This window comes from Capsicum annuum, chromosome 5 (genome assembly GCF_002878395.1).
Source record: "Capsicum annuum cultivar UCD-10X-F1 chromosome 5, UCD10Xv1.1, whole genome shotgun sequence".
NCBI classification, from domain to species: domain Eukaryota; kingdom Viridiplantae; phylum Streptophyta; class Magnoliopsida; order Solanales; family Solanaceae; genus Capsicum; species Capsicum annuum.
In genome coordinates this window covers 213,017,455-213,089,543 of record NC_061115.1, presented here as the reverse complement: position 1 = coordinate 213,089,543, position 72,089 = coordinate 213,017,455, and the positions used below count along the sequence as shown (strand labels likewise).

Below are 72,089 nucleotides of genomic sequence, written 5' to 3'. Positions count from 1 at the left end.
CAATCCTGAAGCCTCGGAAAACTTCAAGAAACAGTCATAAAGGCATTGTAGTAATTTAAGATCACCTCTATTGAAAAGCAATAGATCATTTGTAAAACTTAGTTGTATTATTTGTTGGTTCTTACATCTGGGGTGGTAATGAAAATTTGAATTGTGATGTAGTGTTTTTAGGATCCTTGTAAGGTAATAGCCAAGACAAATAGGAATGGTGATAAAAGGATCACCTTGTCTAACCCCTCTTTTAGCAGTAAATGGCTTAGTAGTTGTACTATTAACCCTGAATGGATAGGAAATAGTGGTAAGACACTGCATTATCCAAGTAACAAACACTTCTGGGAATTTTCGCTCATACAGTATTTGCTCCAAATAACTCCACTCTAAGGAATCATAAGCTTTCTTCATATCCACCTTCACCATACATCTCTTAGAAACCCCCTTCCTAGCATACCCTTTAACTAGTTCATGGCTCAAAATAATGTTATTATTTATGGATCTCTCAAGAACAAATGCTAACTAATTAGCATCAACAATAGAGTTCATAACCTTATGCAGCCTATTTGTAATTATCTTAGAGATTATCTTAGATATAGTAGTGCAACAAAAGATAGGTTGGAATTCTCCAACTTTAGAAGGATGTGCACCTTAGGAATAAGAGTCACTTCAGTGCAATTGCCAGGTTTAAACATTTTACCTATTTCAAAGAATTGAAGGACTAGTTTTGTTATATCCTTCCCTACTACAGACCATGCTTTCTTGAAGAACAAAGCATTGAAACTATCCTAGCCAGGTGTCTTTAAATCCTTGATACCCTTAAGGATTTCCTCTTCCATTACAGCTGTTGCTAGCTGCAATTGTTGTATTCTATTGAGAACAGGTCCATTCTGCATAATTTTTGTATTAACACTAGGCAAAGTTGTAGCAGATTGCCCAAGTAGTCCCTTATAAAACTTCAACACATCATCCTCAAATTCTTTCTTGGTATATACTCTGTCACATGCTGAATTCATAAGACTAGTAATAGTATTTTTAGCTACTCTATTCTTTAGTTGAGCAAAGACGTAGGCAGTGTTAGCATCACCTGACTTGAGTCATTGTACCCTAGATTTTTGTTGCATTGCTCTCTCTTTAATCAAGATCCATTTCTCAAGCTGCATTTAAGGTCCTTCTCTTTTTCTCTATTTGGGGCTACCGTTACTGAATCCCTCATTTCATCCTGCATTTGGTGAAGTTGAGCTCTAAGATCTTTTACCCTTGCAGTAACACCCTTGAAGTTAGCAGTGTTAATTTCCTGCAAGTTAACTTTCACTTTCTTCAAATTTTACCATATATTTTGCATACAATTCCTACTACTAATACTACTTTTCCAAGTTGTTCGAACTTTGTTTATGAACTCTGGATGGTCAGAAATAGCATTACGAAATCGAAAAGTTTTTAGCCTATTGATTATCATGTTGTCAAGCTCCATACATAGAGGGTTATGATCAGATGTTCCAGGCACCCTAACAACAATCTCCCACTTAGGATATTTCAGTAACCATTCAGCATTCACCACAGCCCGATCAATTTTACTGTAAGTGATTCTATTAGACCAAGTATATGCACATCCTATAGTTTTCATCTCTGTCATTAATGCATCTACTAAGAACTCATTAAAATTTCTAACTTCCAAATCTTGTACGGGATTGCCTTGAATTTTTTCCTCACTAGACAAGATTGCATTGTTATCTCTCATACATAGTAAAGGCTCTTAGATACCTGCAGTAATGTCTCTCAGATCTACCCATAAACTCATCCTAGCAGGTATGCTATGTAGTCTATAGAAAACCACAAAGTTAAAGAAAACATTACTATTCCTAACACTAGCATGTATAAGCTGCTCTAACTTTCTTAAGACCACGCAATCCATTTGTTGAGGATCCCATAACAACCATAGCCTTCCTTTATCTGAATGCTCATAAGTTTCTTCATATTTCTACCCTTTAACTATCTTCTAAATTGTAGACCAAGCTAGAAGCTCATTTATTTTATGCTTAATAATTGTTATAGTTCCTACATTAACTCCTTCACAAACAACTTAAGTTCCTTTTGTTTGTAAAGTTTATTGATACCTCTAACATACCAGGTGACAAATTTCATAATGTAGTTATGTGGACATTGACTCCTTTTTCCCATCTCTTTTCCCCTTACATTTGGAATGCCTTCTGCATCTCTAGTTGTTAAAGACTCAAATCCATTAGTAAATTTTATGACCTGATTCATTTCCCGAATCTATACAGGTCCTTTAGCTGTTGATTTGGATTTCACTGAAATCTAGGGCTTTGTTGTTATTACGGAACTTTCACCAACATCCTCCTTAGTTGTATGGCCTGTAGTTTTTTCCTTAGTTATCTGTAGTTAGGCGAACTATTTAGGGACTATTTTAGGAGTTGGGTGGTGTTTTGATCCTTTATTGGTATAGAATTTGTGACCAATTTGTATACATTTAGAGTAGTATTCAGGCACCCATTCATATTGTACTTTTTGTTCAAATACTCGCCTATTTGGATCTTCTACTTTAATCATCTTAGGTAATTCTCGAGCAACATCCATTTCAACCAAAACTCTAACAAATGATATCTGATCAACCTTGGTGGTTCACCCATCTATAGATAACGGCAACCCTAATCCAATGCTAATTCGACTAAGAGAGTCCATACTCCAATAATTAAGCAGGAGATTTGGGTATTTCACCCAAATAGGGACTGTCTGTAGTACCTCCTTGTTAAATTCAAAATCTGTTGGCCACACCTTGACTATAATTGGCTTATCTAAAAGCATATACGGCCCCGAATACAATAATTCATTTCTATCATCCATGTTTGCAAACAGCACCAGAATGTATCCATCATTGTGGTAAAAAAACTTTAGGCTTACTCACTGTGTTAACGTGTAAAGCAATATACCTTTCAATCGCTGCAATTGTTGGAGAGTCTCCTATCACATCAATATTAAGGCTTGCTTTCATTCCTCCATAGCTTTCTCAATTCCATCCTTGTTAAGCTTAATTATCTTCTCCCCAGTCTTCATAACAGGTGCTACAGAGTTTAGTCTCATCCCTTTTGCAGATAATCGATGAGAGTCTAAGATATTGGCCCATGTCTTTGGTTGTTCTTCTAGATACGGCTTTTTCTGAGAAATTTTTTTCTTTGTTGTTTCCTCCTCTGCTTCACCGTGCACTTGCACTTCCACTGTCTTCTCCTTTGGTCCAGTCGATGCCATCGAAGGGCCTATGCTAGTTGATTTCGGTGTACTCTCCTTCATACGCAATGGTGGCATTGTTCCATGGGAGTTTTACCATTCGACTTACTCAAGTCATTTGTGCCTTTATCTCGTAGCGCTCTTCACCGTCGCAATACCTTTAGTACGTAGTCTTTCACGCGCCATTTTCTGATCAGTGTGCGCATGTTAGCTGGTCATGCTAACATACGCCAGAGAGAGATTAGGATTACTTATTTGTCAAATCATTATTGTTATAGGTAGAATGTCATTATAGAGAAGTAAAATATAACATCAAAAGGTTGCTATAGTGAAATGTCGTTATAACGTGGTAACGTTATCAAGAGGTCTGACCGTAGCTTTTTGCTGATAAACTAAGTGGTTGTTTGATACGTGAAATATGGACAATAATTTTGAGATAAACTTGGGATTAATTTTATCTCTGGTTTGCTATGAGGTGTTAGCTAATCTTGAAACTATTTTATATCATAATTTAAACTAAAATGACAAAATTACTATTAAATAAAAAGTAAAATAAAATAGCTTCATCGAATATCCCAACCCACGGGATATCCCTGTTCATCCAACTCTTGTACCTAAGGACTTCTAAAAATCATCAGTTAGGAAAAATTATTTTTGTCTTTTTTGACTTAAAAACGAGTGCCTAATTTCTTTTAAAATTTTACCCAAACAATACAAAAGTTCTTAAAACTATTTTGATTAAACATTATTTAAAATAAGTCAATTCAAACATGCTCAATATTATTCTCATAATACAACATTTGAACGAATTTTGTTGATTTTTTTTCATTATATAATGCAACACATAAATAATCTAAATAATAAACAAGATATAATTTTATATTTAAAATAGATCGAATAATAATACAATAGAAATGGATATGGGAGAAGTTAGTACAAAAAGTACTAAACTTGAAGAGGTAGACTTACCTCAAAATATAGATTTATTAAATAAATGGACAATTCCAAAAGTAGATATAAAAACCATTTATGAATATGGCTTTCTTGATAAATTTAAATATAAGCAGATAATAAAAACCACTGAGCAATCTATTGCTTTAAATGTTGACGAATAGACTATAAAATTACTGAATAAACGAGATATTGATATGTTTAAAAATCAGTATAATTTTATGCATATTGGTTTAGTGCAAATTGCTTTTAAACCTTTAACTTTGAAAGGCTTCGAGAAACATTTCTATCTGCACTACATGATGCTAGAAATTTAAATTTTAGACAGTCTTTGATGGGATCTATTGAATCTACTCTTGCATATGGCCCTGTATATTTTAACACTCAACCAAATTTACAGTTATCTTTGACTGATGTGAATATCCTTGATACTTTGACTTTAAATGTAAAGACCCATGGTTATAATTATGCACCTGGATCAGAACTAATATGTTTATCCTATCGCATTTATTATCGTTTGTTAGCTACAATGAATCCTCAATGTAAATTGATTGATGATGCTTCTGATTATACTATGCTTATTGAAATAAATTTTGCAAAATTCAAGGTCACTACCAGGAGACCTATAATATGGGATGAGATTAATTTTCCAAAAACATGGATTTTAAACTTAGTAATTTCTCCAAAGAGTTAACTCATATAACTCAAAATACTGACGAAAGAATTTATCTTCAATTTAATGATAATTCTACCGTTTATAACCAAAATTCTTTTTCTATGCCTAGAATGTTGCCTGCTATGAATCACATCTCTCCAGTTGAACCAGTAAATGGTCCAGCTAAAAACCGTGTTGCATCATTACATACTCTAAGTTCTGCAGAATTGCATACTCCACTTAGAAGTATTGAAAAGATTAAAATCAATCCTAAAACAAATATAATTCAAGATAATGATAATGTCCCAGATAGAGATAACCCCACTCCTTCTGAAATGGATTTTGATGTTAATTCTTGTTAATCATGATTCTATATCTAATTGATTTTAGTCCTGGTTCACAGGCAAGAAATTATATTAAAAAATAATTTTTTTTGTGAAAAATGGAAAATGTTTAGGACATGATTTTTTGAAACTTATAGTCCTGATAAAATGAAAATTATTTTTGAAGAGTTCTATGAAATGTGTGCATTAAATAATCAAATTATTTGTTTTGTGCCATGGTTTATATCAGTATACCTGCCTTTATATGCAAGAATTATTGAAAGATCTTACCAAAATTCAAATGGTACTATTTCTCAGGCTATTTACCCTCTTTAATCATCTTTTATTCTACCAAATACTACTGGTATAACTTTTTTTGCTTTTCAAAAATTCATTGATAATGAAGTTGCAAAAATCACTATTTCTAAAATAAATAGTTTAATTGGTCAAAATAATTATTTGAGTCTATATGAGAAAGTTCTTGGTGAACATATTTCCTCTCTTGATAAAAAACTCGATACTATGATAACTTTGATTAAGAAGCTAAGCGATAGTCAAAAGTTATCTGATATTGCTTCCACATCGGAAAGCTAAACAGAAGATTTGACAGCTAAGCCTCATATTCAAAAACCTCCTGATATTCAAGGATTTGGAAAACCCTGTGATTTAGAACAGCTTGAAAAATTACTTGAAAAGAAATTTTCTAGTTTAAACATAAAGCCCATAGATCTGTCTAATGCTTTTGCTGATAACCTTGAATCTACTCCAATTACGAACATAGGTACTGAAATCCAAAAAAATAAACTCAGAAGTTTGGTAAGAAAACAACCGAGAAAAAAGTATGATGATGTTCCCCGTATGCAAACTGCGTATTATCCAAGACCAACTCCTCAAGACGTTCTGATAGAGGAAAGAGATTGATCCTTGACAAACACATCTTATAGTGGAGATCATATTTACGAATGGAATTTAGATGGATTATCAGAAAGACAATTATCTATTTTAGTCCATCGTATGTTAATGTATTCTACTATTGCCAAAGTCACTAGTCCTAAAGATAGTGAAGGCAATCCTGTTCGAACAGATGCCACAATATGTAAAATGATTGTTGCAGGTTTTACTGGCCAACTTCGCGGCTGGTGGGATAACTTTCTTTCCAACAACGAAAGAAACAAAATTTTTTAGGCTAAGAATGTTTTCTAGGATTGACAACCTAGGTAGAAAACTACAAGAAAGTAGAGATGATGTTGTCTATACCCTTATGCTCACTATTATTCATCAATTTGGGGGTATATTTACTAACCAACATGAAAATACTCGTACCCTCTTAAATGACCTTATATGTAAATATTTAGGAGAATTCAGATGGCACAAGGATACTTTATTTAGTAGAGTTATGGATCTACCCGAATCCATGCTAGAACATTGGAAGGCTAGATTCATAGATGGACTTCCACCTTTTTTTGCAGAAAGGGTTAAAAGATAAACTAAGGGACAATATGGTGCAATCCGTTGGACATATTTTACTTATGGTTAGCTTGTTGCAGCCTGTACTCAAGAAGGTTTCAATCTTTGTAATGAATTGAAATTGTATAGACAAATTAAGCTATATAGGCTTAAAGAAAAAAACCCAATTAGGTGATTTTTGTGGATAATTTGGTATGGAAAATCCTTCTTCTACTTCTAAGAAAAAGAGCCATAAATATGTTGTTGTTAGAACTAATGACCCGGATAAACCCTATAGGATAAAGATAAAATCCAGACATAGATCCAAAGAAGAGTGTGAAGCCAGAAAAAACCATCGTAAGTCTACTAGATTTACGAAAAATAGGTCTTAGAGAGATTTAGCAAAAATCAAGTGTTATAATTGTGGTCAATTTGGACATATTGCTCCAAATTGTAAACTTTAAAAACTTAAGTCCTTAGGACTTTTTGGAGAGGTCCATGATAAGGTTTATGGTTTATTATATACTTCAGGTTCTGAATCTGATTATGAATATGAATCTGATTCTGACACTGAGGTTGAATTATTTGATTTAACTGATAATGAAAATCAGGCCAACAAAAAACCCTATGCTAATGTTTACACTGATTGTAATAATAATGCTTGCGATTGTGATGATACTTTCTATAAATTACAATCCCAGATTGAAGATTAAGATTTAAATATTCAAACAATCAATGCTGATAGCACTTTAGAATTATTAAAAGAAGTTACTGATGAAAAGCTTCAAAAAAAAATTATTGATCTTACTTCTTCCCAAACTAGTACTTCAAAACCTATTTATAATAAACATGTTAAGGAAAATATTGATTCTATTATTGATATTATGCCTTATTCTCTAATAGAAGTTAATAGACACCTTGCCATTAGTCAAACACCTGGTAAAAATACGTCTTTCAGTGATTTGAAAACAGAAGTCAAAAATAAAAAAAAAATTATTTATTTGAAACAAAATCAAATGATTTCAGATCATAGAATTTGAAAGATTGAAAAGGATATTTCTCAAAATGATGTTGCCTCCAGTTCCAAAGGGAAAGAAAAAATTGTGAAAATTCTGAAAATTCTAACAATGATATTATTTCTAAGCTTGATGAAGTAAATGATTATTTTTTGGGTATGATGCAAATAGTTACGGTCCATAAATGGTATATAAATTGTACTATTTTGATTAATAATAAATTTTCAGTAACTAATATGGCTATGATTGATAGTGGTGTTGATGTTACTTGCATTCAGGAAGGATTAATTCCAACTAGATATTTTCATAAAACCACACATATAGTCAAATCTGCATCTGGTCATTCCCATGATATTAATTATAAACTATCTCATGCACATATTTGTAGAAATAAGATTTGCATTCTGCATTTCTTTTTCTTATTAAAAAATCAGTTATATCCCCCTATTATTTTAGGAACGCCTTTTATAAATGTTATTTATACTTACATGCATATTGATGCGAATAGTTTCAAGGATACTTATAAAAAAACAAGAAATTTTCTACCCTTTTATTACAAATCCAGTAACAAGGGACATAAATGCTTTAATTGAAAAGAAGCATCGACGGGTAACTTTCTTACAGTTTGAAATGATGAGTATGAATATACATAATACAATGAATTCTGTGAAAGTTAAGGAAAAAATGAAAATGATATCTGAACAAATGATTATTGATATTTGTAATGATCACCCAAATGCTTTTTGGAATCGCAAAGAGCATATTGTTACTCTTTCTTATGAAGATGATTTCAGCGAAGATAAAATCGCGACCAAATCTCAACCCTGCCAAATGAGCACAGAGTTAGTTGAATTCTGTAAAAGGGAGATTGATAATCTCTTACAAAAAGGTCTTATAAAACCTTCAAAATTCCCTTAGTCGTGTACTGTATTTTATGTTAATAATGCTGCTGAAAAAGAACGTGGTATGCCAAGACTTGTAATTAATTATAAACCTCTTAAAAAAGTTTTGAAATGGGTTAGGTATCCAATAACTAATAAAAAAGAATTTTTATCTAGATTATATGATGCTAATATATTTTCAAAATTTGATTTAAAATCTGGTTATTGGCAAGTTCAGATTTTTAAAGAGCACATTTATAGAACTGTTTTTAATGTTTCTTTTGGACAATATGAGTGGAATGTAATGCCATTTGATCTGAAAAATGCTCCTTCTAAATTTCAAAAAATCATGAATGATATATTCAATCCATATATGGATTTTATAATTGTTTACATTGATGACATTCTTGTATTTTCAAAAACTTTAGAATTGCATTTTAAACATTTGAATATTTTCAAGCAAATTGTGTTACAAAATGGTTTGGTCATTTCTAAATCTAAAATGTGTTTATTTCAAACTAATGTTCGATTTTTAGGACATAATATTTGCCAAAAAAATTGAACCCATTCAAAGGGCTTTAGACTTTGCTATAAAATTACCCGATGTTATAACGGATAAAACTCAATTGCAAAGGTTCTTAGGCAGTCGTAACTACATTTATTCTTTTTATCAGAATCTATCTCGGGATCTAGCCCATTTATATGATAGGCTAAAAAAGAATTACAGAGGACCTTGGACTAATACTCACACTAATCTGGCAAAAACGATTAAAGCACATGTCGAGTCTTTACCTTGTTTAACCTTAGCTAATCCTACTTAGTTAAAAATAGTCTAGACTGATGCTTCGAATATTGGTTATGGTGGAATACTTAAAAAAGTAAATCCCCATAATAATATTGAATGTCTCATTAGGTTTCATTCGGGAAAATGGTCTGAAAGTCAGAAAAAAATATGCCACTGTGGCTCATGAAATGTTGACTATTGTTAAGTGTATTTTAAAATTCCAAGATGATTTATATAATCAGAAATTTATAGTTAGGATTGATGCTCAATCAATTAAATATATGTTTGATAAAGACTTTAAACATGATGCTTCTAAGTTAATCTTTGTAAGGTTGCAAGTCCAATTAGCCCCTTTTGATTTTGAAATACAGTACAAGAAAGGGAGTGAAAATTCTTTACCTGATTTCTTGTCTAGAGAATATTTAATTGATTAAATGAATTTTTATACATACTTTCCTTCTGAAAAAACAATAATTACTGTTATCAAATGCATTCCTCTAAATGAAGATATTCATTTTATTATATTAGAAAAATCATTCATGACATGATAGAAGAAGACTTATTTCTTCCTAATTTTGAAGATATACGCGATGAAATTAATTGGTGTGATATTTATTTATATGACTAATATTTTTATGCAGTATGGCTACGGATCCACCCTGGCAAACAGCCAGAGGTCGAGGCAGAGGAAGATACTCCTCCTCTGGGGGAAGATACTCCCCTTCATAATCTTATGCCTCGTCTTCATCTAATTTTCCAGTATTACAAAGGGAAAATATGAACTTGATAAATGCAAGGATTCCACAGATTGCAGAATCTTTTTTAAAATATGAAAAAACTCAGCATATAAGCACTTTGATCCATCTAGACGATATTCCGGAGGATCACCCTTTATATGAGCAATTGCAATCTTTTATAAATGCAAAGCAAGCAGATTTATTTGCTTCAATTTGTAAAGAAAATTCTGTTGATAGGCAACAATATGAAAAGCTAGAAAATCGAGAGCTAATAGTTCTCGTAGAAAACTCTGAAATATACAAACAAAATGATCCCTGAGAACTCCTCCATAAATACTTATTACCTAACCTTTATTTTGCAGGGGAGTCATATAAAACAAGAGCTTTTTATGAAATGATATTGCAGTTGTAATGCCCTAAATCTGGTACCTAGAACGCAACACGGTGCCCATGACCCCGAAGGACAACAAGCTAACCTATGACTGATATCTGTAAACTGAGCACTAAATAATAGTAATAATATCGTAAATGCAGAAACATGAACTGAAAGTCCATAAGGTTCAATACTAGTACATAACTAAAAAAATATGGTATAACAATACCAAAACAACTGAGATAATTGTCTGAACATACTGTAGTCTGAAAGCCTCTAAACTGTCTGAAAAAGGAGTTGATGGGACATGTCCCCAACTAACTCCAACTACTGAAATAAACTGAAAACTAAAATAGTAATGTGATCATCATGTCCTCGAAAGATGAGGACTCACTGCTAACTCTGATCGCTAAACTGGGATGCTACTGGTATAAGACATCATAGGTCAAATGCGTCAGTACTTTGAATGTACTGGTATGCAAGTAAGGTAGGCTGAATGCAAGGGGTTCATATGCATGAACAATACTAACTGACTGACTAACATGAATGTGAGAATACATGCATGCATACATAACTGTATCTAACATTGTGATAGGACTGAATATTGAGTTCAGACTACTGAGTTTACTAATAACATGATTTACTGACATCTGAGTTGATGAATACTGAGATACTGAATAATTGAAGAACTGATACTATGTTACTGATACATAAATAACTATGTCTGACAGTTCTGATTATAAAGAACTGGTCTGGTTGACTACATCTGACAGTCCTGAAGTTGAATACTGATAAAATGAGTTCTGATAACTAATATAACTAATAACATGAGTGACTGTATCTGACAGTCCTGAATTTGATAGAACTAGCTGAGTTTCGTACTGTATTTGAGTAACTGTATCTGACAGTCCTGAAATATGTAAAACTATCTGAGTTCTATTACTGAGCCTGAGACTGAAAATTGAGACTATGAGAGGTAATCATCTAACTGAAATACCCCATACTAAGCTAACTAGGGTCCAACTTGTGACCATAGTTGGAAGGATGTCAGTACCGTGCCATTGATAAAGACAACTATTGTGAAGTCAGGCCTAATCTAGCGGGTGAACCCTGGGATATCTGACAGTCCTGAATCTGATGGAACTAGCTGAGTTCCGTACTATATCTGAGTGACTGTATCTGACAATCTTGAAATCTGTAGAACTATCTGAGTTCTATTACTGAGACTGAAACTGAGACATAAAATTGAAACTGTGGGAGGTAATCATCTAACTGACATACCCCATACTAAGCTAACTAGGGTCCAACCTGTGACCATAGTTGGAAGGATGTCAGTACCGTTCCACTGATAAAGGCAACTGTTGTGGAGTCAGTCCTAATCTAGCGGGTGACCCCTGGGATCAGTCCTACACATTTAAATATGCTAACGAGGGATCCCTGAGTATGTCAGTCCTATCTAATAGGTAACATCTCGTACCTACGCTGGCTACGTAGTTCTGAAACTTAGGGATTGCTTCTAGAGATCTTAGTCCTATCTAGCGGGTGAGTCCCCATCCCTAGGCTCGCTCGGTGCTGAATCCTACTCCCATCTAAAAGACACTAAACTAATTAACCGAACTGAGTTGATTAACTGAACTGAACTGATACTAGTGGTATTGTCTAGTGGAGCTAAACTGAATTTGCTGAGTTTCGTTGACTGACGGAATGTACTAAGTTCTGAGGACTGACTGAGAATACTGAAGTTACTGAGATTACTGAGCTACTAAAATTATTGAGATTTCTAAGATTTCTGAGTCACATGACTGACTGAGTTGTATGGATCATAGCTTGACTAAGGAGATCATGAAAACATGACATAGATCTAGGCACACAGCTAAATGTTTGGGTACAAGTACCCCTAGGACTCGATGAGAAGAAACTGACATAGCATGGATTACTTGAACACATGACCAACAACACAATTCATAATTCATATATTGAAGCACTTCATCAAACATGTGATATGCATAAGCTTGTACATACATGGGGATTTCATGATATCATACTAGTTGGGCATTGTTCCTTCATCTAGGTATTTAATCAAACACATGGTAGGCCTAGCACATGTAGACAACATTATACAACATTTAATCATCATGATTCATCTCTAATTTCATCATACTAGGGTTTATTCATAGGTTCACATGAATATACATCTATACAAATCAATTCCACATAAAATTGATCATCCAACATGGATTTGAATTCAATTGATCATTCTCAACATAAACAAAACAAACCCAACATGAAATTCATAAAGAAATCCATAAACTTAAACTTAGAAAAAAGATTCTTGGGCTTCATGGACGAAAGGATTCCATGAATGAATACTACACATACCTTAGCTTGTGATTCTACAAATATTGATGGACAGATTCTTGAAATTTGACTGTGAATTCCCTCGGAATTGAACCTTCTATGAAAACCCTAGGACTTGTTCTTGAGAGTTTTTTAGAGTAATTAAGTATAAGTTGCTGAATTATGGCCAAATCTCGTGTTATAAGGCTTACATAGGGTGGAAAATTGACCCTTTTAACCCTAGGACATGTCTTTAATTTCTGATAAAATTTCCCAAATTTCATCCTTGGCGCGACGCGCCACTATCGCGCCAAGTCACTAGAAAGTGATAAATGGGAAATTGCATGATGGCACGACGCGAAGCTATCGCGTTGCCACCTTGTCTGCAACCTGGAAGTTTGGCATGATGCGCCACTATCACAGAGAAACACTGGAAATTGACAATTGCCATTTGAGCTATCTCTACGCCGCGCTGAAGGCTCAGGTGATACGTCGTCTCACTAAAAAGGCTCTAACTCTTCACTCGGGTGTCGGATTTGGGCGAATTTGGTATCGATGGAAATCTTATTTGATTCCCCACATTATAAAAAGTGAAAATCTTAAAAATAACATATTTACAAAAGTGGATTTATCTTTCAAAGAAAGATTTTAACATTCTTGGGAAACTTTTAAAGCTAGGAAAAGTAAGAGGTATTACAGCAGTCCACTGGGAGTGTGGAATTGGAACATCACCAAATGGATGATTCAACCCCAGATGTACACGGATATTCAAAGATTGTTATTAAAAATTTAATTTCAATAGATTACTGGGGTACAACTTCTATGACAGAAAAGGCTATGATGATGAAAGGATCAAAAATCTTCTTTACATATTGGGATTATATTAAGTCTTTTACCCAAACCTTATGTAATAACAATATCAAGTATAAGCATACTTGGTTCTTGAAGATTTGTTCTAAAGTATTTGAAGAACCAATTCCTAACTGGTTTATACAATGGTGGTCATATCATGGCCCTATAATTCAAATTCTAGCAGAAGAATATTTACAACTCTATAAAAAATGGATCAAGGTATCACCATTTTTAATGGAATTATATCATTCAGATATGTTTGTAACCTTGAAAAAATTGATCAGATGTATTTCTTTATAGGATTCTCCATCCCGTGGATACATAAATGGAGTGTTGAATTTGGATACACAAAAGAACAAATACCTGGACTCTATAGGGTATTTTATAACAATTTCTAGGAAAAACTGATAAGAAAAGACCCGTTCATTAAATTACCACATGGTCAAGATCTGATAGAATCCATTAAAAAAAAGATCCATGAATACTCTACTACTCCCCAAAAGAAAGTTATTGAAGATAAAAATCTCAGTTACATTTCTAAACGAATTTTTGTTCATAAAGAAGATAAAATAAAAATGATTGATCAATATTTGGAAGAAGTTTGCAAAAATTTAATGAAAACAGTTGAACAACACTCAGATGCTTCCATGAAAAGCATTACAAGTGAAGAAACGGCCGAAGATATTCCAGATTCCCAGCCACTTACCTTAGAAAATATTCTAAATAAAGAAGAAATTGAAAAAACGGAAGAATTGCTTCGCCAGCTCAAAAAAGGAAAAGACAAGATATGACCCAAAGACTATCTCTACTATGTTTGTTGGATCTTTTTATAACAGTAAAAACACTATGCATAGGGACCCGGATGTGGGACCCATAAGTATTGTGTGCAGATGCTTTCTTTTTCTATATATAGGTACCTCATCTGTTAGGGAGGTACAAGTTAGAAATTTTCATTTCTTTTTCTCTCTCTAAGCCTGGTGCTCCTCCTTCTCTCTTCTTTCTCTTGTATCTTATCTGAAGGTTTAAATTAAAGAAGGTAAATAGCCGCAGTTACTCACTATTTCGGCTTTGCATCCGGCCAAATTTAAGGTACTTATTTTCTCTTTTCTGACGTACTTTTAATACTTCTTCTTCCCTTTCAGCCGTGACTATGTCCGGCTAAAAAGACTTCTCATACCTATGTTGAAGATCGAACTTCGTTTACAAGGTAACTATGAAGATCCAAACTCTAGCAAAATATGAAGGAATTTTTCTATAGTTTCTTGACTTGGTTCTGAAATGGTGGTACGTTGAGTTTAATATGGCTTATGTTGGCTTTGTCTTAGTGACTACGTATAGTAAGCTGTGTTTCTTTAGCCCATGAGAGATGAAGAAAAACAGGGCGACCTTTTACACAGTTAGAACTTCTAGACAAATGGGTTCAACATAAGTATATTAAATATCTGACAGGCCTCTTGTTTGGGTAAAAAGATTAATTCTTCCATACAGTCATTATGTTATTCAAAAATTCTTTTATATTTTGGTTGGTGCTTTGTTTCGGTATTCTGACTATGGCTTAATCCGATATTTAAAAGCTAGTCTGGCAGGAGCCTTGGTTTACCCCTCCTGACAAGATCCTGCTTTTATGGTACTAAGGAATTGAGTTTTTGAATTTTACAATTTAGAGCAATATGACCAAATTGACCAAAATTATAACACTTGATTTTTGCAAAATCTCTCTTAGACCTATTTTTCGTAAATCTAGTAGATTTACGATGGGTTTTTCTGGCTTCACGCTCTTCTTTGGATCTATGTCTGGATTTTCTCTTTATTCTATACGGCTTATCTAGGTCATTAGTTCTAACAACAACATATTTATGGCTCTTTTTCTTAGAAGTAGAAACAGGATTTTCCATACCAAATTGTCCACAAAATCACCTAATTGGGTTTTTTCTTTAAGCCTATCCAGCTTAATTTGTCTAGATAATTTCAATTCATTGCATAGATTAAGACTTTCTTGGGTACAAGCTACAATAAGCTGACCATAAGTAAAATCTGTCCAAGGGATTGCTCTGTATTGTCCCTAATAAGTACAACCAACAAAACAAGTTGTTAAAGCAAAGTGTACTTATTAAGGGAAGAGTGAAATCATTTTGGTCATAACTCAAATATTTATTAATTTATTTATTAAATGTATACAAACATATTAATTGTGAAGCAAAATAATTTTCTTCATTTTCTTAATACATCCAATGTAGACTACTTTTTCTTCTTCTAGGACAAATATACTTGTAACGCGATCTTTTGGAATCGAGGTCAGGTTCTATCGCAACAGGTTACTAATATGTTACAACAGATATTGGAATAGAGTTTAGATTCTATTGCAACAGGTTATTAATCTGTTGCAATAGATATTTACCCTGTTGCAACAGACAACACGTCTGTTGGAATCGAGTTCAAGTTCGGTTGCAACAGGTTTCTAATCTGTTGCAACAGATTTTTATCATGTTGTACCAGATAACTAATCTGTTGCAATAGATGGGTCATATATTGCAATAGATAACCCATCTGTTCGATTCATGTTACGACACTATAGAACCATAAACATGAATCCAACATATGAGTCTTTCTTTGAAACAGATCTGTTTAAACAGATGACTCTTATGTTGCATTCATGTTTGCGTGCTATCTATTGTTGAAAAAAATAGCACAATAGCAGTTACCCAGATGATAAATTCAACTAAAAATCATAATTTTACTTACCAAAGTATCCTATGAAGTAATGCCAAAGTGGAAAGTGATGTACGAAATAAAATTTGACTTAAGAAATTAGTCAAATAGCAACAGTAGCGGTAACAACAACGATAATGGTCAATAAGAAGAAGATGAAGATGATAATAAAGTAGAAGATGGTGATAATGAAGTAGAATATGATGAATAAAGCAGCGCAACAATGAACAACAAAAATTGCTAAGAGAGAGAAAACGACGATGGATGAGAATAGAGAGAAAGACGCCTTTTTTTCCTCTATTTTCTGTTATATTAGGTAAATATTTGGATCAAAGTATAAATTTAAAAACTTCTGAGCTATTCTCAAACTTATCAAACTTTCATAATCCATAATAAAGTAATTGTCACCTCCACTCAATAATTAAGACTTGTGTCACCTATACCTCATTTTAAAACTCTTTGTCTCCTACAGCTCAAAGCCCCAAGAAACATGATTTTTTATTGATAAACAATGTGGGTACAAATTTGTTCCTTCCTTGATTCTTCTCTCATAATTTTCTCCGTAATTTGAGAACCGTCAGTAGCGTATTTCTCGTACGTAGGCATATTAGAATTTGATATAAATTTTTCCATAATTTGAGGGTCGTTAGTAGCGTATTTCTCGAACGTAGGAATATTCGGATTTTTAAAAAAAAATTGATCTCCGTGTCCGTAATTCGAGGACTGTTAGTAGCATATTTCTCGAACTAAAAAATATTTGGATTTTTTCTAAAAAAATTTATCTCCATGAAAGAGAGGGCTTATAGATCTTCTTGATATATTTGATTATCAAGAAGATAGAGTTTTGATTTCTTTATATGGTTGATCTCTTTATGTCCCATAAATTTATTGGAACTTTTGGAGATGCATCCTTAAAGGGATATTTGTCCCCTTTATATAGGTATAATTCAGGGTTTAGGTAAAGTAGTCTTCAAGAACTCTAACAGATTTTGGTTTCTTCTTGTAGAGTCCTACAAATTTTAGATGTCTACACCTTCGTTATATTTTTAGATTGTCAATGTTCTTGTCGTCATACTTTTGGGTCATATATATCCCTGAACTTCAAAATGATACAAATACTCGTTATTATATGTTTAGCTTGTCAATGCCTTTACCATAACACTTTTGTGTTATATTAAATTACTTGGAGACACGCGTAACATTTATCACATTGCATATACCCCCTCCCCCCCCCCCCCCCCCCCCCCCCCCCCTTTTTTTTAATTCTATGTATTTAAGAACTTTCCCTTAAATACCAAGAGCTAAATTTGGAATCAAATCACAGAATACAAATTTTTCTTGCACAGCTGATGACGAAGTGTGACGCCTTATCAGGAGTCTGACGACTTATCAAACATTATCGTCAGCTCCTCCTCCAAGTTTGATGATTTCTACCTTAGGCTGTCGGCAACTCCTAATGGCTTATCAGGACTTTAACGACATATTAGACAATGTCGTCACTTCTTCACTTCAAATCTCATGTACTGCCTTAGGCTGACGGCATTCTCAACGGCTTATTAGAATTGTGACAACTTATCAGAGATGTCGTCACACTTCTTCTCCAACTTCCTCACACTCTCTACAACTGACGATGACTCTGAAAACTTATCACAAATTTGATGACTTATCAGACAAGTCGTCAACTACACTTTCATGGACACTTGTTCCAAATTCACCTCTTTTGCTCTTATTGTCTTTGGTTTTCTTGTATCTTGACTTTCCTGCATTATCAAAGAGAAGGCAATCAAAAACGACAAAAGTTGCTTAAGAATTTACAATTATTTCTAGTTAAAGGCCTCAAATGTGTTAGCATTAGCTCACACATCAACACTCTCAACTTAAAACAATTGCTTGTCCTCAAGCAACTTAAACATAACTAAGAGGATACAAAGCACATTCGGTAGTCAATCATCCATTTTAGCTCAAAACATATTTACCATCTCCAAGGTCAATCATCTCAAACTCAACTGTGTATATTACTGAAAAGTAATAATGCAAATGATAACGCTCAACTTAGACGTCAATTTAGTGCAAGGCATTCATCGTCAATATATTTACCCAACTTTAGAGTCGGGGTCGAATCCACGAGGAACAATGTGAGTGGTGATTAAACTAATTTAAAACTATAGCTATAAGTTAAATTCAAACAAATGATTCGAAAAGATAAAATGAGGGTTTTTAATGATCAAACAAATATTATTAACACTTCAATTCGCCTTAGAACTCAAAGCTTAAACTGCAATATTTCAAATCAATGATATAGAGAAACTAGAGTTGTGATCACTATTATTAGTAATCCTCCATGGAATAATAGTTGTAGTACTGGATTCTCATGACTTGTGGGAAACACCAAATTATCAGTTTCGAAAGTCCATCTAAGTGTTTCTCAATCTACTTAGATGTTGAACTCCCTAATTCTCTCGAACTTAGAAAATCATTCTATTCATACTGATTTTATCTCAAGTTGATCAATCTTGTTACAACATTAATCATTAGATGGGAGCTTAACCTTCCCAAATCCTTGTTGATAATTCGCTACCTTTAGTTTATGTCTCAGTTCAAGCAAATCAACACAAGGCGAGATCTATTGTTTGCAACCAACAGAAAATAATTAATACAAAAGAATTATCAAGATGTTCCCACAATCACTCAAACTATAACCAACTACTAAATCCATGAGGGAATAATTATAGATCCCACAACCCTAGTTGTGGGTTTTAGTTCCACATGAGAAAGAAAGAGATAACAACAATTGTAATCATCATTCAAAGTAATTAAACTTACAAAAGATGAAGTCTGAAGTTGATTCTCTTCTAAGTTCAAGAGAAAATTCCCATAACCAAATCAAAGAGTTGAAAATTGAATTCCAAGTTTTGAGAGCCAAAAAGAAAAGTAAACTCCCTTTCCCCTAAGTTCCAGCCGTTTCGCCCCTTTTTATTAGAAAACCCTAACATATGCTTTAAATACTTCATCCTAATTATGGAAACAAAATCACATCACAGATCACAGTATTTTCTCAAACAGACGACGACGTGTATGACAGCTTATCAGGAGTCTGATGCCTTATTAAGAATGTCGTCAGCTCCTCTACACATTTGAACAAGTTCTGTCTTCAGCTGAAAATAAAGCCTGACGTCTTATCAAATATGTGACGACTTATCAGAATTGTCATCGCTTCTTTACTTCAAGTTCTCAAGCACTGCCTAAGCTTGACGATGAGCCGGACGATTTATCACTACTCTAACGACCTATCACAGGTTGTCGTCTTTCTTCCAGCTGAATCTCATACACTGCCAAAGGCTGACGATGACTTTGATGACTTATCAGGGCTTTAACAACATATCAGACAATGTGGTCACTTCTTCACTTCAAATCTCATGTAATGCCTTAGGCTGGCGACATTCTCAACGGCTTATTAGAATTGTGACCACTTATCAGAGATGTCGCCACACTTCTGCTCCAACTTCCTCACACTGTTTACAGCTAACGATGACTCTGATAACTTAGCACAAATTTGATGACTTATCAAACAAGTCATCAACTACACTTTCATGGCCACTTGTTCTAAATTCACTTCTTTTTCTCTTATTGTCTTTAGTTTTCTTGCATCATGACTTTCCTGCATTATCAAAGAGAAAACAATCAAAAATGACAAAAGTTGCTTAAAACTTTGCAATTATTCTCAGCTAAAAGCCTCAAATGTGTTAGCATCTGCTCACACATCAGCAACACAAAGGAATCAAGCTATGAAATCAACTTAGCAACAACAACTATGCATGTACCAATATTACACTACCAAACAAGTTAGCAACTAGAAATATAACCAGTGTGCCCTTACAACAAAGAAGTCCCATCTCACTCATATAAGAAATAACATATGTAATTGTGGGGACAATCAATAGACACTCACTCTAAAAAATATATTCCAGTCAATGTATGCCAAATACCATAAGCTTGCCCTTATTTTCATTACCAAGGTTTTCAGATAGGTAAGCTAGGATCACTAAAGGTATTTTTCTTTGGCTTATAACGTAGGCTAAGGGCTGGTATGGTACTCGATGATATTTAAAGTGACTAAGCCTCCTTGGCACTACACTAACTTTTGGGGTCTCACTTATTTACCTTTACCTAATTCTCTCCTTTCTTGATCACACATACTCTGGATGGGTGCGGTTTTTTTGACAATCATTTCTTTTTTTTCATAACTTTTCTTTTCTTATTCTTTTTCCACCGCACCAAGCTTTTTATTCTTTTCTTTTATTCTAACTCTCTTCATACTTATTTTACATCACAAACCCCTATGGTAGCCACCCTCAACTTAGGCTATTTGCCTAAGTCAAAGTGCACATTATCCAAGAAAGACCAGGGCCAACACAGGTTCATTGTGATACAAATGGGAAGGTGATAGGTATCATAAAAGAATAGGCATTTAGGCTAAAAAATAGGATCAATGGATATCATTCATATAGGAAAGGTAATTTAGGCTAGAAGTGGACTAATCTCGAAATGGCCTATGATTCTTTCCTAACCCTTGTCCTACAACCAAGGCAAGGCTAATCGGGCAAGTTCTGAATTTAACATACAAAGGAAACTAAGTAATATCTCACACGCACATGGCACACAGGTACATCACAAGCTACTACCTATTCGGTTCATGCAATTATTTAGCAATGGTTATCATGTCACTAGTACTAATTCCATTACAAGATGAATAGTGGTCACACATAAATACATATCACACAGTTATAAAAAAGACCATTAGAGAGGTGTTCAAAAATCAATAAAAATATGTTAACTGCCTAAGGTGCCTGTATTTCTCCTAGTCAACTACAACATTTTACAACAAATCACCCTACACCCTCAACTTAAGATCATGTGTTGTTCTCAATGTACATGTAAAGAGAAAATGAACTAAGGGTTAGGGTATACCTGAAGTAGCTCAAGCACGGGAATCATGGGTCTCTGACCCTATAGCGGTGTCTTCCACTGGAATACTCATATCAGTAGCTCGTTGTTGGGATGACACAGCCTCTGGAGGGAGTCCACTAGCTGATTCCCCTATAACCCTAGCTCGTAGCTCTTTCTCTCTTCTCCCTACTTCTGCCTTGGATGCTCTCATCGCCCTTTTCATTTCTATTTTTTCCATCTTCCTTCTTGCCATCTTTTCTACTTTTCTTTCATCCTCACTGTTAGCTCTTTTCCTTTTACCCTTGTCTTTCGTATCACTCTTTTCTTTCCTCTACTCCACTGGTTCCCCATTAAGGTCAAAGGAACTTCATCCTCAGACTCATCAGCAACTGGATCTATAGACACCATAAGTTGGTGCTGCTACAATACTCCAACATCATCTTTTACCTTGTCCAGTGTTGCTCTAAATAGTGCAAGATCTGGGACCAACATTTCTCTTAATCATGCATTGAAATAATTCTCCAACTCATCAATCTGACGAGCCAAAGTCTGGAAGAGTTCAAGTGCTACCTTAATTCTCTTATCCGTAGCAGAGGCAAATTACTTGGCAAAAATTTGCAAATGTGCCTCGTACCACTTTGCTTGTTTTGCCACTCTCCTGAAATTAAGTTGGTTGAAGGCAAATTATGTTGTAAAACAGCAGCTAAAAGGTTTGTTTCATTCTTAAGCACTAAATCTGCTCTTGCAGAGGATGTTGGTTGTACAGCTTCAGAATCTTGCACCTCCATATTAGGTGCGGAGTCAGTGCCAATGACAGCTGGTTGCACTTTAGCAACCCTTACCGATTCTACGTCAACCCCTATTCCCTTGCCTAGCATAAGCCTAGGCTAATTTTCATCGTACCTGATGGGGTTGTGGGTCTTCCTGGCTAGAATATCTTGGTCTATGCCTGCAACCCCAGGCACATTAGCCGTCTCACACAACTTTGTAATCATATATGGGAATGGATATGCAGTGTTGGGACTTGATACCCGAATCTTTATCTCTTCAGCAATGATTTCCCCAAAGTTTAAGTGAAGCTTAGCCACGAGGCTCGCGACTAACACTATTCTATCATCACCAAGAATATTATCTCCAGCCGTGGGCATCAACCAGGTGCGTATTATACCCCACTAGAACCTTGCCTCTTGAGTCAGGGAGGCCTTGAATATTATTTCATTCGGGTTGGTCAACCATTCTGGTTCTCCTTCAGCAATGAGGTTGGATAACCAAGGACGTTGTTTGTCACTATCCTTTAACCGAGAGTAGAATGTTGGTGAAGTGGCCTGAGGAGTGAAGTCAGGACCATGAAGGAATCTGTTGATGTTTCTTTTTGAGAGATCTACCAGTACACTCCTGACCAGAACTTTCTCCAACAAGGGTTGATCTGCTACTTTTTCCCCTTACTTACACATCTTCTCCAAGGTAGCCTGGTAGTTCGCATAGAACTCTCGAACTAGTGCAGGGCAAAATGAATCACCTTCTTTTGTAATCCATGCCAAGTCGTAGTCTCGAAATGCCTACTCCATTGAAGTATATCTACTCAACCCAGTAGAAATGATTCTCGTTTCTTTAAAAATTGGCCTTTTAACAGATTTTCTTTTGAGTTCTGAGAAGCCCATCATAGAAAATCTTCTTTGCCCCAAGAATTTGCCATCTAGCGCTTTATCGAACACCAAGGTTCTTACATTTGATTAGATTTCCCCGAATCGAAGAATCTTCATCAACCTGTTGTTCAGAAGAAGGGGACCCAGATGATGGTTCCTCAAAATTGGGTTGCTCAAAATATGGTTTGTCTGAATCAGGTTGCTCCGAATCATGTTGTTCAGAAGTTCTCTGCTCCGAAGATGTATGTTTGGATGTTGATGGTTCCTTAGATTCACTTTCTTCACTCACTTCCTCAGCTTGTGGGGGTGGTGAAGGTATTTTTGGACTCTTTTTCTTTCTTCGCCTTAGGAGCTGTGGCTCTTCATCTTCATAATCAGACTCATCAAAGAGTCTTCGAGGCATACTCCCTTTAGTCACCTTCTTTGATAGGTTGGATCTTTTTCCCTTGGGTGCCATTATAAAATCTGTAGCAGAAGAAAACAATTATTCAGTACCCAAGATCACATAATACAAGAAGTTCAGTCATTGAAGTTCCACATCCCTCGAAAGTGGTTTATTAGTGCTTCAGATTAAAGTTGTGACGACATGGTCTGATAAGTTGTCACATTTGTGATTACTTATCAGACATGTCGTCAGCCTTAAATAGAACCAACACAATTTTATCAACTGGTGATGACATGATCTGATAAGCTGTCACATTTATGATAACTTATCAGACATGTCGTCAACCTCAATCAGAATCGATCAACTTTTTCAAACTTGTGACGACATGTTTGATAAGTTGTCATGATTGTGATAACTTATCAGGCATGTCGTAAGCTTAGAATATGATCTTTAGCTCATTTTTAACATAATCATCCTTCCCAATTCTTCTCACAAAACATGGAATTACATTCTTGAATTATGATTTTAACTTTTTGTGCTCGATGCATAACTGTAAACCCTAGTTTCAATTTCTTACCCCAATGGCAAGCTAAACTTGACTCAATCTCTTTGAAAACCAAGGTGTACATCAGCCTCACTACTACCTAATGAGAAGAAGAGAGTAACTTAGAGCATACATGTTAGGCGACTTAGCTTCTTAAGTAGGGTCGCAGATGAAAAGATGAAGGAGAAAGAGCACTTTGTGTTTGAACTTAACTTCAATCGAGCAAAAAGAAAAGGAAAATTTCTTGTCTTACTAAGAACTAATTCAAAAAGGCAAGAGAATAAACTAAAAATGGAAATAAATAAACTAAAGAAAAGAAAAAGAAAAGCGGGAAGGTGAAAAGATTTGCTTTTGGGCCGGGTCAGATTCCTTTAACTGGGCCCAGAATTTCTTGATAGCTTATTTTGGGTTTTCTGACGACACTTATGACGTCTTATCACAAGTGTGATAGCCCGTCACAAATGTCATCAGCCTTAACAGAACATACCTTAGATCTAATTTCTCTGACAACAAATCTGACGGCTTATCACAATTGTGATAGCTTGTCACATATGTCGTCATGATCACTTAAATTACTACATCAACTATACCTCGACCCCTACATACCTTATTAGTTCATCATACTTACCATCTAAATAAATAAAAACAGCTTGTGATAAACATAAAAATTTTAGGTTGGCTCCCAATAGTGCCTGATTTAGTGTCGCGGCACGACTCGGTCGTCTTGACTACTCATAATTCGTCAAGACACCTTATTGATACCTATTTCCCATCCTCATAGAACATATCCACAATTAAGAAAACACTCATCTCCTTTTGCTGTGTCATGGATGGGTGCATTTCAAATTTTGCTTCTTTTTCATTGAGCCTAAACTTGAGCTCATTCAGCTCTATGTCAACTATCACTCTCCCAGTTGCTAAGAATGGTCTACCTAAAGTAATGGGCACTTCAAAGTCCACATCACAGTCAAGGACTACAAAGTTGACAGAAAATATAAAGTCGGCAACCTTTACCAATACATCATGTAATATTTTCACTGGCTGCTTCACAGACCTGTCCGCCATTACCAACCGCATATTTGTGGGGGTAGGATCCCCCAAACCCAACTTCTTATAAACAGCCAGTGGCATCAAGTTAATAATTGCTCCGAGATCGCATAAGGATTTCGCAAAATCAAGCGACCCGATAGTACAAGGGATGGTGAATGCTCCGGGATCGGGCTTCTTTTGCACTAAGGATATTGTAGAAATGGCACTATAGTGGTAGAGATTTTCCACCGGTTTATAGCTCACCGCTCTTTTCTTCGTCACAAGGTCCTTTATAAACTTAGTGTATCCTGGCATTTTCTCAAGTGCCTCCACCAAGGGCACATTCACGGTCAGCTGCTTCAGCATTGCCATGAATTTTCTAAATTTTGTATCATCAGCTTTCTTCTCCAATCGTTGAGGAAAGGGTGGTGGTGGTTTTGGGATAGTGGGAACCACAGCCTCTTACTCCTTCACTTTTCCTTTTTCCAAAGCATCAGCAGGACTATCCATCTTCTCAGACTCCACTGGACAACTTTCTTCACGTTCATCATCAACTTCAATCATATCTTCAACTCCACCTTTTCCCACAGAAGGGCCAGGTAATATCTTACCACTCCTAGTGGTAATCACCATGCATGAGCCATCATTTTGTAGATTTTGAACCATATCACCTGGTAAGGTACTGTTTTTCCTTTGATTCAGTGTTGTGGAGGGTTGGCTCATTTACTGCTACAACTGTTTGATAGAAGTTGAGTGTGAGTTCACAAACTGACTCATGGAAGATAGGTCACTCTTCATAGTAGTCACACCGGCATTAGTTGCCTCAACTCCTTTCAACAATTTAGCCATCATGTCCTCCATGGACATCTTTTCAGAACTTGTTGCAGCAGCTTCACGATTTCCAGGAGGGACATATAGCCCGCTCCTATCATTATTTCTCCTCCAATTCCCTTGCTTCGTATCTTTATAACCAGGCTTGTCATAATAATTTCGACTTTGATTCCCTTAGCTATTGCCTCAGAAACCCCCTGATTATTTACATAGTTCGCCTCTTCTTCTGAGTCATAATCAACTCTACCTTGAGATCCCACAACCTTCACTTTCTCAGTCTTGCCTGATAGTAAATACTTGGTTAGTAAATCCATCTGCGTCTTCAAATGATCCATGTCTTGATCACGCTCCTCGTCTTCCCTATGTTGTTCCGCAGTCATACCAACAGACACAGCGGGGCTTGCTACCACAGTGGGTATTAGTTATCCCGGGATAACCATTTTCAAACCAAACGACCCCTAAAACAAATAAATTGAAACATAAAACAAAACACAAATTGAAAATTCAAGAAAAAAAAATACAATACTCTTATATAAAATTCCAACGAGTAAATAATTGAAAAGAAAGGAAAAACACATAAGTCATCTCATTCAATAATGAAATACTACTTTAATTCAAACACTAGAATAAAAATGCAATAATGCGCTGAATGAAGAAAAAAATACGAGTAATTATATTGAATCATAAGAAATAAAGGTTGGAAAATAAGAAGAAAAGAGATGAAAGATAAATAATGTAAAATGAAAAAAATAAAAATAAAAAAGTAATTAAAATAATAGAAATAAAAAATAAAAGAACAGAAAAAGAAATTAAAATTAAAAAAAGAAATAAAGTGTAACTTTGTAATTACATCACGTAATTGCACCTAATTCTCTATTCCTAATTGAGAATTGGACTATGTAATTACATCTAATTTCACTTTCCTTGTGGTTCTCCAAACTTATCCTTAACAATTTCTTAGTTTTACCTTATAATGGAAATAAGTGCATAGTTCAGTGACAATATTGTCCTAAAAGAAATAAAAGTTACTTTAGTGAGATGTTTACACAAGTTCAATGACATTTTGAGGAATTAACTCGAAGGGAATGGGGTAGCTTCATCGAGGGATGTGATGCAATGGATGATGTTGTTTTTTTCTTAATCAGAGGTCTTAAGTTCAAGTGTTGAGTATAAAAAAATCTCTGGTAGTGAGTGTTTCCCCCAAATGAGACCTACGCGACATGAATTCGACCTAGTTGGGCTCTATTACAGGTGTCAAATATTGAATGAGAAACTAAAAAGAAAAAATATGGGGAGCAAAGATGCAAGAGATCGAGAGTTATGGGGTGGGGGAAGGGGGAGAAGAAAATTAACACGAAATACAGTTATAACAATTATTCGTTATAATAAAATCTCACTATAACGACATGATTTTCGTCGAAACCTATTTTCATATTATATTTTACTTTTTTTAATAACAACATTCTACCTATAATAGTAGAGACATTCACTATAGCGCCACACTCTTGTAAAATTACTCTTTTACAATAAACATACTCAAATACCGCATAATTATATCTTGTAAGAAATATATTAAGTATAAAAATAAAATAATTAGGATAATCATCAATAATATCATACGTATAGTAAATTTTAAATATGTCTATATAAAAATATATATATATTTAAATAATATCCATTAATTATCATCATTATTTCATAAGAAGAGGTTGCAAAATGCTTAACTTTTTCACATTCATATTTAAAAAAAAATAAATTAAATAGATGACATATAAATCATAAAATAAATTTATCAATTTTTTGCATGGTGAAAATAAACTTAGTTTGATTCAATAAATACTTATATAGAATCTTTTAAAAGCACCCCTCACGAATGAAGAATGCGTTTGAATTAATTTTTGATTTTTAATTTATACGATAAAAGTCATAAGTTAGAAATTATAACTTATATCCAACCATCTTAAACAAAAGTAAAAGATATAATTAAAAGTTTAGAATTTCTTTCCTTGATATTCTCCCCAACAAATCCTTTTTCCTATTTGCATTTCTTTTTCCAAATAGAAATTATTCAATTCAAATTAACAATCAAAAACCAAGAAAACCAAAAAAAAAAAAAAAAAAAAAAAAAATCTTCGCACATACTTTTGGCCATAAAATTCGGATTTTACTTCTTTCAAGAATTTTCAAAAAATTTCAAAATTAACAAAAAAAATTATTTTCACTTTTTCAATTCAAATTACAAACATAAATCCAAAAACGGCTCTAATTTATTTCATGAAAATACTACTCCAACTTCCAAATATTATTTCTTATATTGAAAACAAAAATTATTTTTTACTGTAAAACAAACATGGCTGAAAGCTTACTTTATAATTCAAAAAGTTTTTCTCTTTTTAATTACTTTATAATTCTAAATAATATTATTATAACTTATTAAAACCCTAAAACCCTAGTAGCTTCTTTCTTCTAGAGCCTTCTTTTTTTCTTCTCTAAATAAAAAGCCCAAACTTCTATCGTTTTCTCTACTCTTCTGTCTTCTTTTTCAGCTGCAATATTTTTCTTGTAATTATATTTTAATTTATAATTATGTATCGTTTTGCAGCAAAACTTGCTTCTAAATCCAGGTAATTTAATATATTTTCTCAAAGTTATTTAATAATTTTAAACCCCTTTTTGTATACATTATGCAAAAATTGGATTTTTATTTCTTGGTGTATTATTTGAACTAGAATTTATGCAAATGCAGGTATTTTTCTCAAGTTTATTTAATAATTTTCAACCCCTTTCTGTATTTTATGCAAAAATTGTGATCTTTTTTTGTGTGTATTTTTTGAACTAGAATTATGTAAATCCAGGTATTTTTTGTGTATTATACAAAATTTTATCTTTTTTTGTGTGTATTTTTTGAACTAAAATTTATGAATCCTGGTATTTTTCTCAAATTTATTTAATATATTTCAACCCCTTTCTGTATATTATGCAAACATTTTATCTTTTTTTTTTTGTGTATTTTTTGAACTAGAATTTATGCAAATTCGGGTATTTTTCTCAAATTTATTTATTTTTTTTCATCCCCTTTTTGTGTATTGTGCAAAAATTGTATTTTTTTTAATTTTCTTTTTTAGTATTGTTTGGACTAAAATTTATGTAAATCTTGATTTGAACAAATTCCCATTTTCTTGATTGTGCAGGGTTGCCAGAAGCACCACCCAACAGGTATTTGTTTTTGCTTGTAGCAGTTTTAGTAGATCAAGAAAAGTTTCATTTTTGTGTAGTCTATGAGTCTAAGTTGCGCGGACTCTTCACTTTTGATGTTGTACCATGTTGGATACTCCAAAAGTACACTGCTTTTAAAGAATCTGACATGACATGTACCTGTTGACATTTTTGAAGAGTCCAAGCAACGTAGCTCAGTGCTAAAAAATATGTTTAGGTGCACTATCTAGTCTTTGTGTAGTAAGGGTGTCCGCAGAGAATGTTATACTAATTTTAGAAAACATGTACGTAAAGTATCTAGTTTTAGTAGATAAGAATAGTTCCATTTTGTGTACTCAGAGTCTAATCTAGTGCACCGTAAAGTATCTAGTTTTAGTAGATAAGAAAGTTTCATTTTGTGTACAGAGAGTTTAATCTAGGATTTCTGGAATATGGGTGCATGATAAAAAAAAGGAAAGGAAAAATGTATGGAGTGACTCAACGTTTAACCAAGTGCACCATTTAGCATTCTGTAGCATCATTTAGCTTTCTTGTAGCATATGTGTGAGCGGATGATATTATACCAATGTTAGAAAATATATACATGCAGGAATTTTTTCATATGACAAAAAGTGGAATTTTTTGTTTGTAACATTTTTAGTAGATCAAGAAAAGTTCCATCTTTGTGTGCTCAGAGACGAATCTTGGATTTATAGAACATGAGTGCACCACCACCACCACCACCACCACCAACATACCTGGTAAAATTCCCACAAGTGAGTTCTGGGGAGGGTAAAATGTATGCAACCTTATCACTACCTCGGTGAGGTAGAGAGGCTAGAACATGAGTGCACCGTAAAAAAGGGAAAAAAATGTAATAAGTAACTCAAACGTTCAACCAAGTGCACCATTTAGCCTTCTTGTAGCATGTGGGTCAACAGTTGAGGTTTACCAATTTTTGAAAATATATACATAAAGTATTTAGCTATACATAGAGACCATGGGTTGATGTGTCCGAATTTTTAGGGTATTATACAAATTTGCCCCCAGGTGTACTCATTTTCTGCAGGAATTTTTTCATACGAGAAAGGTGAAATTTTTATGCTTGTAACAATTTGGTAGATCAGAAAAGTTCCCTTTTGGTGTACTCAAGTCGAATCTTGGACTTCTAGAACATGGGTGCACCGTAAGAAAAAGGAAGGAGAAAATGCATTAAGTGCACCATTTAACCTTAATATAGTATGAGCATTAGCGGATAATATTATATTAATTATAGAAATATATACTTAAAGTATCTTGTTTTAGTGGATGAGAAAAGTTGCATTTTTGTGTACTCAGAGTCGAACTTGGATACTAAAACATGGGCTTATCTTAAAAAAAAGAAGAAGGAAAAAATGTATGTATTATGTACGCCATTTAGCCTTTTTGTAGTATGTGTACGTAAAGTATCTAGTTTTATGGAGAGATCATGAGTTCGCACACCCGTTTTTTAGGCTATAGATGCGTCTTGGGGTGTACTCATTTTCTGCAGGTATATTTTTCGTGTGGAATATGTGGGATGTTGTTTGTTTTTGAGGATTGGATTGGTATTTGAGATAATTTTGATGCAGGTTGGTAGTAGGTTGAATTGGAGCAGAAACTATGCAGCTAAGGATATTAAATTTGGAGTTGAAGCTCGGGGATTGATGCTTCAAGGTGTTGAACAGCTTGCCGATGCTGTTAAAGTCACCATGGGTCCAAAGGTGGGTTCTTTTAATACCCCATTGACGTGTAATTGAATTATAATAGTAGTAGTAGTGCTTGTGGTAAACATCTGAACATTGATTTCATATTCTTGTTTTTAGTGAAGTAGATATTATATTTTTGACGTCTGTATGTTTGTACATTTTACTGCTCTGATTTATATTGTGATGGATGTGCGCGTAAAGCCTACTACAGGGATCTGTCTGATAGTGAGACGAGGGGTTTTGGGGTGTTCTTTTTATTTTCTGCGTCATCTATCTCAGAGATGAGTCGACCGACACTGAAGGAGATACTTAAAAGTAAAGAACTCGAAAAGTAGACTGATACCAGATGTTTTATGCTAGTTGAGCCCTTGGGTTGCAAGAATGTTCCTTGGGAGCTCTTGAAGTTTGTCTTACAGATCCTGTGAGTGGGTGTAGTTCCGACATCTGTACTCAATCTTTTTACTTTTGATTGATACTGTGTCTCACCAATAATATTTTTCCTTTCTTTTCATTTTTAATACACAATTATTTCAAACAGGAAATATAATGCTTGTAAGAGTATAACAAAGTTATTTGAGAAGGTTTAGACAAGTATATATCTTCTTCACGTCTTGTATTCTCCTTTAATAGTTTCTCGATCTAGCCGTTGAGGTCTTAGACAGAGATGGCCACCCAAGAGAATTGGTCCTTGTAAAGAATACTTAGATGTATCTTTCCAAGAGTAAAGTGCAATCTTTCATGATTTGTTGTTGGGGAAGTTGTCGTAGTCTTCAAAAGGACTTGATTAGCTTCTAGGGCTTCAGTGAAAAGTGTGTTTTGGTACTTGTTTCCATAGAATACGTCTGATTAAACCTTGATTATTGCCTTGAGATCTTCAGCATTTATTGGGGCAAGATCTTCCTATTTAATTCTACTTACTCGGATATGCATCCTTTCTTTATTAGATGTTGATTGATTCCTTTCCATATGGCTATGTTTGCATATAGCTACTTTACTCGATTTCCTTTAAAAGAGCTTATTTGGTATGCTGCATTATCCCGCATACATATAAAACTCTTGCATCAAGTTTATTATCATTAAAAGTAAACCCTTAAACCATTTATACCTAAGTTGTTCGGATTCTTCATTTTCGGCGACACGACTTGGGTGTGCATGTGAGATCCATACTCAATCTGACAAAACCAATTTTGAGTATTTCCAACCAAAATCGACCGAGAAGTTTCGGATAGATTCAAAGATTTCTGTAATCAAAACAAAACTAAGGTGAAATTGAAGAAAATAGAACGCACACACACAAATATATTTTCTTTCTATGTTACTCCTTTTTCTGTTTTCTCCTTCCTTTTATTTCCTCTTGATCAATATTTTCTCCTCAAGTTTTTACTGAGGCAACTGGATGTTTGTTTTCTAACTTGTTCCCTTTCAGTTAAAAGTGAATTATGTTACCAGTTCTCTCTCCTTGTTCTCCTTGTTCTCCTTGTTCGTACTATTTGAGCTTGAATGTTGACTGGACAGGCAAGATTCTATATGACTCGCAGGGGACAAAATATTAAGTGGAGCACCACCAAATATATTTCGATTTTGTTGAGAATAAAGTCATTAGGTGACAACTAATGCTGTGTGTTTATTTATGAAGGGTCGTAATGTGGTGATTGAACAAAGTTGGGGTGCACCCAAGGTGACAAAAGATGGTGTCACTGTTGCAAAAGCCGTCGAATTCAAGGACAAAATAAAAAATGTTGGTGCCAGCCTTGTAAAACAGGTTGCCAATGCCACTAATGATGCTGCTGGTGATGGTAAGCTTTCATATATAATGTTTGTTCCTTCTGTTGCATCACTAGTTTGTGCCTTGTTTGCATGCTAAAAGTTCTAATAATCTATCACATCTCTGCTTGAGTTAAACACTAGCTCTGTATTTCAGGTACCACTTGTGCAACAGTCCTCACCCGAGCAATATTTACTGAAGGGTGCAAGTCTGTAGCTGCTGGTATGAATGCAATGGATCTTAGACGAGGTATCACAATGGCTGTTGATGCTGTTGTAACAAACCTGAAAAGCAGAGCACGGATGATAAGCACATCCGAGGAGATTGCCCAGGTATATTTGCTAGCTTCAAACTTTTATGAATCACAGCCTGGAGGATGTCTTTTTGTGGTACTTAAAACATCAATATTTTGAGCAGCAAGCTCCTCTGGCCTCGACCTTACCCCTCACCTCTTCACACACACAAAAAAAAGGAGGGGGTGGGAGGTGGGGAGGAATATATTTAAGAAAGTGATACTGCTTTTCTGTCATTGTGTGTTAGGCGTAAGTGCTGTATTATTTCCATTAGGATATTGCAAGAATAAAATTCAGGGTGTAAAAGCCGAATATAACTCGTTCTTCGTTGCAAGGAATGATTTCAAAACACTAATGCACCGGATAACTGAATGAGATATCAATCTTATGCTCTAGAGTGTTCCTGCTGCACAGTTTCCAGTAAATGATAATATGACTGTTTGATAGGTTGGTACTATCTCTGCAAATGGAGAAAGGGAAATTGGTGAGCTAATTGCTAGGGCTATGGAGAAAGTAGGCAAGGAAGGTGTCATCACTATTCAAGTAAGTAATTTCTTGATACTGTTTGTGTATAAGACATGGTGTTTTTTTGCCATAATGGTATGAACTTTTTCTTAAGTTTCTGTTCCGGTAAAATCTTAATTTCCTTAAAGCCTCATATCGTATGTATATAATCTCAAAGAGGAGAAGATGTAGAGTTGTCACTAAACTTATTGTCATTTGATCCATTTGAGTTGGTAATAGGAAAAAAAGTTGTGCAACAATCTGATATTTGGAACCCGGGTGGTCTTTTTTTTTATTTGTCAAACAAGAATATTGTATAATCCCTTACTTTGTGATAACTGAGTCGAAACATATGGAAGGAATCTTGTTGTAAAGACGTCACACTAACTCATTTCCTTCATAAGAAAAAGATATGACACTGACTCGTTGCTGATATAATGCAGGATGGAAGGACACTGGAAAATGATTTGGAAGTTGTTGAGGGGATGAAGCTGGACAGAGGCTACATATCCCCGTACTTCATCACAAATGAGAAGAACCAGAAATGTGTATGTCTTTGGTTTGTCAATATCAACGCAGCGGCATGACTGATGCAGCAGTCTTACATATTTTACAGCCAGCCTCATTTTCATTTGAACTGACAACTATTTTGATAACTGACAGGAGCTGGAGGACCCACTTATTCTTATTCACGAAAAAAAAATCTCAAGCATAAATGCGATTGTGAAAGTGTTAGAGTTGGCTTTGAAGGTAGTCTTTCTTCTTCTGAGATTCTTGGAGTTTCAACTATGACCTCTGGAGTTGTTTCTTATTCTAATTCATATATTCAGAGACAAAAGCCCCTCTTAATTGTGTCCGAAGATGTGGAGAGTGAAGCACTTGCTACACTTATTCTGAACAAGCTTCGCGCTGGAATCAAGGTAATATGTTGCTTTGAGGAAACATATGTCTTTGTTTTGTTGATGGTCGGTATAACACTTTGTTAGCTAATTATATTGGAAATCAATACAGGTTTGCGCCATCAAAGCTCCAGGATTTGGTGAAAACAGGAAGTCTAATTTGCAAGATCTTGCAGCTTTAACTGGAGGCCAGGTAAGCAACTGTTATGGTATGCTCCTGGATAAGATATTTGCTATTTCTTCTGGCATCACCAGCAATTCTTCCCCGTTCTTTACAGGTCATTACAGAAGAACTTGGTTTGAACATTGAAAATGTGGAGTTGGACATGCTGGGAAAATGTAAAAAGGTATATTTGATAATGTCACTGTAGTATGGATTTCGTCGGTACATCCCTACTTTGCGGTATTACTTAATGGTGCAAGTAGTTCTCCGTTGCAATTCTTTTTTTTCTTCTTTTTCTATCTTTTGCTGCTGATCATTTCTGTCTTCTGTAATTCTCATGGCAATTCATTTTCTAGGTGACTATCTCCAAGGATGACACTGTTATTCTTGATGGTGCGGGTGAGAAGAAGGCCATAGAGGACAGATGTGAACAGGTATAGTTCGCGAACATCTGCACTTATATTATCAATATATATACATAATCCAAAAGTGTGGGGTTGAACATATGTTGTGCTCTTTGTTTTGACAGATTAGATCAGCAATTGAACTGAGCACATCTGATTATGACAAGGAGAAATTACAGGAAAGACTAGCTAAGCTTTCAGGGGGTGTTGCAGTTTTGAAGGTATGCAATCTAACTGCAGTTTGTATTCTCTGAGAACCCAAGTACATGAAGAAAAGGATCCCAACTATTTTTACATGTATAAAGAATTTGCAACGTCTTGTATAAGCTCACAAATAATCAAGACAATTGTAGAAGGTATATTAATTTGGATTAGTATGGTTCTGGCAGATAGGAGGAGCTAGTGAAGTTGAGGTTGGTGAGAAGAAAGACAGAGTTACCGATGCTCTGAATGCCACAAAAGCTGCCGTAGAGGAAGGAATTGTTCCAGGTTATTACTTGTTTATTTTTAGTCTGACTCACTTAAGAGCCTATAGTCGGGCACTTAATCTAGCTCTTGCCATGCAGGTGGTGGAGTTGCACTTCTGTATGCATCAAAAGAATTGGAGACATTGCCAACAGCCAACTTTGACCAGAAGATTGGTGTGCAAATTATTCAGAATGCTCTGAAGGTCCACAATTTAAACATCGTACATCTGCTAGATTAGATTCCTTAGTGTATTGCTTCTCAGGAATAGAGTAGTTACCTAATCATAATTAGCAGAGCTGTGATGTTTTAGAATGAATTTTATGATTGCAGATGCCAGTACATACCATTGCCTCTAATGCTGGGGTGGAGGGATCAGTAGTGGTTGGCAAACTGTTGGAGCAGGATAACCCTGATCTTGGATATGATGCGGCAAAAGGTTTGGATGCTCTCTCTTGTTCTTTCTGAGTTTCCATCTGATAAATGATTAAAATAGTCGCGGTATGTCAATGCATACAAAATATAATGATTAATCTCTCTGCGTGCAACAGGTGAATATGTTGATATGGTAAAAGCAGGAATCATTGACCCATTGAAAGTAATTAGGACAGCCCTGGTTGATGCTGCTAGGTGAGCACACTCTTTTAGTCTTCCAGTTGACGTTCTTCTTAATATATATGCATTTAGCTTGTGTCTCTTCAAATTTAAAAGTTTTACACTATAACCGTTACTTGAGCTGCTATCCAATGTTGCTTATCTTATTTTGTACAACATAGCCAGTGTAGTCTCACTAGTGGGGTTTGGGTTTGACGGTAGTGTGTATGCAGACATTAGGCAGAGACGTTTCTGATAGAACCCTCGGCTCGAGAAAATAACACAAGCGAAGAAACCAAGACAAAATACTCCACAAGACATGATAAAGCATACCTAAAAAGGAATAGTAACTACAAAATAATATGATAAACAAATTACAAGGGGACAATAGATAGTGATAGAAATCAAAGGAACAAGAACCTACAAGGCAATGCCATGGCTACTAGTATGGAAGGATAAATAAGTCTGCAGTCAACCACCTCTTTTAACTTTTTATCCTCATCGATGTCCTTAATTATCCTGTCTAATTCCACTTATATGTGGTGATCTAGTAGCGTAAAAACTTCTACATTGCCGGTATGCAGAAGCTAAACTGTGTTTCTGTTGCCTATTTTTGTTGTGTGCAGTGTGTCATCTCTATTGACTACAACTGAAGCTGTTATTGTTGAGCTTCCCAAGGATGAGAAGGCATCTCCACCTATGCCTGGTGGTGGTATGGACTACTAATGCACTATCAAAAAGCAGTGATTCAAGATGACCTGACGTACAATTTAGCTCACAGAATAAGGAAGTTTCTTAAGGTTGTTGCTGATGGTATCACAATTGTAACAATAGCAAGAGATGAATGTGAAATTCATGTTTTTGTAGGTTGAGAACTTGTACTATTTGCTAGACAGCGGCGTCCTCATCTCTAATCTATGAAAAAAAATTCTTCTCTAAAATCTGAATTTTTTTCCTTCTCGGTGACATGAATTCCAAGAATTTTCTGAGTATAAAAGAATCTTTTAGAGGAACTATGAATGTCATTCCCATGTGACCTAGAAGTCACAGGTTAAAGCCATGGAAATAGTCTCTTGTAGAAATGCAAGCTTTGGAAATGCAAGGGAAATAGTCTCTTGTAGAAATGCAAGAGAAGGTTGTGCACAATAACCCTTTTTGTTTTTTGGCTCTTTAATGGACTCCGTGTGCAGTGTGAGCTTTAGTAATTGGGTTGGCTCCGGAGAATTTGGCATATAGTTTGTTACCAATCGGACAAATGATTTGCATACAATGGCCAAATTTTCTATTGTTGGTAAGATCAAGCTCACATCATAGGTGTTATTGCATCAACCATATTTTTCGTGGGATCGATCTTTTATATTATGTTATATGTTTTCTTTAACATTATGGCTATAACAGTTAAAAACAATATAGGGACAGAGAAAGTTGTTATTAGAGGTTTAGAGTAATTCAGATAGCAGCTATTTAGGAACATCTTCATACAATAACCCACGGCCAATACAAGTAGGATCTGGGTGGGGAGGGTACGTAGACCTTACCCCTACTACATAGAGAGACTATTTCTGATAGGTCCTTGACTCAAGTAAAAACATTCAAAGCAGTTTGATAAAAGAAGAGTTTCGATGTGCAGGCAATCATCACCTTCCTTTACAGAATTTCCATTTGTAGCCTGACTTGAAAGACCAGGAGATCAAACATGGAGTTGTACATGCATGATGTTCTCGGAGGCAATAGCCCGGCAGCCAAGCCAATCACAGGCTTGTTAGGCAACATCTACAGCAGCCAGGTACCCCTCGCGAGACCTTTTGGTTTCAGACCTCCAAAACAATCACTGTTATTGATGGTTTCTTGACCTCTTCACCTGAGCTGGCACCCAAAACGTTGGCAAAACCCAACGAGACTACATTGCAAGCTCCACAGATAGGAGTGTACTCAGATGAAAGCATTCACAGCCATGATGGGAGGAGGGGAATATGTTGACAGGCGACAGCCGTAACGTCATTGGAGTGTACAGGACCGGAAGCACCATGTCTCGACTTTCAGTCACTGGCAAGTTTAAGAATGCTTGTGGCTTCACAGACCTTCATTCCCTCATACCAGTTGGTCAGCATGTCAGAGACACTGCTTAGGATCGCTTATTCATCTTACTTACTAAGGTTTTTCTGTATCTTTAAGAAACACAAGAAATTGTTGATTGTATTGTGTGAAAAAACTACTTGATTTGTCTTTCAAGTCTGTCTCAATCTGTCGGTAAATGAATGTAAACAGATATTTATTTCTTCACAAGCATTCTTTATGAATGCTGAAGCTATGTCTTTCTTTTTCTGTCTTTTCATTGCTTCTGCCTGTAACAGCAACTTCACATCTTTGCTTTTGTGCTATTCCCTGTTCAAGAAGTCGCGTTTGCTCTCACCAAGCAGCAAAGTTAAAAGTCCAACATTTTCAACATAGAACACTAAACCTATTTGTGTTCCCCAACCGAAAATGTCACAGACCTCCAATGGTTCGAGTCACCAAGGGAGCAAAGTAGGGGAGCGAAGGGTTAAAAGACCAAAAAATTGGCACAAAGATGTCATGTCCAGTAGTTCTTCATCAGTATTACAATCCTAAATAGCTCACAAGTTCGAGAAAGTGCTCCTCATGCCCTCCTTCTACGTGCCTGGTTTTGTACTTCGAAAAAGTTACCATTATCGGACACTGCATAAGGATGAAGAGGCAAAGAGAGCTACCCAGCGCTACTGAAATCTCCTTATACCCTATAATTATCCATCGAAAAATGCCTCTTTTCTCTTTTATGAAGTTTACAACAAACAAGTGATACAAGTAGGGTACCAAGCCACAAACTATTACGTATGCTTAGGCGGTTAAGCCACGATGAAAATCTATGCTAAGACCAGTTTCGACAGGAATGACAACGAATATCAGTCTGATTCTTGAAAAGACATGCTTTTATAAAGGGTTGAAGGATGTGAAAAATCTACCAAGTAAAATAACATTAGCTGACCAAGTATGCATTCATATCTCCTCTGAGCATTAAAGGTGGTTGATTCTGACGCGACCAAGTACAGTAGCTTCATCAAGTCCATATAATGAATCAATCAATAGCGTCCGCAGTGAACCTGGACCTCTAGCCATGTCCATCCCTGTCTCACTCGCGACACCAAAGATAGCCAATGCAGAAGCTGTTGCTTCAACAGCATGGGATGGATCAACTGCGACAAAGGCAGTAATGAGAGCAGTGACGGAACATCCAGATGCAGTAATTTTTTGCAACATAGGAACCCCGTTATACACATAGACGACCCTATCTCCATCTGTGATATAGTCAATAGCTCCAGAAACAGCAACTACACAACCAGTTTGTTGAGCAAGGGACTTTGCGGCTTCAACAGCATCACTTGAACCGTGGACACTATCCACACCCTTAATCAGTCAAATCGAAGCAGATGAGACATTATGTGCACAATAATTGAATTTAATGCATAGGAAAATTGTAAATACTGTAACGATGAGTTCTCAGCTGTTACAAGCAAATCTTTGCTTATCAAAAAGTATTGATCTACCTATCAACTCCTCTAAAGCTTTAACTCGGAGCACACGATCCTAAATAAGATGCAAAAAATAAAATCAAGTGTATATCACTTTGATCTTTATGACCACAGGTAGCAAATTTATCCAAAAAGAAGACGAATCAAACTACATGAACATTTCATCAGATTACTTGGTCTTCTTCAATCTATCAAACAAGTCGAAAATAAAATGAATTCAAGGACAAAATCGCCGGTATACTGTGATCCAGACCCAAGAAGGGCCAGACATGAGACAAGCATGGTGGTTAGACAGACTATTCCTATATTGAACTTTTGGTCAATTTTCAACCTATTTTAGAATTTTTCTCCGCTACCAATACGCCTTTACCATCAACGGGTAAAAAATGTCCCATTTCACATAGTTTTTCACAACAACGTGGGAAGTAAGTAAGGAATATGAAGAGGACTAATCACTTAACTTCGCACAAATAGAAGATTCTTCTCTTCCTCCCATTCTTACATCAGTAACAACAATTTATAGGTCACACAAGGAGAGACCAAAATTTGGATAGAGGCGACATTCTCAGATCTTGCATAACGATGCTACCGTTTGGTAAAACTAACCACTGCACGAAAATGACTACAAGATAAAGGCCCCATTTTGGCTTGATAGTCATCTAAGAGAGAAATTGCTAAGAAGTTATTCAATCAAAACAACAACTACTATGTCTCAGTCACAATCCACTAGTGTTTGGCTATATAAATCTTACAAGACAGTACTATCTATTTGGCTCCATTTGGGAAATTTCATTCCAATATTCAGTAGTTTAATGTTCAGAAATATGTTAGAGGTTATCTACATTTTCTACCATGTGCAAGTCTCGTACTTTAAAAACTCCTAATACTGGATATAATGCAAGCATACCAACAAAGATAAAAATTGACGATAAAACATTACTTGTGTCGGGTGTTTACACCAAACAGATCAATGCATCATTACATATGTTAGAACATATGTAACTATCACTAAACTATGAGTAGTTAATGTATATTTTCACTTCATTAAATTATTAACAAGGGTAAGTTGATATGGTACAACAGCAACATACCCAGCGTAATCCCACAAGTGGGGGGTCTGGGAGGGTGGTGTTTAAAGAGCCTCACCTCAACCTTGTAAAGATAGCGAGAGATTGTTCCCGATACACCCTCAGCTCAAGAAGTTATAAAGACTCTATACAACAACATACCTAGCGTAATCCAACAAGTGTGGTTTTGGGAAGGGTGGTGTTTACGCATCCTTAGCCCTACCCTGTGAAAACAGAGAAACTGCTTCCAATACATCCACGACTCAAGAAGGTAGAAAGACTCGGTGCTAATAAGTATTTACCAAAATCAATACTCCATATATATATGCATTATGCCAAAACAACTTAAACAAAATATTGCACACATATGATGTGCTCTGTACGGAGGAAAATGTTTCTAGTTTTCACATGTCCGTTTCGTCAAAATTTTTGTAAAATATTTTCTCTAAGAAAACAAGTTGCTTGAAAATAAGGAAAATGACTTCCCAAATAGAAATAAGAAAAACAAGTTCCATAATATATTCGACATAGATTGTGTCCCCCCACCCTCCAACACACCTCATCTTCGCCCCTACTACCATAGCTCCCCATCTCTATCATGTTACACCCCTACCTTGCCCCCTACCCTACCTAGTGGTATTCCCCATTGATTGTGTCCCCATCCTCCAACACACCTCATCTTCAGCCTACTTTCATAGCTCCCATCCCCACTACGCCACACCCTTGTCCTTACCCCTGCCCCCACCTAGTGGTATTCCATATTAACTGTGTCCCCTACCCTCAAACACACCTTATCTCAGCCAACTTCACACTAGGTAACCAGTCAGGTGTAAGTGTTCAACATTTACGCAAACTCCAAGAGCTTTTGGAGTAAATTCAGGCATTTCATCAACTAAATGAATCATCATAACTAACACACACATAACTAAAACTTGCACAATTAATACGTGCACAACTAAAATTTGCATAACTAATAACTGTATTACTAATACCTTCATAATTCTAACCAACTACCATATGACCTTATATTGTCTTATCTTGGAATTTGAATCAACACAACCGTTAAAAAGAGCAAGAATCTCAGAACCATTGCTTCAAACCAAGTAACTCCAAACACGCCTTTCCTAAAACTTGATCCACCACCATCAACAGGATCAAGAACCCAAGGCTTCTTCAACTGATTCGCTACTTGTGCAGCCAACTTCATACTCGGTAACCAGTCAGGTGTAAGTGTTCCAACATTTATGCAAACTACATGGGCTTTTGGAGTAAATTCAGGCATTTCATCAACTAAATGAATCATCATAACTAAAACGTGCATAACTAATACATGCACAACTTATACGCGCATAACTAATAACCGTATTACTAATACCTGCATAATTCTAACAAGCTACCACACGACCTTATACTGTCTTACCTTGGAACTTGAATCAACACAACCATTAAAAAGAGCAAGAATCTCAGACCCATTGCCTCTAACAACACTAGGGTTTAAACCAAGCAACTCCAAACATGCGTTTAACCTAAAACCTGATCCACCAGCAGCAACAGGATCAAGAACCCAAGGTTTCTTGAACTGATTAGCCACTTGTGCAGCCAACTTTATACCAGGTAACCAGTCAGGTGCAAGTGTTCCAACATTCATGCAAACTCCATGGGCTTTTGGAGTAAATTCAGGCGTTTCATCAACTAACTGAATCATCATAACTAAGAACTGCATAACTAATACGAGCATATCTAGTACCTTCATAATTCTAACAAACGACCATACGACCTCACATTGTCTTACCTTGGAAGTAGATTCAACACAACCTTTAAAAAGAGCAAGTATCTCAGAAGCAGTGCCTCTAACAACACTAGGCTTCAAACCAAGCAACTCCAAACGCGCTTTTAACCTAAAACCTGATCCACCAGCAGCAACAGGGTCAAGAACCCAAGGTTTCTTGAACTGATTGGCCACTTGTGCAGCCAACTTCATAACGGCTAACCAGTCAGGTGTAAGTGTTCCAACATTTATACAAAGTCCAAGGACTTTACGAGTAAATTCAGGCATTTCATCAACTGAATGAATCATCATAACTCACACGCACATAACTAAAACCTGGATAACTAAAACGTGCTTAACTTATACACGCATAACTAATAACCGTATTACTAATACCTGCATAATTCTAACAAGCTACCACACGACCTTATATTGTCTTACCTTAGAATTTGAATCAACACAACCATTAAAAAGAGCAAGAATCTCAGACCCATTGCCTCTAACAACACTAGGCTTCAAACCAAGCAACTTCAAACACGCCTTCAACCTAAAACTTGATCCACCAGCAGCAACAGGATCAAGAACCCAAGGTTTCTTCAACTGATTTGCAACTTGTGCAGCCAACTTCATACCAGGTAACCAGTCAGGTGCAAGTGTTCCAGCATTTATGCAAACTCCAAGGGCTTTTGGAGTAAATTCAGGCATTTCATCAACTAACTGAATCATCATAACTAATACATGCATAACTAATATGCGCATAACTAGTACCTGCAAAATTCTAACAAGCTACCATACGACCTCACATTGTCTTACCTTGGAAGTAGAGTCTACACAACCTTTAAAAAGAGCAAGTATCTCAGAAGCATTGCCTCTAACAACACTAGGCTTCAAACCAAGCAACTCCAAACACGCCTTCAACCTAAAACTTGATCCACCAGCAGCAACAGGATCAAGAACCCAAGGTTTCTTGAACTGATTTGCCACTTGTGCAGCCAGCTTTATACCAGGTAACCAGTCAGGTGTAAGTGTTCCAACATTTATGCAAACTCCAAGTGCCTTAGGAGTAAATTCAGGGATTTCATCAACTGAATGAATCATTGCAGGTGATGCACCAGCAGATAATAAAGTGTTGGCCATGAAATCCATTGAAACAAAGTTTGTTATACATTGGATTAATGGTGATTTTTGATGGACTAATTGGAAATGTGTCCATGCTTGTTTTGGGTAATCTAAAGGGTCTTGGAGTTCAATGGTGTTGGTGATTTTGTCTTCTTCCATTGATGTTTTTGCTCTATTTTTTTAATGTATGAGTGTACAGGAGAACTGATAACTATTGTTAGGATGAATATACAAACCTTTTTTTTTTTTTTTTTTTGGATAGATTGTACTTTTTCCAGTCTGACATAATACTCGTGATGGCTTTTCCTTTTTAGTCAAAGCTAAATTGTGCTTAACTTTCCGTATTCGATGCCCCACTCATATTAAATTCTCCAAAAATACATTAATTTTGACAAACTCAGTATGCGTCTATTGACATTATTAAAGAATTCAATCAACATATAGATTAGAAAGTGTTATCAAATGTAACTAAGAGAGTAGGTGTTTGACCATGTTAGTGTTAAAATAAGAAAGAGTACAAACATAAATTCCGACACTTTGGACCTTAATCTTGTTATTTTGTAAAGTTATTAAAAGTCTCAATTTTGAATTTATCGAGATACATAGTTAACTTTCAATACATTGAACGAAGAAATATTTTTTTTTTTGTAAAGATATAAATAGCTTTCGATATTTTTTATTTTTTTTAGATCTTTCGAGATACATAATATATCCAACGAAGATATGTTTTTTCTTTGTAAAGATATATCATAAGTTTTCGATATATTTTATTAGTTTTTAATCTATCGAGATACATAATTAGCTTCTAATAAATCCAACAAAATACATAATTAATTGATATTCTTGTAATTATTTTGTAAGGATGACGATTTGAATAAATATGATAAGTTAAGGCGTGTTTATGTTATTTTTCTCATTTTTTGTTTAAGAAAAAGATCATTTTTAAAAAATTAGAGCTGTATATGATGTTTGCCCAAGCTTATTTTTCCTCAAAATTGCTTCTTTTTTTTTTTTTCTAAAATGTGAGATATTTGACTAAACCTTTGAAAGAAAATAAGTACCAAAAACATTTTTCATAAACTAAAAAAATAGCTTATCTGAAAAACACTTTTGAGAATATATACTTAGAAACACTTTTAAAAACTTGACCAAATACTAATTATTGTTCAAAAATATTTTTTAAAATTTATTGATCAGATATAAATTATTTCTCACTAAAAGTAATTTTTTTTTAAAATACTTCTTAGAATAAATGAATTTTAGAAATTGGACTGAGCAGGCTATTATTTTGGATGAATTGAACTTTTTTCAGTTTTATATAGTAGGTGTTTGGCAATGTTTCGATGTGAAAGTAATTTTTTTATTTTTTATTTTCAAAGTGAAAAATAATATTACAAATTGGAGTAGTATCTTTCTTGAAATAAATTAAAGTTATTATCCAAATTTTCTGAATAATTTAAGTGATAATAATTTTTTGTTGTTTTTAAACTTTTGAAGTGCTTTTGAACAGTACTAGAGATCAACCATTATAATTACTGACACAAACAAACCATTAATCCAAAGTACATACAAATACTTCGTAGATTTAGTGTCCGTTTGGATAAACTGAAAAAAATGGCTTTTAGTATTCGTTTGGATAAATTGAAAAAAGTGGCTTTTAAAAAATTCTTTAAAAGTGCTTTTGAAAGTGGTGAACTTATTTTAAAAATAAGTAGTTACGTGTTTGGATAAAAGTGCTGAAACTGAAAAAAAATTATTGATGTGTTTAGTAAACAAGTGCTTTTAAACACTTTTTTTTGGTCAAAATACTTGAAATACCCTTAAAGTTGTTAATAATATATAGAGTTGATTATTATTAATTTTTATTTCTAAAATGATTCAAATTAAAATTAATATATATTTTAATATATATATATATATAATATTTTTTTGAACGAATATTAATTTGTGCGCTAAAAAACTTCTTTTTGGTTAAAAAAGTTTAAATCATTAAATATATATGTTACTAATCATTATAATTACATTAATGGATAAATAGTTGATCACAAATGATACTATTTGTTTGATAAAAAGACTTTTAATTAGAAAATATATTACTCGTCGATTGAGTAATGACTATCACTATTAAAACATTGGCGAATATGAATGTCGCATCGTGAAGTATAGATAGATCATTCACTAAGCGTTTATGAAGTTATATATCTTCAATGAATATTCTCAATATATTTTGGTCGATGAATTATTTTTTTTATTAGAGAAATTCATATTTGTGCAATAATAATTGTTCAAATTTAAAAGGATTTATTAAAGAAGGAAAATAATATATAAAAATTCATAATTCATAAATTAGAAGTTTCATACAAAAGAAGTACTAATATAGTTAAAGTTAAATTCGTCATATAAACAAAAAAAAAAAATATTCAATTAATACAAGCATTAAAACCTATTTTGGAGCTACACAAGGGTAATTTTGGCATAAGGAATATTTTTTAGGGACAAAAATGTCTTTTAATTGATCAAATTAAAATGACTTAAAACCAAAAAAAATAAGTTAGGAATTTGACCTTTTAGTTTTTAACTTTTTTAAGTCGAAACTATGGCTGTCAAGTGGGCCGGGCCAATCCGGAACCGGTCCGTGTTATTTAACCGGGTTGAGGGCCGGTCCGGGTCTGGGTTGGGGTCTAAGTGGGCCGGGCCGGGCCGGGCCCAACAGTAAAAAAATAAAAAATCACCCTAACCCGACCCACTTAACCCAACCCGGTCAAATCCACCTAAATCCGATCAAATCCGATTAAAAAACCGGTCAAAAATATTAAAAAAAAAAAAACTTTTTTTCAATATACATTATATATACCCAGCTATATACATTATAAATACGTTAAACAATATATATACACTATATATATAGTATATACTACATTAGAATTTAAAAAATATATACACATATACACAATTACACATATATACGCACCATCCAAATATATATATACTACTTTAAACTTTAAAGTTTAAATAAAATATACTACAATATATATATATATACACATGTATACGTTACATATACACGTCTATAGAAGATCTATTCACATATATACACTCTAATCTATATATATGTAATACTTTAAATGAAATATACTATAATATATATACATTACAATATATATTTGTATAGTTATATACTAATTTATAAAACATATACACATGTATACGTTAAATATACACGTCTATAGAAGATCTATTCACATATTACACTCTATTCTATGTATATGTAATACTTTAAATCAAATATGCTACAATATATATACATTACAATATATATTTGTATAGTTATATACTAATTTACAAAACAGATACACATGTATACGTTAAACATACACGTCTATAGAAGATCTATTCACATATATACACTCTATTCTATGTATATGTAATACTTTAAATGAGATATACTACAATATATATACATTACAATATATATTTGTATAGTTCTTTACTAATTTATAAAATATATACACACATATACATTAAATATACACGTCTATAGAAGATCTATTCACATATATACACTCTATTTTATGTATATGTAATACTTGAAATGAGATATACTACAATATATATACATTGCAATATATATTTGTATAGTTATATACTAATTTATAAAACATATACACATGTATACGTTAAATATACACGTCTATAGAAGATCTATTCACATATATACACTCTATTCTATGTATACGCACCATTCAATGTATATATACCACTACTTATAAAATCTACTACATTATATATACACTACAATATATATAGATATACTTATATACTAATTTATAAAACATATACACACGTATATGATATACACTTCTATAGAAGATATATACACGTGTATACGCACCATTCAATGTATATATACTACTACTTATAAAATATACTATATTATATATACATTACAATATATATAAATATACTTATATACTAATTTATAAAACATATACACATGTATACGTTAAATATACACTTCTATAGAAGATATATGCACAAATATACAAAACATATGCTACTTAATATAATAAATTAATAATATTTGGTAGTAAATTAATAATATATTAGAAGTAAGTTTTTAATTTAAAGTAGAAAACTAGAAATTCAATTTAAAATTTTAAATCGTTAAATGAAAAAAAATAAAAAGCAAGGACTAAGGAGTGAATGAATTTGGGGAATTTTATTGATTGCAAAATGATCCAAAATTTATAATTTACATGAATGAAAAATCTATAAATTATGCATCATTTTTTCCAACTCATTCATGTTAATATTAATGGGAGCTTGCATAGGATAGTCGAAGTCAACGGGGGCAAAACCATGCATTGGACTTGATTCTGCTGAGTTCTCCTGTGAAGTCATAATTTTTTCAAGTTTTAGCTCGTCGCTCGGCTCCGGTTCCATTCCTTGGTTTCTTCTTTCCGCTCTAATCCAATCTCTGAGGCAAACTAGAACATTCATTGCATTGCTTTCCAATGAGTGTCGGTTGTCTCCAAAATGCTGTCGTCCCTGACTAAAGACGCTCTCTGATGCAACAGTTGACATTGGAACATTCAAGATATCTCTAGCTAATCTTGAAAGCACAGGATATTGTGTTTCATTACTCCTCCACCAATCCAACGTGTTGATCCGTCGTCTGCAATCCTCTGGTGCCATTCGAAGATAATATTTCAGCTCTTCCCGATAAGTTGATGTGTAAGTTCTCTCATCAACACTGTTCCAACAATTTAAATCATAAAACGAATCAGAAAAACCACTATGTGCCGGCCTTTTAGAAGATGATGGCTCCTCGGGAGGATGAGGAGCGACAGTTGGAGTGATATTTGCAGGTATGGCTAAATCAAATAAATCAGTGATTATATAATTTTTCTATGTAATCCTTTGCATCAACCGTAGCCGTCCACAAATCAGGTTGTACTTGTTCAGAATCATGATTAGTATTTATTTCTAAGTTAGTATAAATAAGAGTACTAAAGTGACATATATTATTATATTTCATGCACGGATTTAGCATAACACCAACCAAGTAAATAGGGGGAATTGGGAAAAAATATTTTTTAAATTTCGTAAACATGACGTCAACAGCTTCTTTATAACCTTCTTTATTTTTATATTCTTTGAGCAAACCAGAAATATCGGCTATATATGCCAAAATATTACAAACAGTAGGATAATAAGCATCAGAAAATTCAACCGTAGCTACATAAAATTTTTCTAAAAACTTAACAAGATCATTAATTACAACCCAATCAGAATTATGTAGCATGCAATTAGCAGAATCAGCAAATGAACCGTAATGTTCATTAAAAGTTAGTGTAATAGGAATTCTATATTTATAACAAGTTTTTAAAAATTCATACGTAGAATTCCATCTAGTATCAATTTCCTCAGGTATCAAAATCGGTGTGAGTCCATTTTCTTGACATTTAACTTTAAATTCTCTAATTCTCGATCTACGATTATTTCCTTGAATAAAACCAACAGCAAGACGAATTTTTTCAATATAAAACTCAAAAAACTCAAGACCATCTTTTACAATTAAATTATATATATTACATGCACACTTAATATGAAAAATTTCAGGCAAGGGCGGAGATGGAGTATATTTTAATTTTTTTATAGCAGTGTTGTTGTTAGAAGCATTATCAAAAGCAATACATAAAATTTTATTTTCGATACCATAATATCCGGCAATTTTAACAATAGAATCAACAATAAATTGTCCAGTATGTTTACGATCTTCATCATATAAAAAAGCAAGAACACGTTTTTGCATCACGAAATTACTATCCATCCAATGACAAGTAACGGTTAAATAATCATTTTTATTTACAGCACGACCAAGATCAGAAGTTAGGGACAATCTACATTGAATATTTTTTAACAATGTTGATAAATAAAAACAATATTGTGAATGAAGTCTAAAAATATCAGACCGACAAGTAGTTCTAGGAATACCGTTAAACATAGGATTATAAATTGCTTGTATAACGAATAAAGACATCAGAAGAAGGAAAATTAAAAGGCAAACAACCCACAGCTACCATTTTAGCTATTTCTTCCCGGTCCCTCAATTTATTATACTTTTTCGCTACGTGACCGGTTGCTGGGTCCATTCTAGTTTGCGTTGACCCACCAACATCCCCACCACCTTTTGCAATATTTAACTCTCTTTTGTGATCTTCAGCTACATGTCTCATTAACGTATCCGTACCCCCTTACTTGCCTCCACTTCTATGCTTATATATTTGTTGACAAATATTGCATTGCACCTCAATATCTGATATACGTTCAAAAAATTGCATGCAATACTAGTTCTTTTACGAGGTTTTGGGGCACTGGGAGGACGGGAAGGGAGATTAACTGATTCAGATCTAACGTTAGCATCTCCTACTGCGGGTGTCTCAGCAATATTTTCATTATCTTCGTCTAAATTAACCGCATCTACTTCATTTTCTTCTTCTATACCGTAATTTTCCTGAGCTTCTACATAATCTATATCGTGAGCACCTACACCTATTTCTTCCTCAAAAGGTGTACCAAACGGTACCGGAGGCAAAGGCACACGGGTATATCTACTACTTGAACTACCTCTACCGCTAGTAATTCGCTTTTTACTACTACTACTACTACCACTTCTGGGATAAAAATTTTTAACACCTTTAGTAGCGAAGTTTCTTAATTTATCCATAATATAAATTAAATTAAACTAAAAATATTTAAAATACACAAATATAATAAAATTAAATATTAAACAATTAATACAATAAATAAAAATTAAACGTAAGAGATGGAACGACAATATCAAATTTTGAAAGTATCCGAAGATTGCGACTTTAGAAACTTTCGCTCTTACTTTGTAAACGAAAAATTAAAAAATTAAAGTGAACACTTTAAGAAATTAAATATATTGAATATTTGAGAATTGAGAATTGAGATTTGAGAGAGAATGAGATTTGAGAGAGTGAAAAATTATGTGAAAAATGATTTGAAGTTGTAGGATATTTATAGATTTTTTTGGGGGATTAAAAAATATTTTTTAAAGTTTTTTTTTTTTTTTAATAAATGAGCCCAAACTAGCCATTTGGACCCAAAAACGGCTATATATCCGTTGGGCCAACGGCTAGTTTGGCCTAAAAGCCAAAATCTCATTTTTTTTTTAATTTATTCGGGTCGGGCTGGGCCGGTTAACCGACGGGCCTGGACTAGGCTTGATCCCAGCCGAGTTAGCCGGGCCCATTTTAAAAAATAACCGACTCGAGACTCGAAACCCTAAAGCCCTAGGACTTACCAGGCTGAATCAAACCCGGCTGGGTTAGTTACGAGGATCGAGTCGGGCCAAGTTGGCCCGACCTACTTGACACCCATAGTCAAAACTGACTTTCATCTAAGCAATTTTTAAAATTGTCAAACACTTCTAAAAACGAAAAATGACTTTTAAGCCATTTTAACAGACTTATAAGCTCTTACAAACACCCTCTTACGCAAACAACCTCCACCCCAACCCCCAACCCCTCAAATGCACCACCCCAACACCCCTTCTACCCTCCTAACCTTACACCCCATCAAACCCAAAAGACCAAAATACCCTTCCCTCACCCCACCTTCTATTGCCAACTAGCTCATCACTAGATCAACCAAAGACACTTCACGAATCCTTCTCACACTTAGTTTCACCCCTCCGCCAAATATAAACACTTAGAAAATTTTCATAAAATGCCTAGTCTTACGTGTCCGCCTTGTAATAATATGAAACTCTTCAAGGATTTCCAGCCATAGCCAGCCACATCACTACCAATTTCCCCCACCAAAATGCACAACCACCAATCAACCACTCCTCCCACCACCCCCACCAACATCTCCCTAACCACTTTTTCAGCACCTTTTATCCTCCTCATCACAACCATTTTCTCACTTGTCATCATCCTTACCTTCTCCTTCTCCCCTTCCACTACCACCCTTCCTTTCCCCCCCTACCCCCACCCTTACACCCCATCAAGCCCAAATGACCAAAACACCCTCCCCTCCAACACCCCACCCACCCCACCTTCCATTGCCTATCTCATTACTGGATCAACCAAAGACACTTCAAGAATCATCCGTCTGTTGTTTTCTATATACCATCCAAGAAACCAGTATTTACTTCATCTTGATAGAAAAGCTACTGATGTTGAACGTGAACATTTAGCACTTGCTGTTCAGTCTGTGCAGGTATTGTTTTTTACATAACCGTTGTGTCCGAGTCAATTTTTGTGTGCCTCCACTAAATCCACAGCAACACATATCACATACACCCTCCGTTCACTTGTACTTGTCACATTTTAAATTAGACACATTCATTAAGAAAATAATTATTGACATTGTTATTTTACTACAATATCCTGTATCCCTATTAAATGATGCTTGTCATTGTGTCTTGATGTTAGTTTGGAGAATAAGCAGTTAATGGTAAGTATGAAAACAAAAGTTTTCATTTTTTGATGCGTCAAGAATGAAAAGTAAAAATGGAAATTTAATTAGGAAATAAGTGACGAGGAATTTTGAACGGAGGGAGTAGTGACTTTTTGTCTATGCTTGGAAGAATCATGCAGTGTTTTTTTGTCTATGGGATTTGAACCTGAGACCTGAGGCTCTCAACCCACTTTATTGACCACTAAGCTACACCCTTGGGTGCGTTTTTGCAGGTTTTTACGGCTGCAGAGAATGTAAATGTTATTGGTAAAGCTGATTTTCGATACTCGTTGGGGTCTTCTATATTGTCTGCTACACTTCATGGGCTTTCCATACTTTTGCGACTTTCCAGTTCTTGGGATTGGTTTATTAATCTATCAGCTGATGATTATCCACTCGTTACTCAAGATGGTAATATCATTTTTGTTAGTACTATTTATTGTTTCTTGCACTTTGATTATCGTTTTAGTTAGTGAGTAGTGATTGTTCTGTTTTAGTATGCTTTGTCATGCATTTTTGTCTTGATTTTTTCACTCCCGTTGTTTTCTTTTTCGAACTGATTTGTAATCCTTGTACTTGAGCTGAAGGTCTAGCGGAAATAGCCTCTCTACCTTGTAGGGATAAGGTCTATATATATACACACTACACTCCCTGACCCTACTTGTGGGAGGACTACACTGGGCATGTTGTTATTAAATTAGGGGTAGGGGAAGGAGAAATGGGGAAGGGGATTACTAAGCGGGGAATCGATTTAGCTTGTTATCTTAGTTTTTGTTGTTACTATTTACTGTTTCTTGTACTTGATTATCGTATTAGTTTGTGATAGTGATTGTTCCACTTTAGTATGCTTTGTCGTGCTTTCTTTAGAATTTTTGTCGAGACTTTGTCACTCCTGTTGTTTTCGAGTTACTTTGTAATGCTTGTAATTGAGACGAGGGTCTATCGAAAACAGTCTCTATCTTGTAGGAGTAAGGTATGCATACACGCTACCCTCCCAGACTCTACTTGTAGGATTACATTGGGTATGTTGTTGTTGTTATATTGGGGGGGTTGGGGGTGGGGGGTGGGGGGTGGGGGAGGAGGATAGGGAAGGAGATTATAAGGTGGGAAATCGAATCCTCATCAATACGGTGAAAGTGTAGAGCCAACCAACTAAGCTATTGAGATTCCTTGAAAAGGATTTAGCTTTTATAAATGTTAGTTTTGAACTAAGTTGCTCGGACTCGGGTGAGGGTGTTTGATACGGGTACAGATCTAGAGGTCGGATCCTTCACGGTCTCAATTTAAAGATTCGGGGATATGGATCTAGGGATGGATACGGGTGCGGGGATTCGGCAAAAAATAATTTAAATATCTAAAATAGAGTTATAAAACATAAATTATGAGATATTATATGAAAAACTTGAGGAGAAAATATTGTCCAAGAAGAAAATCTTGGAAGGAGATAAAAAGAAAAGCAATAACATAGAAATTTCTATATATAAGGTATTCTATTTCTTGCAATTTCACCTTAGCTTTTGTTTTGATTACAAAATTTCTTTAATTTTTCTGGACTTTTCCAGTCGATTTTCGTCAAAGTACCGAAAACTGGTTGACCAAATCAGGTACGGATCCCACATCCACACCCACACCCACACCCATGTCGTGTCGACACGGGTGCGGCACTGAAAGTGAAGAGTCCGAGTAACTTAGGTTTTGAATTTCTTTTGCTATCTACTCTTTGAGCTTTTTGAGTGTCGAATTCCATGTTTTTGTGGTAGCCAACCAACTGAGCTATTAAGATTCCTTGAAAAAGTTTTAGCTTTTATATTTGTTCGTTTTGAATTTCTTTTGCTAGCTTCTTTTTGGGCTTTTTGAGTGTCGAATTTCATATTTTGTGGTAGCTGACCAATTGAGCTACTAAGATTCCTCGAAAAAGACTTAACTTTTATGTTTGTTAGTTTCAAATTTCTTTCGCTAGCTACTTTTTGGGCTTTTTGAATGTCGAATTCCATATTTGAGGTGGCTAACCAACTGAGCTACTAAGATTCCTCGAAAAAGATTTAACTATATATTTCTTTGTTTTGAATTTCTTTTACGAGCTATTTCTTGGGCTTTTTAAGTGTCGAATTCCATTTTTTGTGGTAGCCAACAAACTGAGCTATTAAGATTCCTCGAAAAAGATTTAGCTTTTATATTTGTTCGTTTCAATTTTTTTTTGCTAGCTTCTTTTTGGGCTTTTTGAGCATTGAATTTCATGTTTTGTGGTAGCTGACCAATTGAGCTACTAAGATTCCTCGGAAAAGATTTAACTTTATATTTGTTTGTTTGAATTTCTTTTGCTAGCTACTTTTTGGGCTTTTGAGTGTCGAATTCCATGTTTTGTGGTAGCCAACAAACTGAAATACAAAGATTCCTTGAGAAAGATTTAACTTTTATATTTGTTCGTTTCGAATTTCTTTTGCTAGCTACTTTTTGGGACTTTTGAATGTCTAATCCCTTATTTTATGGTAGCTAACCAACTGAGCTACTAAGATTCCTTAAAAAGAATTAGCTTTTACGTTTGTTCGTTTCAAATTTCTTCTGCTAGCTACTTTTTGGGCTTTTTGAGTGTTGAATTCCATGTTTTGTAAGTTTAGGATCTCAATTGAAATCTTATCTAAGATTGATTTCGTGAGAAGTCGAAAAACTATGTGAAGGGGAGCTATCTTTAAACTGAACTTGGTGGACATAGTTACTTGGTATTTGTGCAGGTGGGAGGTAGCAGGTACCTCGTGGAATTAGCTGAGGTACCCGCAAGCTGGTCCAAACACCATGGTTATTAATAAAAGAGTTATTTTTAAATTGGCCGAAGATATTATTCATGCACTTGGTGCAATTTGTTTCTTGGAGACGTTTGTTAGAAATAGTAGAAAAAGTTCATTGATATTGGTAACTTTTTTATAAATAGAGATGTCTAACCCAAAAAAGTTCATTTGTATTTGGGTTGGCTTACCGTTAGATTTTCCATCAATGAATTTGTGTAGTTGAAAACATATCTCCTTATGCCGGGCTATTTCTTTGGTGATGAGTGGTTACCGTTGTTTTGTAATGCAAATTGTTGCCATGGAACTGTGCTGTTGGATGTGTTTGGACTGGTTGCGCTAGATGATCAATACACCATACCATTGAACTTTTCTCCTTGCTTTCTGTTTGGTGATGAGTGACGACTGATGAGTCACGTGGTGCAAATTTTTGTTGATTTTCAGATCTTCTACACATTTTATCATATCTACCCAAGGATCTTAATTTTGTCAACCACTCGAGCTACATCGGTTGGAGAGAGTATGACAATATCCTTCTCCTGTTATATGTTTTTCTCTATGTACAGAAGGATATGAACATGTGGATAGCATGTGCTTCTAGGGTTTAGTAATACTTCTATTTTCGATTGTGTAGGTCAAAGAAGTTGAAACCGATAGTTGTGGATCCAGGGCTCTATCTTACAGAGGAAAGTGAAGTATATTATGCCTCTCAAAAACGGGAACTGCCAGATGCTTATCGATTATTCACAGGTGAGGATACTGATAATTATTCTATCTGCATCAATAGACAATTTTTGGTGTGAATTGCTTGTGCTTTTTTGCCTTGTGATCGAAAATTTTCTTTTTCTTGATATGGAGGGATAACTATAAGGTTAGAACAAGCATACCTTCTGTTAAAGAGAAAGGAGTAACGGCTAAAATAGACTAAGAGGATTCCATTCGTAGAAGATGTACTAGGGGGTGGAGTCTTGGCCAGTCAAGAACTCGCACTTTCAGAAGATGTAGGTAACATAAATGAGGATGCTGATGTGTGGGCATAGTAGAAGAGACAAGATTAGGAACGAAGATATACAAGGCAAGGTGGGAGTAGCCTCTGCGGTGGATAAAATGCAGATAAAGAGGCTAAAATGGTGCATACGTTGTTAAGAGGAGGAGCACAGATATCCTAGTGAGGAGGTGCGATGAGTTGGCGGTGACAGGTTTCAGGCGATGTAAATGTAGACCAAGGAAGAATTGGAGAGAGGTGATAGGTCATGACGCCTCTTCAGCTTTCCAAGGACATGACTCTAGATAGGAGAACATGGAGGTTGAGAATTAGGGTAGATGGTTAATAGGTAGTCGCGTGTATTCTCTCTTTCTCGTGATAGAGCAGAGTTCTAGTTTGGACTTGTTCCCTTACCCAGTGTTACGATTATTACACTAGTGTTATCTTATTGTTCGATTTTATTACTACTGTTCTTTATTTTACTTTAGTTATCTCTAATATTTTTACTGTCAGTACTTTTCTTTCTTCAATATTTTCATAATAACTTTTTGTTCTTGCATTTCTTTCAAACCGCTGTCTGAAACCCCGGTCTATCCAAAACAACTTCTCTACCTCACAAAGGTAGGGGTAAGGTCTGCATAGACCCTCTCTCCTAACCCCACTTTATTATTGTTGTCGGAGGAAATCTTTTGGAGACAGAGATCCAGAAGTTTACGGTTATTTGGTAGTAGCAATCTCTGCTTGTAGGAGAACTTGTCTCAGAATCTCTGAGTGAGATGTTCATCTATTTGCGAGCGGGAAGTGGCGGGTTCATTTTTGGTGTGAAATTGTAGCAGCAGCATCTAGCTGTTTTTGAATGCTCCCTTTTGATGAATGTTTCTAAAAATGAAGAGAAAAACTAATCCTGTCCAAACACCTTTTGTTCATGGACAATTTTTAATCAGCAAACATGTTCTCAAGACCTCCACGAACTAAAAATAGAACTTTTTACAGTAAGTTGTGACGGACCAGAACAGTGGCCCCTATTACAACATCCTCTATCACAATTAAGGCTGAAATGTCTATCTGATGGAGTTTCAAGCAACGCTCCTAATTTAATAATTCCATAAGATGCAATGAACCCTGACTGGTATAAACTAGAGATTGGAGCATTGTAAAGAAAAGATTACCTGTAAAGTCATGAAAAACCGAAACAAAGACGACCTGGAAAATCTGTTGCTGGTGGGAGGTGGCAAGTATCCTGTGGATTTAGTCGAGGTGCGCAAATGGCCCAGACACCACGGTTATCGAAAAAAAAGAAAGATGACCTGGAAAGTCATGAAATAAAAGAGTAAAGAACGTTGGATTATACCTCTTTAGGCAGCATTAGAAGTTGTTACTAACTATTAAAGGGAGAGTATAATTTTGATGTAAATTGTGAATAGACGTATGAATATCTTTTGCACCATTTATAGCACTCTTCAGATCAGTGCCAATCAGTGAGAAGGAAGTCCCTGGCTTCCTGGAGAACTTTCCGAAAGATGAGCCAGCAGATGTCTAATTTAAGTTTTCCCAGGAAAGAGTACTGGTTTTGCCAATCATGGAAGAACTATACAGTGTGATCGAATAAAGGAATTGTAACACAGTTTCTGAAATTTGTAGGCCTCTCTACTTCTTCGGAAGTAGTAGTATGGACTGCATACATTTTACCCTCCCCAGACCCCACTTGGTGGGAACTCACTGGGTATGTTGTTGTTGTTGAAGAGGAACATTTTTCACAGGCATATGTTCAGAGCTCAAACGAAAATTTTGATGCTTACGCAGTATTTCTTTTGAAATTATTGAAAAACATCTAGAAACAGGAATCAATAATTAGTTAATTCGAAGAATTAAGTGGGATAGGTTTTAGTGAACCAAACACCTAAGCCTTAGCTACAAAATAATTGCTTCATTAACTTATTCCAAAGGTGTTGGATCCCTATTAACTTAGTGTACCATGATGTAGACATCCCGACTATGTTGGGTTTTAAAAAAAATTCCATGATGGCTGAAGGTAAATTCCTATGTTGCTCGGACTCTTCAAAAATGTCATCGGGTGCGTGTCGGATCCTTCAAAAGTAATGCATTTTTGGAGGATCCGACACGGGTGCGGCAACATTTTTGGAGAGTCCAAGCAACTTAACGTAAATTCCATCTTTATGCATTCTGTTCCTTGTCCACCTTAATTTGGAGGCACATGGCGAGAAGGTAAATGTCAATGGCCAGATAATGAAGGATTAGTCCAAGTGTTTTACCTCCTTTTGTAGTTAATATTTTTTTAGCAATATGCCAAACAAGTGACCTTTGAAAACCAACAGATACTACCAAAGAGAGCACCTTTAAGTTATCGATCAAGTCTGAATGATACAACTTGCCTAACAAGCAAAGGTGTGAAGGAAGATGATTTAGTACCTCTACCTCCACAGGTTACCACATTAATGTTACTATCATGTTGTTTATAGTCTAAAAATGACGGAGGAATAGGTTACAATTGACAAGTGAGGCTAGCTCTAGTGGTTGAGCATCTCTATCAACCTGGAGGGTAAGGGGGAACAATATTGATCCTCCTGATGAAGTGTGGTGGCGTGAAAATTTTTGACGAAAATTATGATTTCACCGTAGGAGTTTCTTGATGGAGTTACTGCCACTCATATATGAGAAATCACTTATCTGTCTAAGCAATACTGGATCTTATTTCTTGCAATGTTCACAAAGCATAGGCTAGTACAATCTCCTTGTGGTTACTTACTTACTTTTTTTAATCGGATGTTCGTCTTTGTCCACTGTCAAAGCCTAAAACGCCTGATTGACAAGACTCCTCGAAATGCCATTACTTTTTTCACTATTTCGTTTCTGTCTGTACTGTATCTTCTTATTTATCTATGTTAATTACTAGAAGGTACAAACTTCATTAAACATTGCATCCATAACCATTGACTAATATGTTCTTACTGTAGGGTCATCATCTGCTATTTTGAGTCGAAAGTTTACCGAGTTCTGCATCTTAGGCTCAGATAACCTACCTAGAACTCTGTTATTGTACTTGTCAAACTCACCATCCTCAGAATCTGTATATTTTCCAACCATCTTGTGCAATTCGCGGAAATTCAATGGGACAACAATCAACCACAACATGCAGTATTCCGCTTTTAACTCCAGATCACAAGCTCGCCGGCTCAACTCAAGTGACTTCAACGACATGGTGATGAGTGGAGCAGCATTTGCTTTGCCATTTAAGGCAGGCGATCCGGTTCTTGATAAGATCGACCATGAACTTCTCCACCACAACCGTGACGAACCAGTGCCAGGCGGGTGGTGTTTAGGCGACAATGAAACTAACAAATGTACCGTCTGGGGAGACGTTGAAATCTTAAGACCGGGTTCCGGAGCAAAGAGGCTTGAGAAAAAATTTCTTCATCTTTTCTCTAATGGATCATATTTGAATGATCAATGTCAATATGAGAAGAGCTCCTCCAGATGATTTGACATAGCAAATTAGACAGAAGATGTAACACGAGGTACTCATCAAACCACTTGTAATGGTACTAAATTTAAGTCTCAGCTAGCCAATTCTTTCATTGGAAGCCTATTGTTGTGTGAAGTCTTTTTGAGTGTCAGATTAATGAAAATGTCTGCCATTGCAATGGAAGATCATTGTGATGAAGAGCTATTATTATCAATAGGTAAAACAACAACATATAAGTATAATTACACAAGGTGGGTAGTGGCGGAGCTCGGATTTTCAGTAAGGGGATTCATAAGTGAACATACGAACTAACTGAAGGGATTCGACATCTACTATATATATATATATATATATATAAAATGATTTTAACCATGTATATATAGTATAATTTTCTGTTAAGGGGGTTCGGATGAACCCCTATCCCAAGTGTAGCTCTGCCCCTGATGGTGGGGTATGCGAATGGTACAGTGTACGCGGACTTGCGTGTTGTACTCTTTTTTTCCCTTCTCCTTGAGGCAGAAATAGTAATAGAAATGGTCCAAAGCGGTTCAGAAGTACAAGAAACAATAGAACACTAATACAATAAAATAAGAAACAATAAATTGAATAAAAAAAAGACTACAAGAGAGCTTTTTTTTTGGTTTCCTATTTAGTGTCTGGTATCCGCATTGGAGTTCGACTAATCTGGATTCGCGCCGGGTAGGGCCCTATTCAGGGGATAGCACTCCCTACTAAGGATTTTTCCATAACCAGAGTTCAAACCCGAGACTGCTGGTTAAAGGAGGAGCAGCCTCAACCACTCAACCACGTCCTTTTGGTGGTGACTGCAAGAGAGCTATTACCACTACTAGTATTAGTATGAAAGGTTAAGTCGTACAATACTCAACTATCCACTTACATTCTTCCCTAATCCATGTCCTGCATAATTTCAGATCAAAGATTATGTTCTCGATTAGTTGTAGCTAAGTCATGTCCTGTCTAATTATCTCTACTTAGCTTCTTTGGTGTACGTTTACCTTTTCTAAAACCATACACGGTCAACCTCTCACACCTTTGCACCGAGATATCCGTACATTTTGTTCTCTATCGAGGCCACAAAACCTTATCCTGAATAGCCTCATTTCCAATCTTATCTCACTTAGTATGGCCACAGATCCATCTCAGTAGACATTGTTTTCTTTTTTAAAAAAATTAAAATGTTTGAATATATATACATATTTGATTAAGATATTGTCCTCTGAATTTGAACAACGAATAACTTAAACTGTTTGTTTTATTAATAATTTTCTACTCTGACCTTTCTTTTAAAACTATTTTAAAAAGACAATTTTTTTTGAGTCGAAGGTCTATTTTAATCAATTTCACTAATCTACAAATACAAAAATAAGATCTTCATACATTCATCTCTCTCAGATCCTACACATGTAATTATACTTGATATATTATTGTATTTGTTTTGAAATTTTATCAATATCTATTGACACTTGAAAAGAAAGACAAATATATATGTGGAAGTGGAAATGATATAGTATATAGTTTTAAAATTCAAGAGATATTTATTGAAATTATTATAGAAGACTAAAGTGTAAAATAGAGGAAATCAACACCTAACTTTAGTACTAGACTATTTTTTTTTTCGTGAAAAGATTTTGCTCGAGTATACCATTGATTTGAGTGATGTGTTATTTTAGGACATAAAGACAAAACTACTTTTATTCAACTTCAATTTAAATAAACAAATTAAGAACATATAACTTTTTTCTAAGTTTGCATGTGATTATCACATGCAAAATGGGAGAGTAGTTGTAAGCATGTAACCACTATAATCATAAAAGTTTGGAAAACATGGTAGGACCTTGTAATTAGTGAATTAGTTTCATTCAAATAATTTAAAATGCACCGGCAGACAAAATGGAGGAAATTAAGCTTTGTGTCTACAAATTTAATTAGAAAAAATCTCTATATTTTACATAATTATTAAAAGAATTTATTTTGAATCTATTGAGATACATAATTAACTCCTCATATATTTAATAAAGATATAAAAAAAATTCTTGTAAAGATAAATAATTAGTTTTCGATATATTTTTTTTGATTTTTGATTTGTCGAGATACATAATGCATTTAACGAAAATACATTTTTTCCTTTAAAAATACATAATTAACTTTCGACATATTTTTTTGATTTTGGGTTTGTCAAGATACATAATTAGCTTCCTGATATGTCCAATGAAAATACATAATTAGTTGAAATTTTTGTAATTAATTTATAAGGGTGGAAATTTGTGTAAATATGATAAGTTAAAGTGTATGTTTATATTGTTTTTTTAATTTTTTTTAAGCAGAATCAAAAAATCAAAATCACCTTTTATAAAAATTATTTTTGTAAAACTTTTTTAATGGGATAACAAACATGGAGTTTGACTTTAATTGAAATAGACAGAGTATTTTAGTATTATATAATCTCAAGAACAATGTAACTTCAATTTCAATTAATCTTATCATTCTTTAAATCTTATGTTAACTTTTGATTAAGACTTTTGAACTATTCCTTAAACACACACACACACCAAAAAGAAAAAATTAAAAAAAAACCTCCCACATGCAATTGTTGGAATAGTCAAAGATATTTTCAAGTAACTCAATTATTATATTAATTTACAACATACGTGGCACTTTCTTATTGGACAGATTAACAAATCAATTCGACTAGTTGCTTAAGCAGCCTGCGTTGTCTAATAATGTAAATTACATATATAGTGTTATGACAATAATGACAATTAACTTTAAAGGGTTGTTTGGTTGGCGAATAAGCTATCTAGGAATATAATGATGAACTCACAAATTAAAGATCGTGGATGTTCGAGAGGTTCGAACATGTATATTGATGCCTGAAGTTCTAAGATTTTGTTTGGAAATTAAAACACTCAGCTATTTTCTTGATTTACTAGGTACTTTTTCAAACATTATATCAATTTTTATACTTTTTTTTTTATATAATTATACCTAATTTGTCTCAAATTTAATAGGTATCGAAGTATCAAAAAAAGGTCATAGCTCCGCCCCTGTCGAGATAGCGGAATATAAATATTTCGAGATTAGTTTCAGGAATTGTTATTACATATTCAATATACTGAGTATGTTATTGATGTACTGTCAGAAGAGCATAGCACTACAATTACAGAATAACTAATTTTGAGATAACTAATCTCGTTATTTTATCTCATCTAAACATGAAATTAATTTATTTTAAAATTAATCTTGAGATTAATTATTTCTTATCTCTTATATCAAACTAGCCTTGTAATTATTTATATTTGTATCCTACTTTGCAAAATGAAAACAACATGTGAATATTTTAAAATAATACTTCCTCCGTCCTATTTTATGTATTGGTATTTTCTTTTTAGTCCATTTCAAAAAAAATTGTCATCTTTCCTAATTATTTAATGGCAACATCCCCATTTTATTCTTACTGGGTCCACTTAATAAGAAAAGACAACTAAAAAGTATGCTTTAAGAAGGGCAATTTTATAAACTTTATAAAGTTGTCACTTACTACCTCCGTTTCAGAATAAGTGAATTGTTGTGGTATTTATTGGTGTTTCAAAATAAGTGAATCATTGAATTTTTTTCCAAATCTATCCTTATGATTTGACAACCAATTAACTTTTGAAAAAATATTACAAGGTCAACTTTTTCTTTTTTTTTGAGGTAAAAATGAAAAGTTGTGTTAAATTTATATCTTTAATGTTTTTTTCTTAATATTTGTGTCAAAATCTAACAATTCATTTATTATGAAATGAAGGGAGTATTTCTTAAATTTCATATCCGATCAAAAAGTGACACATAAAATAGGCCGGAGAGAGAAAATAAAAACTAAAATAAATTATAGAGGCAATTGGTGTATAGTCCTTGTCAGGTTCAGGAAATGTTGGGTGTACTTTCGTTAGTACTGTTTTTGGTCTTGATGATTTGACACATACCAATTGTACCTAAATATAATTGATAATAATGGGATTATTGGGATACCTACTTGTTGAAATAAATAAATGCTAATGAAAAAAATATGAGTATATAACTTACGTGAACGTTAGATAGGATGTTATGGAGTTGAGGATATAAATTAGAATAATAAGTTAATAGGTAGTGCGTTGTTTCAATATTCGTCTAAATTAATAGTTGTAGTATTGCTTATGTAATTTTTTGTTCTTTATTTTTTATATTATATGGTGTTTTCTTGTATTTTTATTATCGTATTATTTTGTTATATTTATTATTGAAAATCTATTATTTTGCTTTCACTTTTAATAGTTTTTTTTCTAGACTATTTTGAACTGATTTTTCTTAAGTTGAGATTTGAAGCAATGTCTATACTTCACACAATGAAGTTGAAAGGTCTACCTGCATCCCGTTCTTTTCACCATATTTGTGGAATCGTATTGGAATGTTGTGGTAATGTCTTACATATTAATGGCTCGAGCAAGGGCGGAGTCAGCTTTTTGATAGAGGTCGAAAATCCTTCGATGAAGAAATATATCATTTATATATGATTAAAATTATTTTTATGTATTTATAGTAGACGTTGACCCCCTTTTGGTTAGATTTTCTTCAAATATTGATCTCCTCAATTGAAATTCTGGCCCCGCCTCTGAATTTTAGCTATGAAAATGATTTTTTTAATAGAAAATATTTTATTTTTCCCTTTTTATGAATCTTGTAGGAAATGAATTTGAATTAATCAGAGCATAAAATAAGTGAATTTAATAGAAAATAAAAAATAAAAAAAAGTAGTGAGTGAGATAAGCAGGGTAGCATTTCTATGGCAAACGTAAAATCAAAGGAAAAAAAAAAAAAACAGACGAAAAATCAACATCCTCTTGTTGCCCAACTTGACAATTTGCCATTCAATAATAAAACCTTGGCTCTTTATTGGCAACAATAATTTTCTTTTTATTTTTCATCTAATATTTCTGCCTCATCTGAGATAGTAATATTAATTTCATATATTTTATACTCTCTAAATCCAATTTTATGAGAATATTTGAAATATGTTATTATTGTATTTAATATTTAATATTTGTATGAAAACTTTCTTTAATTTTTTCTTTTTCATATTATGAACTCAAAATCAAAACCTCCATATTAAAGTTTGACTAATTTGAAGGTTATTTTCAGTTTATGAACTCAAAATTGAAACATTCGAATTAAAATTTGACTAATTGAAATTTCGTGTTGGATAGAATACATTAGAGGATAAAGCACTCTTTTAAGTGTTTTTCCATATAACGAACTTTTTGACTATTTTAAATTTAACATCAGATAGAATCAATTTGAGAATAAAGCACTTTTTAATTTTTTTTCTATATTACAAATTCAAAATCGAAATCTCCGGATTAAAGTTTGACTAATATAATTTTATATCAAACAAAATTAAATTAAGCTCTCTTTAAGGATTTTTCCATATTACGAACTCCAAATCGAAACCTCCGGATTAAAGTTTGACTAATTTAAATTTGCATCAAACGAAATTAAATTAAGCAATCTTTAAGAATTTTTACATATTACGAACCCAAAATCGTAACCTCCAAATTAAAACTTGACTAATCTAAATTTACACCGTATAAAATCTCAATTCAAAGATAAAACTCTCATTAAGAGTTTTTTCATATCAACACAACTCAAAATCAAAACTTCTAAATTTTTGTTTTTTTTTAAAAATATCTCATTCACCACGAATACCAATATAAGAAAGAGAGAGGAAACATATTCTCTTTTTCCTACCCACCATTACTTCTCCTTCCCAACATCTCTCTCAACAAATTCAAACCAAACACACATCCAAAAAGAAAAAAAAAAAAACCAAAAACTTCTTGAATTCCATTTTTTCCTTCTTCTATTCTATACAATAATATTCTCTCTAATTTTTTTTTCTTCTTTGTTGAAATTATTTTTATGAAAATGGAAATTATGGACACAACATGTTTTATGGTAGATGATGATATTTTAAATTTCTCATTAGATGATGAAAAATACCAAACTTCTTGTTCTTCTTTTGAATCTTCAAATACCATTGGATTTCTTCCACATGATCATCATAGTCATTCATTTCCTGTAAGTATTATTTGATTGATAATTATTTTTTTCTAATGTTGTGATATTTTTACATAGAATGGCATTTTCGTAAATAAATGTGGAAAGAAGGGGTAGATTTGTTGGTTGAGGGAATAAGATACCCCTCCTAATAAAATTGTAGGTGCTTGAGAATATATTTGGACTATTTTATCCTTGAAATTTAAAGGGTCGTTCGATGCTTGAGATACGAATAATAATTTTGAATAAAATTTGAACTTTTTATGCCATGTTGGAATTATTTACCTGATTACTATTTCATATAAAAGCCAGAATATATAAAAGCCAGAATAATAATCTCATGACATAATTAACCATGAAATATAGTTGCTTATCTCATTTCGTCCACCAAACAATTTTTCTGAATTTATTCTTGGCCTTCTGTTTTTTCTTCTTATTTTCTATTTATGTGAACCTATTTTGAACAAAATTTAAAAAAGAACTACTTTTAAATTTTGTAATCTTAATTCTTAAACATGTATAATATTTATGTGATTATAAAAGTAAAATGAAAGTTTCTTCTTATGTGTAAAATAAATTATTTGAAATTAAAAATTTAAGAAAAAAGGAAATAAATTCAATTTATTGATTAAAAACGAAAATAAAAAGCTTCGCATAAATTCAAACGGTGGGGTAAATGGTAGGGGTATTTTTGGAAATAAAATGTAGGGGTACTTTTGGAATTAAAAAATATGGCCGACATATTTTTATGATTGGTAAGTTGGCAATCACGATAACTTAGCTGTATGAATAATTACTACGCATCCTTTTTCCACTTGCATTCCATAAATACAAAATGACGTTATTGCCCCTATGCAAGACTTATTTTGGAATTGATTTTTTTCTTATGCATTATATTATTAAAATAAGTAAATGATTTGTAGATATTTTCAATTTTTGCTACAAAAAATAATTATTGAACCCAAATTGTCATGGAAAAAGTTATCACTTGTGTTTTTTTAGTGGTGTTTGTTGAATTTCTATCTTCAAGATAAGGGTAAGGTTGTGCACACCTACCTACCTTTCCCAGACCCCACATATGAGATTATGCTAGATATATTGTTAGTTTTCTCATAAGAGCTACTTGAATCGAGAGTCTATCGAAAACTAACCTTTGTAACTTCATAAGGTAGGGTAAGGCTGCATACACACCACTTTTCTCAAAACCCAGTTATGAGATTACACTAGATATATTGTTGCTAGCTGCTCACAAGAGTTACATGAACTGAGAGTTTATCAAAAACAACCTCTGTAACTTCATAAGGTAGGGTAAGGCTGCATACACGTCACTTTTCTCAGACCCCAGTTACGAGATTTCGCTAGATACAGGGGCGGATCTATGTAGAATGTATGGGGTGGCACGGCACCCGCACTTCTCGGATGAAACTCTGTATATTTATGTGTATATGTATTAGTTAATGTATAAATATTATGCTTGGCACCCACAATATCAAAGAGACTGGTGGCGTAAGTGGTTGAAATTGTTTGGTTTAACTCCAACAACGCGGGTTCGAAACCTGCTCTGCACTGTATTTTTAGAGTGATTTTTAACACTTGTCTGTTTTCTCTTTAAAAAAAAACATAGTGTGGCTACAAAGAATAAAATGTTAGATATATATAATTATAGTTTACCCTTTGAATATTGATTCCACTATCCTAAAATATTGTATGGAGTATACCTTATTGTTCAAAATAAGGTGGCACCCAGAGCTTTCGAATCTTGGATCCGCCTCTGGCTAGATATATTGTTGCTAGCTGCTCATAAGAGTTACGTTGAACTGAGAGTCTATCGAAACAACCTCTGTAACTTCATAAGGTAGGGTAAGGCTGCATACACACCACCCTCCCCAGACCCTACTTATGAGATTACACTAGATATATTGTTGTTAGCGCTCATAAGAATTACTTGAACTGAGTCTATCGAAAACAACCTCTGTAACTTCATAAGGTAGGGTTAAGGCTGCATACGCACCACCCGCTCCAAACCCTACTTATGGAATTACATTGAATATGTTGTTGTTAGCTGCGCATAAGAGTTACTTGAACTGAGTGTCTATCGAAAACAACCTCCGTAACTTCATAAGGAAGAGTTAAGGGTTGCGTACACGCCACTTTCCTCAGACCCTACTTATGGAATTACACTGAACATGTTGTTGTTGTTAGTTACGTTCTCATAAGAGTACTAATATAGGTGCATTTTGCAGGATTTTGTGGAGGAAGAATTGGAATGGCTTTCAAATAAAGATGCATTTCCAGCAGTTGAGTTTGACATATTCTCTGATCATATCCCTAGTGTCATATTTGATCACCATAGCCCAGTTTCAGTACTGGAAAATAGTAGCACCACCACGACGAGCCACAGCAGTTGCAACATAAATGTTAAAGAGAACGCGGTTATGAGCCGCGCCCCTGGGATCTTACAAGTCCCCGTTAACCATCCTGTTGGTGCACGGAGCAAGAGAAGGCGAAGAACCGCCTTTGCTGAGTGGGGAAACCAAGTGAAATTGAAGAACACTACTAAGCAAAGACTCACATTGCTCTCAAAACCAATGACCAAAGCTAAAAAAGCTACTAGCATTGGTAGGAGGTGCCAGCATTGTGGGGTCGACAAGACCCCACAATGGCGTGGGGGTCCTACGGGACCTAAGACGTTGTGCAACGCTTGTGGGGTCCGGTATAAGTCTGGAAGGTTGTTACCCGAGTATCGCCCAGCGAATAGTCCTACTTTTTCAGCGGATTTACATTCAAATTCTCATAGGAAAGTATTGGAGATGAGAAAGCAAAGGATTATGGAGTAGCAAAATATTCATCAATATAGGCAGGTTATTTAGTGGTCAATCTATGGCATATTTTTTCTAGCTTTTCTTTTTTAGCAAGTACCCTCAGACCTCACTCGTGGGATTTCACCGAGTATGTTAATTCTTTTTTAGCACAATTAGTATGGAGTCTAGGTTTGTTTAATAGCTAGAAGGTTACTGAACTATTTGTTTTGATTTCCATCAAAATCTACAAGGGAATTTCCAGGTTAACCTATTTTGGTTATGCTTTTGGAACAAAATAAAAAACATGCTCCAATCAAGGATTTGAAAAACTACATGTCTACATCGTATATATAAGATCGCATGTTTAAACGTATATATAGTAAATAATGAACTTTTTTTGATGAAAATCCTATCTTCGCCAAGTTGCTTTAATGGAAGTTTAAGTCTTGTTCTAATTCTTGGAGGTGTTTGATCATCTTTACTCTCTCTTGGTGTCTAGGTGATAAGATCACCTTTAAGCGCAGCCTAGTGGCTAAAAAAGTGGGTTCTAATTTCGACGACCAGTGCTAAAATCACAGGGAAGGACAAAGAATACTAGGTGATTTTTCCTCATTTTCATGAGCCTTAGCAAACAAAATTTAGTACACGTATTGGTGAGAGATAGCAAGTACCCGGTGAAATAGTCTGGGTACGTGGAAAAAAAGAAAGCAAATACTACTAAGAAACAACTTCGTTGCTTTTCTGGTCACTACTTACATAACTGTGGAAACATCAAAACTAGTTCAATTTGTACTGGTGAAATAGTCGAGGTACACACATAAAAGGAAGAAGCAAATACCAAACAAGTTCAGTACTTTTCTGGTTACTACTTACATAAACATCAATACCAGTTCGATATGTACCGGTGAAATAGTCGGTTTGGGCCACAGGTGACAAAAGAGTTTTAAAATGAGGTGTAGGTGACACAAGTCTTAATAATTGAGTAGAGGTGACAATTACTTAATTATGGTTTAAGAAAGTTTTAAAAATTTTAAAATAACCCATAAGTTTTTAAATTTACACTTTGATCCAAATATTAATTAATTAATATATAACGGGGAATGAAGGGAAAAAAGACGTCTTTTTCTCTCTCCTCATCTGTTGTTATTTTCTCTCGTTTCGCGATATTTGTTGTTCATTGTTGCTGTTGCTTTATTTATCATCTTCTGATTCATTATCATCATCTTATACTTCATTATCATCTTCATATTCTTTCTGTTGACCATTGTTGTTGTTGTTACCCCAACTGCTGCTCTTTGACCAAATTCTTATGTCAAATTTTGTTTCGTAAATCACTTTCAACTTTGGAATTTACTTGAGAGGAGACTTTGGTAAGTCAGATTATGCTTTTTAGTTGAATCTGGGTAACTGCTAGTGTGTTGTTTTTTCAACAATAGCTTGCACGCGAACATGAATGAAATACAAGAGCAATCTATTTAAACAGATCCATTATCTGCGGCACCAGATAAATGTTCTGTTTTAACAGTAGACTCATGTTGGATTCATGTTTAAGGGTTTTAGGTGCCCGTAATATGAATCGAATAGATGGGTATTCTGTTGCACTAGATTAGTAATCTGTTTCAACAGATAAATAATCTGTTTCATCAGATTACTAATATGTTTCGAACAACAAAATACAGCTCCTGTCACACACAAAACCTAACAGATAACTCATATGTTCTTGCTATTGATACTGGAATCAAATTATTCCTTAATTGTAGACATGTCATTCGTTAAGAAATAGAAATAGACAACACGAAAATTAAATAAGAAATAAAAAGCCAAGTGCATCAAACATGATTTTTTATAAAACAAACAAAAAAAATACATAGATAAAAGAAAAAAAAAAGCTTAATTATTATTGTCATCATTATTATCATTATTATTTGTATAGTCAGCGGGCCAATCTTCAACGGGCTGCAGCAGCGCCCTCTTCAGCTTGCGAATCTCCCGCAGCATCCTTACTCTGACGGCGGCCAACTCCCTATGCAGGTCATGAACCTCCTTCTGCAGTTTCCGCATGACGTCTTGTAAAATAGCGACATCCCACACAGGAACAACCATATCTAGAAAATGCATAAGTTGACAAAACACACGTAAAAATAAAAGTAAAGAAAAGAAAGAATTCGAATGTAATGTAATATACAACGAATATTTACACAAAAATCAAGAAACAAACTTACCAGAGATAGGAAAAAGCTATCAAGTTCTTGAAGAGAAAGTAGTTGAAGGTGTAATAAGAGCAAGGAATAAATAGTGTGTAGTAGATCGAACTACTGAGTAAGGAGGGACCTATTTATAGAGGATTGAACTTGAATGAGTTAGGCGAAAAATCGGAATTGTTCACCTCCATTTATTAATGACATTCTTGATTACTGTAAAACATTATGACTTAATTAAATTAATCAATATTATGATAAGTCATGACTTTTCAACTTTATTATTATTAATAATTAGTTCTTCCCAGGAATCGTTTTTTTTACACTGAGTTGGACAACAGATAATATATCTGTTGCATCAGATAAATCATCTGTTACAACATATATATCATCATTTTCAATAAATAGATAACCGGTTGCATCAGATAATATTTTTTATATATATATATATATATATTTATTTAAAAATAATTATCTTCAACACATCCAAATTTTCTGACTTTTTAATTAAATAAATTAATAAAGCAGATTTAAAGGTACAACTGTTCACCTCCATTTATTAATGACATTCTTGATTACCGTAAGAAGTTATGACTTAATTAAATTAAACAATATTGTGATAAGTCATGACTTTTCAGATTAATTATTAATAAAATAATTAGTTCTTTACAGAAACCGTTTTTTATTTACATTAAGTTGGACAACAGATTATATATCTGTTGCATCAGAAAAATCATCTGTTACAACAGATATATCATCCGTTGCAACAAATAGATAACCTGTTGCATAAGATAATATATCTGTTGCAACATATAATATATATATTTTAAAAAAAAATTTCTTCATGAAATCCAAATTTTCTGATTTTTTTAATTATATAAATTAATAAAGCAAATTTAAAGGCACAACTGTTCACCTCCATTTATTAATGACATTCTTGATTACTGTAAAAAGTTATGACTTAATTAAATTAAGTAATATTGTGATAAGTCATGACTTTTCAGCTTTATAATTATTAAAATAATTAGTTCTTTCCAACAACCATTTTTTTTTACGCTGAGTTGGACAATAGATTATATATCTGTTGCATCAGAAAAATCATCTGTTACAACAGATATATCATCCGTTGCAACAAATAGTTAACCTGGTGCAACAGATAATATATCTGTTGCAACATATAATATATATATATATATAAATTATCTTCATGACATCCAAATTTTTTGACTTTTTAATTATATAAATTAATAAAGCAGATTTAAAGGCACAACTGTTCACCTCCATTTATTAATGACATTCTTGATTACTGTAAAAAGTTATGACTTAATTAAATTAAGTAATATTGTGATAAGTCATGACTTTTCAGCTTTATAATTATTAAAATAATTAGTTCTTTCCAACAACCATTTTTTTTACGCTGAATTGGACAATAGATTATATATCTGTTGCATCAGAAAAATCATCTGTTACAACAAATATATCATCCGTTGCAACAAATAGTTAACCTGGTGCATCAGATAATATATCTGTTGCAACATATAATATATATATTTTTTTAAAAAATAAATTATCTTCATGACATCCAAATTTTCTGACTTTTTAATTATATAAATTAATAAAAAAGATTTAAAAACAAGAATATTTTTGGTGAGTTTTTTTACAGTTTAAATTGTGTTTATCATTTATTTCCTTATTATTTTCTGTGAAAAAAAAAAGACTTAATTAAATCAAGCTGGTGGTGAGTTTTTTATTATTGTGACAAGTCATGACTTTTCAGCTTATTAATTTTAAATTAACTTTTTCTCAATTTAAAAATCGAATACACCTGGTTTTCAATATCCGTTTCGTTTCTTTAATAACTATTTTATTAATTGAGTTATGTCAACAGATTGTACATCTGTTGCATCAGATAACCCATCTGTTTCAACAGATATACCATCTGTTTCTATAAATCGACCATCTGTTTAAAGAGCTTTTTTGATTTCTTCTAACTGATTCATCAGTCGCAAAAGATGCGGAATTTGATGCATCAGAAGCGTTTTTTGTTTTTGTTTGTTGAAT

The 72,089-nt window shown here is 34.1% G+C and overlaps 5 protein-coding genes and 1 pseudogene across 5 annotated transcripts; 4 read left to right on the top strand and 2 right to left on the bottom strand.

Moving 5' to 3' along the window:
- Positions 1 to 24,585: 24,585 nt before the first annotated feature.
- LOC107872124 lies at positions 24,586 to 25,224 on the bottom strand. The gene has a single exon (XM_016718914.1). The coding sequence runs from the start codon at positions 25,222 to 25,224 to the stop codon at positions 24,586 to 24,588; it is 639 nt and encodes a 212-aa protein (XP_016574400.1).
- Positions 25,225 to 28,052: 2,828 nt separating this feature from the next.
- LOC107871247 (chaperonin CPN60-2, mitochondrial) lies at positions 28,053 to 36,633 on the top strand. The gene is made up of 18 exons (XM_016718129.2): positions 28,053 to 28,307; positions 28,875 to 28,899; positions 30,489 to 30,620; positions 32,242 to 32,401; positions 32,527 to 32,702; positions 33,111 to 33,206; positions 33,611 to 33,715; positions 33,831 to 33,917; positions 33,998 to 34,087; positions 34,179 to 34,259; positions 34,345 to 34,413; positions 34,586 to 34,663; positions 34,759 to 34,854; positions 35,023 to 35,122; positions 35,200 to 35,303; positions 35,432 to 35,537; positions 35,650 to 35,728; positions 36,319 to 36,633. Exons 1-18 carry the CDS (start codon positions 28,270 to 28,272, stop codon positions 36,416 to 36,418), a joined length of 1,722 nt encoding a protein of 573 aa, XP_016573615.1. The 5' UTR covers positions 28,053 to 28,269; the 3' UTR covers positions 36,419 to 36,633.
- Positions 36,634 to 36,781: 148 nt separating this feature from the next.
- Positions 36,782 to 37,924, top strand: LOC124898771 (annotated as a pseudogene).
- A 530-nt stretch (positions 37,925 to 38,454) lies between these two features.
- On the bottom strand, positions 38,455 to 43,496 carry LOC107871248 (hydroxyethylthiazole kinase). The gene is made up of 2 exons (XM_016718130.2): positions 42,889 to 43,496; positions 38,455 to 39,115 (listed from the first exon to the last, which is right to left on the bottom strand). Exons 1-2 carry the CDS (start codon positions 43,351 to 43,353, stop codon positions 38,726 to 38,728), a joined length of 855 nt encoding a protein of 284 aa, XP_016573616.1. The 5' UTR covers positions 43,354 to 43,496; the 3' UTR covers positions 38,455 to 38,725.
- Positions 43,497 to 50,848: 7,352 nt separating this feature from the next.
- On the top strand, positions 50,849 to 59,119 carry LOC107871246 (beta-glucuronosyltransferase GlcAT14B). The gene is made up of 5 exons (XM_016718128.2): positions 50,849 to 51,444; positions 51,918 to 52,095; positions 54,912 to 54,987; positions 55,102 to 55,217; positions 58,428 to 59,119. Exons 1-5 carry the CDS (start codon positions 51,046 to 51,048, stop codon positions 58,949 to 58,951), a joined length of 1,293 nt encoding a protein of 430 aa, XP_016573614.1. The 5' UTR covers positions 50,849 to 51,045; the 3' UTR covers positions 58,952 to 59,119.
- Positions 59,120 to 64,597: 5,478 nt separating this feature from the next.
- LOC107871245 (GATA transcription factor 1) lies at positions 64,598 to 68,159 on the top strand. Its single transcript, XM_016718127.2, has 2 exons — positions 64,598 to 65,050; positions 67,273 to 68,159. Exons 1-2 carry the CDS (start codon positions 64,892 to 64,894, stop codon positions 67,864 to 67,866), a joined length of 753 nt encoding a protein of 250 aa, XP_016573613.1. The 5' UTR covers positions 64,598 to 64,891; the 3' UTR covers positions 67,867 to 68,159.
- Positions 68,160 to 72,089: the final 3,930 nt, after the last annotated feature.

What these genes read in the sequence shown, in the direction of transcription:
- LOC107872124 (XM_016718914.1), bottom strand. Translation starts at nt 25,224, where the DNA reads ATGGCAATGCTGAAGCAGCTGACCGTGAATGTGCCCTTGGTGGAGGCA.
- LOC107871247 (XM_016718129.2), top strand. Translation starts at nt 28,270, where the DNA reads ATGTATCGTTTTGCAGCAAAACTTGCTTCTAAATCCAG. An exon ending in TGCTGGGAAAATGTAAAAAG is followed by an intron (nt 34,414 to 34,585) that starts GTATATTTGATA and finishes TTCATTTTCTAG; the next exon opens with GTGACTATCTCCAAGGATGA. An exon ending in TGGATATGATGCGGCAAAAG is followed by an intron (nt 35,538 to 35,649) that starts GTTTGGATGCTC and finishes TGCGTGCAACAG; the next exon opens with GTGAATATGTTGATATGGTA.
- LOC107871248 (XM_016718130.2), bottom strand. Translation starts at nt 43,353, where the DNA reads ATGGAAGAAGACAAAATCACCAACACCATTGAACTCCAAGACCCTTTA. An exon ending in GTGTAGACTCTACTTCCAAG is followed by an intron (nt 39,116 to 42,888) that starts GTAAGACAATGT and finishes TGACTGATTAAG; the next exon opens with GGTGTGGATAGTGTCCACGG.
- LOC107871246 (XM_016718128.2), top strand. Translation starts at nt 51,046, where the DNA reads ATGCACAACCACCAATCAACCACTCCTCCCACCACCCCCACCAACATC. An exon ending in TTGCTGTTCAGTCTGTGCAG is followed by an intron (nt 51,445 to 51,917) that starts GTATTGTTTTTT and finishes GCGTTTTTGCAG; the next exon opens with GTTTTTACGGCTGCAGAGAA. An exon ending in TGCTTATCGATTATTCACAG is followed by an intron (nt 55,218 to 58,427) that starts GTGAGGATACTG and finishes TTCTTACTGTAG; the next exon opens with GGTCATCATCTGCTATTTTG.
- LOC107871245 (XM_016718127.2), top strand. Translation starts at nt 64,892, where the DNA reads ATGAAAATGGAAATTATGGACACAACATGTTTTATGGTAGATGATGAT. An exon ending in ATCATAGTCATTCATTTCCT is followed by an intron (nt 65,051 to 67,272) that starts GTAAGTATTATT and finishes TGCATTTTGCAG; the next exon opens with GATTTTGTGGAGGAAGAATT.